Below are 70,541 nucleotides of genomic sequence, written 5' to 3'. Positions count from 1 at the left end.
CGAGTATTCCGTTCAATGGGCTCTCGATAGAAATAGATTGTGAACGAAATTGCATGCGAAAGTAGGCGACGGTAGTGGTTTTTCATGACGATAAAAATTGTCTACGATGTAATTGAGAAGTTCGATGCAGAGGGCTGTAGTTTTATTAAATATTGACACTCGAGAGCAATCCAAGTACGCGTAACGACCTAATGGAAAACAACTATAAATTGAGTACTTTCAGCATGCTTTACTTTAATGTTTGTGAAATTTGTCAGTTTTAAAGATTCTAACACTAGTGCTTTCGAACGTATTAATCTTGGAAAGTACCGATGATGTATCTACATAGGTATCTAATTTCTTCTTATTTATTCGATTTGAAATATTGTAAATAATCGTTACATTATCTTGCCTCAGCGATGGATATTATTTGGATAGAAAATTATTTAAAGAAATAATCAAACGAAAGGTACTTTATGCGTTATTCACTGAATTCGAGTAGTTCGAATTAACTTTATTCCACGAATAACGAATAAAATTTGCATAAAAATTTAAACGTTAAAACGTTTTCGTTGACCGATATCTTTAGTCGGTTAAAGATGTTTTCCTCTTTGTTTTGCAACCCCACGATATCTTCGAGCGCAATTCATGAATACTATATTGCGATCGAAAAACCGATTCAATATCAAAGTTTCCCCGCTTTCGCTCCTCTGCGTTTAATTTCAGATTTCACGTGCGGGCGCATCATCCTACGCTTTATTAACCTGTTGCTGAACTAACACCGGTATCTCCACGTGTCGTGGATATACCGTTGAATCGATAATAAACAGTTGATCGACTTCAATGATTTAATACACCGTGTGCTTGGCGATAAATAAATATTTTTAAACGACCGTTTGAGAAAATTCACGTACCGATTCCTTCGACTTTCGTGCACGATAAAAATTCTTGCCTCGAGCAAACGGACTTTTCAGTTTCACGGTAAACATGCGTAGTTCGCGTCCATCCATTCGACCATCGTTCAAAGAATAGCCACTTGAGCAAGTAAGAGTAGCCACTTGGCAAAAATAGCAAAGATATTAAAATGGTATACTTTTAGCCGGACACCCTGTGTATCCGCATAGTTAATTATTTGGTAAGAGTACGTGCATCAATTTTCTAAAAGTTGCATATTATAAAAAGAAAAACGAAACGTATATTTCATGGAGCAAATGTGCTGTTAAAGGAACGGTATAATAAATTTCTCACGTTCGGAGAAACAAATAATCGTCGGTCGTTTTTTAATTGAATTAATCACCGAGGCAATGGAAATTTATTTCATCGAACGATTCGACCCGGGTCACGAGCAACACGATGACACAAAGTTATAATTAAGCTGGATCAGCGTCGGACGACAAAGAAATTATTGTCTGCCGATAAAAGGCTTCTCTCACGGAGAGTCTGCGCATGATAACTACGGTGCCGCGGCTGGTATTAGGGTTAAGCTTCTCGAGGCAGCGTAGTCGCGAATTCCTACGATTGCGTTTAGCAATTTTCAAACAAAATAAATCGTAATTTCATTAATTCGTTTACGCTCGTCGTCGCCAGTTTCAACAGGGCACGAGTCAATTATCGTTTTAAGGACATTTCTGGTATTTCTAAAGAAACGCACGATGTTCCGAGCTGCGTCGCGTACTTTTCGAATGTTTCTCAAGTGCCTTCTTAGAAAAAAAAAAAAAAAAAAAAAAAAAAAAAAAAAAAAAAAAAAAAAAATAAAGAAAAGAAAGAAAGACCAACGGAATGATATTTCCAAGACGTTAGAACTAACTACACGATAAAGGATGTGTATTTTTAAAGAATGTCGGATGTTCGGGCACAGCGTCTTCGAGGTATTCAATACGTTCGAGTATTCGACGTGGTTCAAATATTTTTAGTTCGGTTAAACTTCGTTTGGCGTTATATTATTCCCTAGTACTGCGCGGGAACATTGATTAAATATATTTGATATATTTTGATGCCGTTAATTTCTCGGGTGTTTAATTTTTACCGATGTGAAATGTTACGAGATCAGGATCGTACAGGTCTCGTCTGGTCCGCTTATCGAGCGGCAGAGTCAAGATACACGAGTTTCGCGTATTATCAATCGCTATTTAGTTTCAATTCTCGTAAGAAGTTTCCTAGGACCGGGTTATCTATTTGTAACTTTGTTGGCCCGTTGTTCGGTATGGGATTCGATACGGATTCGATACTACTCGCTTCGATAACTCCGCTGTGCTCTATAATTCGAGCATTTCGAAAATTTACAGGACAAACTCGTCGAAGATTAGACGAATTGAAGCTCGAGTCGCGTAAAAATTTAGACGCAATTCTATTCCCTTGAGAGCTCTGTTTCTAATCGGAGTCGCGTTATTCGCAGACGCCGATTATGATCGGTTTGAGGTTCAGACCCGGGCTATCCACGCAGGACTTATTGTTCTATCCGCGCAGTATGCAACAGCAACGATCCGCCTACAAGCAGTTGCTGTTACACACTGTCCACCCACGTTGCAACTTTTTTTTCTTTACACGTTTTACGTTTCGTCACAGAGCACAGGCAGAGCCGCGTCTCTCACGAAACGACGCGACGTTACTCGGCACTTGAACGCGCGTCAAGATAAATTAGCAATTAACCACGATTTACGTTAATTATCACCACGAACGATCGTGGCTCGGGTTAATTAAATTCAAACCGTGATCAGATAACCGTAGGGTCTTGGATTAATTTCCGGACAAATTTACCAAGACGAATAATAAAAATCGAGGCTATTGGCCACCGGCTGTGGAAGACGAGATCGAGAAAAGAAGTTAGATCATCGAGAAACTTTTGTGCTTCTTCCTTTAATCTCTCTCGCCTTTTTTATTCGACGTCCTCCTTTCGTATCGGCAGGCTCTAATATCAGCGAACGCGTACTCTTTCGTGGCTCGGATATTATCGCGAAATGTCGCTGTGGTGGTAGAAGACATTGAAAATAATTGAAGAGACTACTGTAGAATTTTATTATCGGAATTGTTTAATAGAGAAGCGTGACGAAGGAACTTGTCGATCGTTCTCTATCGTATGATTATTGGTGCTCCGTCGCTCGTCGATTAAACGAAACACGTGTTTGCCTGTTGGAGCTGTTTCGATGAATTGAACAAGACTCGATAAATTGTTCAATTCGTCGATAATGTAATCGTGCGGAAAGAGGATTTCAAGCGATCGAATCAGTCCGCACCGATCGCGTCCACACACACGTACCTAGGTACACGTGTAACGTTTGTTCATTTGTAATTGTACGTTGTCGGTCCTACGCTTCCTCGCATAACTCGGCCTAAGAACGGGGCGATAGAGTTACGTGGATGTTTTCGTCGATCGAAACGGTAGAAAGAAAGTAATAAATTTCATTTTAAATTTAGGCAAATATTACGGAGATCGAAGAAAATTGATTTTTCGTCCAGACGATCGAAGTGCTCGCGTCTGTGATATGTCGCTACTTTTTCGGAATTTGCTAGTGCGTGCTTCTGTGCGCCAGGGTCCGCTGATTCTCGGGATCACCGGATCGTTGGGGGATTTTTCGGTGCTCGGCGAGAACTCGTACGTCCGGCACGCGGAACAACGAACGATCGCGACTCTAGCCGCATGTTCTGTTCGCAGGATGGTATTGGACCCCAAGGTCACGAGTCTGCACAGCGATTACGGAAGCTTCGATAGACCGTTGGGCGCCGGAGAGGGCCACGAGAGGGACGTCGAGGCGGCGGTTGATAGAAGTAGCAACGGAATGGCACAGTCGAGCGATGTTTACCAACGGCAGCCGTTATTACCCGGTGCACCGACCAAAGGCAAGGACAAGTGGTCCGGAGTGGCGTCCGGCTCCGACTATTACGTGGACGACGAGGACGAGAAGATCGACGGTCTTGGCCGACATCCCGGTATACCGAACGGCTCCGGGAATGGCGTTGTTAAGGTCGACATGCCCGCGCCACTTCGCGAAGAACCCCGTTTCCCTAAAGAGAAGTGGAAAACTTTTTTCGGTAAGGGTCACGAAGGACCTTCTATCGGGACTCGGAATTCGACGACAGCTTTTAGAAGGGGAACGTATTCGTGTTGGTACGCGCAGCGTAATCGTTATCGAGCGTTGCCCGGAGCGATACGTTTCTTAAGAGTGGAACGTTCGAGAAATGAATGTCCGTTCGATGGCTATAACAGGGTGAACAGCGCGACAAATCGGTCTCTCTCCGTTCTCCGTTCTCCGTTCTCCGTTCTCCGTGGTAATCTGTTTCAACCACGCCGGCCAAGCACCGAACTTGCTAACGCAACGAACCAGTTGTTCACTTCGGAGATGAGATTTCGAGCCTTGGTTCGACCTTTACGTGTACAGAAATCCGTCGTGGTTCCAAGGCCTACCGTACGTTGCCTGGAATCGAAAAGTTTTCCAACAAATTTGCGAGGAAATTAGCTGGTTACGGATACAGAATCACGGACGAACGTTAGATTCGTCGATTTTGTCGATATCTCTTGTTCGCCCGATAACGATCTCCAAATAAGATATCCACGACACGGTTACGTAAAAGGGGGGAAAGAGGACTTTTCCTGTAATTTCGTTGGCAATGAACTGTTCAGGACAGTTGCTCGCGTACGATTCGTTCTTGCGACGGGGTGTCGATCGAGATCGAGGTCGCAACGCGTGGCCTGACATTCGCCGTGGATACGCACCGGAGCCTGATGTAACAAACTACGCTCGTCGCTCGCGTTTCTCAACGATCAATCAAATGCGATCGAGCCGTTGAAACGAGCTCCCGTTGATCCCGTTAGCCAGTTGTTTCTGAACTTTGTCACGCGGTCCGACGAGCGACACGTTTACAATATACTGCGAGACTTTGGAGAATAATCGCATCGTTTGTTTCGCGACAATCATCCGCGATGCGTTTCTTTCCTATTGTACCGGGACGAGAATCGTTCGACGATTAAAGTGGCAATCTGTTTCACGAAACGTCGCGAGAGAGTGCAGACACACGACTTTAAGGGTGAATTCTTAAAAACGTTTCCCTCGTTTGTTGAAAACCAGAACGCGAAACTAGATTTTGGCTTCGAGCCATTTCTCGCGAATTTTATCGTGGTACCGAGTTTCGTCGTCGTAGCTTTTGGTTAATGTTCACCGTGAAACCTTTGCGTGAGCGCGCGCGCGCGCGCGCGCGTGTGTGTGTGTGTGTATATATATATGTACATATTGTGCGCCACATCGACGTGGAAAAGAATATTTCAAAAGTACGTAGAAGAGAACGGTCGGTCAGAATATTTTCGGGACAAAGGAAGTATAGCCGAGCGAAGTGGAATAGCTCCGTTTCAATGCGGAAAGCCAGAGAAAAGTAAAGTGCACCGAGATCTCTGTTGTTACGTTCTATGCACGTGCGATATTCAACTTTACCACGGTGACCCGCATTCTTGAATCGTACCGATTTATTTTCTACATATCGACGTATGTAGAAAATATGAACGTTTTGTTTTCGACTAAATTTAACTATTGTACGGTTTCTTGGAACTTTATTCTACGTCCGATTCGTTTAGCGGTTCAATTGGATCATCGGTTAATTTCCTCGCAGGGAATAAAAAAACGGGACATACGCGAGGCGATACTTGTAAGCGAGTCTTGCGATTATCGTCACGCGTTTAACGATTCTACTCGTACGCATGAAAATGTTTGCTTCCGAAGGAAGACGCTTCGTTACCGGAAACCTGTCATAGAGACGGTCAATATTAACTTTCGTTTTTTTTTAACGAAATGTTAAAAGTTTGTAGTCTTTGGGTGACAGTTTTCGAGACAGGTTCAACGATTCGTTGTACAAGATCGGTCGATATTTAAATTAAACAATGGAGCGATTTTATTTTATTTGTTTTTCGTCGTGAAAGTTTAATAGTTCGAACTTCGACTCGTCGACGATGTCTATTTTTCAGATTACATTCTCGAGTGTTTTGTAACCATTATCGTTTAACCCTTAACCTTTAACCTTTATTTAATCATTCGGAAACGAACGATACAAGTACTTTGAAACAATTTAATTGTTACGCTCGCTGGATTTAGAAATCTCCTAGAGCATTGGTTTATGTTGCAGCATTTTTATTCATGGTCGTGAACTTCATATTAACCACAACGTCCCTTGCAATGGTGCACGAACGGGTCCCCGATCGAAAAGCATACGGACCGCTCCCGGATGTGGTGTTGGACAATATCGCCGCTCAGGATTGGGCCCTTAACGTGTCAGAAGTTTTGATCATGATAATGTCCAACTCGGCGATGGTTTTTATTATTTTTCATAAACATAGGTACGTATCGAATAAGAATATAAACGAAGCTTTGCTTAAAAAATTGAATATTTGTAAAAATAGAATGCGAATAGATTTTAATATTCAGTGCTGGCACGATGTAAAAGTTTCTGATTGTACTTTCTTAGTTTTTACGCGTTCGAGAAGGATATGTCCGACGATTGTCACTTATGGTGTTTTAATTGCAACTTGCAAAATGTTGCAAAATGAGGTTTTTACGTAATTCTTAACATTTTACAACGGCCTCTTCGTTTCTTTCAGATTTATCGTTGTTAGACGAGTGTTTCTTTTGATGGGGTTGTTGTACATGATGCGAAGTATCACGATGTACGTGACGGTACTGCCGGTAGCCAGTAAGACGTACTTCTGCAGCCCGAAAGCGAATAACACGAGTTCGATTCTTGTTATGAAGAGAGTTCTGCAGCTCATCTCTGGCTTCGGTTTGTCTATAAACGGCAAGCACACTTATTGCGGGGATTACATTTACAGTGGTCACACGGTCGTGCTTGTACTTAGTTACCTGATTATCAAGGAATGTACGTACTTTCTCCGTACGACGGTTATTTATAACGCTCGCGATATTAAGAAATGTGATTTATACTTGAAAATACACGCGAGAGGACTAAAAAGGAATGGCTTAAAATTTAGATTCTCCGAGAAGATGTCAACCGATTCATTGGCTGGCAGGCATTGCTGTTCTCGTTGGGGTGATTATGGTCTTAGTGGCTCATGGACATTATACCGTGGACGTCCTCATAGCGTACTACGTAACCACGCGCTTATGGTATATTTATCATACGTTAGCTAATAATTCGCATCTTAAGGTGAGTTTGATTTTTCTATTAACACGTTTCTAAAACAATCCACGATCCGCTGTGAAATTCATTTTGAGCGGTTTCTATGGTCGAATATAATGTGTTCCGAAAATCGAATCGAGTAGAATATCGAGTAGAATATCGAGTAGAATATCGAGTAGAATTGCGTGTATTAAAGGAAATTTTGTTCAAATGTTTACAGCAATACGAACCAAGCAACTTTTTGGCCCGGCTCTGGTGGTTTCCTATTTTTAAATATTTTGAGAAAAATGTGGGCGGCACAGTGCCACGACAATACGACTGGCCTTTACCCTGGCCTCGACGATTCCTTGCCAAGCACCCTAATCGGGACAGTTAATGTCCGTCTTAATCGCACGATAGAGGCTGTCAAACAACGGAGTTACTTTTGTTGTATTTGTATATATATAAACATATATGTATACGTACTAGGCTTACAATGTGGCGATAAAGCTTTACTAGAAAGTGGTGCGAGATATGTGCGCAAGCTTTCGTCAAGCTTTTGTTTCGGGACTTGACGAAGGTTTCTGCAGTGTTCACTTCCTTAAAACTACAACACGAACGATAAGCGAAACAAAAGGATGCTTGTGTACCGTCATGTTCGTTATCGTCCAATCGCGAAACCTATTTTTCCTTGATTTTGATACGACTTATACATAATGTAAGGGATAGATAACGATAGACCGAAATTAGTCCTCACGAAGAATTCACTTGGAGGGAGGTGTCCGAGAGTTACCGAGCAGATTAGTATATAAAATAAATGCTAGATATCTCTATTTTCAGATACTCCGAATGCGTAATACTTAGGATGTAAATTTATCGTTGTATCGCAACGCGGTCAAGTGTGCGAAACACTCGAAAATTGTCATTGTTAATGATAGAATTAACGCAAGAGGCGAATTTTTTTGTAGCTCTCGTTTCAAACAACGACACGAATGGAAAATTCAAAGCGTCGCTGCGAACGAACGCGCAGCTTTGTTTGCCGCAAAAACCTTCCTCTGGCTGATCTTTTAAAACGCGTTCTAATGTTAATCGACTTCCAAATACCAAGATTACGCGTTTATACTTAATACAACGGCGGCACGCCTTATTCCGACGAAAGTCAACCGAATTAATTGCATCGCGATTTTTGTATTCGAATTGGTCAATTACAGTTCGTTTCGGTTCTCTTTCTAGTTTGCGGCTGACAGATTCCCCTCGAAATTGGTATTCTTGTACGCGCAAAACACATTAGAAGAATTGGCTCGTGTAGATTGAAAGCGATCGTGCAATTTCGTGGGACCAAAACAGAATAGTTGGAAACGTAGTGCCGATTGAAAGTAATTGTTTTCAACGAATAAGAGATTAATTCTTAGCGACGATAGGCACCGATATCGAAACTCCAACAATACGAACGGTCAATGAAAGGCTTCGGACATTGATGTTCTTCGTCTAGTTTAGAGATAATGGTGTATTCATATTTTCACCGATACTGTAATGTGTTCTCTTCAAGATCTGCGAAAATTTCTTACCTACGGCAACGTATTACGCGAAAGTTTCTCACTTTCAACCGACCTGTGTGATAAGTAGCGCGAAATTGTGCGGCACATTGTGAAATTCGTGATTCCTCGGAATAAGGTCGGCTTTACGCTCTATACATACACCAGATGTTGTCACGCGTACACGAAGACGGGGTTGCGAATCGTGCGAGGAATGTTATAACGTGTCGTTAACACCGTGAGACCAGCGCCATTTAACCAATTCAGTAGCAGCTCTCCGGTAACAGTGGATTCGTAAAGATTCGGAAAGGAATCTTATCTCTGCCAATTATTTAGATAGAGCATCCGAATCATCGAAATTTAAAGAGCAATAAACCGTATTAACATTGTACGGCGAGAAGTTCGAACGGACGAGGCCGGCGGCGGTGGTTACACAAAGTAGGGAATGTAACGTTGGGGTAAATGTCGCTCAGGTTCGTTTCGATGTGCGGTGATTGCACCGTAATCGGGATCGAAGCGTTGGCAAAACAATGGTAAACGAATGCAACAAGAAGACGCAAAGTGTTTTTTGATCGTTGATTCTTCGCATGATTTTCTTCCACCGTCTCAAAACAATAATTCCTTGCGATTCTTGCCTCGCTCTATCGTAAGAGCGTTCCTCTTCAGTTTCATCGTCATTTACCTTTGAGCTACTAGCACAAACGCTTGGAGTCTTTGCGTTAACCGTGCAAGGCCGCGCGATGATTGTTCAGTGAATCTCAATTCCTCTTGATCGGTAGATGACGAAGCATAGGGTGCCGATAGCGGTCAAGAAAATGTTGAACGATTACTTGTAAACTCTATGCATAGTTTAAGCGACGTTACTGACGATTTGTTGTCGTCTGCACGCACGATTTATTATTGTTAACGCTCGTGCAGAACCCTCGTGATTCGTCGTGCGAATTATCCACGTCTTTGATAGAGTCACTCTGTTCTCAGCATCTCTATCGATGTTACCGTAAATAAAAAGTTGAGATCACCGGAAAGAACGTGTCAGTGGTCCTGTTTCTCGCTTCAAAATTCCTTTTTCGACACGCGGTCGAACGAATTTGACGGTCAAACGACGAGAGAAGGAGAACAAAAGAGACGGTTCTGTCCTTCGCGACACACCGAAGGACAGAATGCGAGAAGAATTGAACAGAGTCCGCATTATATTGTAATTAAGTCATTTTCCGTCTGTGATGATAAAAAAAAATGTCGTTGTTGCGCGAGCGAAACGAAACAAACGATCGCGAAACGATTCGTACTGACGTGCCCAATCATGGCCACTGATATTTCCTCTTAACCCTCTATGGACCATTTTCTCTGTTTAAATTAGCGTGAACGTAAAATGTAATCTGCTTTCGAATTGTAACGAAACTTTCCGAATACCCTGACAATTTCGAAGAAAGGTAATCTTTGTCGGATCAAAATCAACTGGCCGCTCAAGGACACAAATTGACCCTTATCTCCGCGCTATACCGTTCGACCGTTCTCACCGCTCTGTTTCTTAGGTGTTTCCAGAAGTTTGCGGCTACACGTTCTCTATCTCGAGTAGCGAGAGAGTGGGGCAGGATACATATCAAGGGAAGTGACCTTTTGCGGTAGATTGGGCTTGATCCGATTCTCATCATTTTAAATTGTTCCAGCGATTCCAATGTACGCTGCGATAACGTACCACATAGAAAACATACGCATACGTGTACACTGGACTGTAGGGGGTTAACACTCATTGATGCGTGTATCGAATATATTTTAATAAGATTAAATGTGGTTCGTAGAGATTCTTAAGTAACGCAGCATTCGAATCGCGCAAGGCGGATCGTTCAAGTATATTTTTCAATGTGCGCGTGTAACACAGACAATGTAGCGCATATATTATTACCGTTCAGAGAAGAACCGCAAGAACGAGCGATCGATCGATCGATCGCATGTGCGATTGCCTACGAATATTCGCAATATCGTTATTGTTGTTCCTTTTGGGCGGACATTTTTCTCGGCGTACGGGAAGGAGAGACGATGGTGATTGAGCGTGTCCTTGGAAGCGTTGTTGGCCCAATGTTCAGGAACACCGACCGCTACGAAAGAGAGAGAGAGAGAGAGAGAGAGAGAGAGAGAGAGAGAGAGAGAGAGAGAGAGAGGGGGGGGGGATATGTGTGTGTCTACAGGATACCAACCGGTGTTGTCGACAGGCGTTTGCACGTCGGTGTACGACGAAGAAAGAATATCGTTCCTTCGCCAATCTCGAAGGACCTCGTTAATGTTTATGAAACGTAGAAACAGACGGGTAAAAAAATGAAACGTGTTAAGAAAAGAAAGAAGAAAAGCCCGTAAATTTACATTCACATGCGCCAGCAACATAGTGTGTATGTGCGTGCGTGCGTGCGTGCGTGCATGCGCGTGCGCGCGCGCGCGTGTGTATATGTATCTATATATGATGATGATAATGATGATGATGATGATGATGATGATGATGATGATGATGATGATGATGATGATGATGATGATGATGATGATGATGATGATGATGATGATGATGATGATGATGATGATGATGATGATGATGATGATGATGATGATGATGATGATGATGATGATGATGATGATGATGATGATGATGATGATGATGATGATGATGATGATGATAATGATGATGATGATGATGACGATGACGATGACGATGACGATGACGATGACGATGACGATGATGATGATGATGATGATGATGATGATGATGATGATGATGATGATGATGATGATGATAATGATGATGATAATGATGATGATGATGATGATGATGATATGTGTGTGTATTTACGTGTAGATATTTTTTGGTAACTTGTTACAATAATTCTATTAGACCAGTTAAGTATATACAAAAAACACACACACACACAGAAACACACGTTGTGTAAATACATGAATAGCTGAAGGGAGAGTTTTACGTCATGACGTGGACCTCGTGAAACCAAGTCGTCAAGAAATAAGACGCAAGTTCGATCGATGATTCGCGAAATGTATTTCTTTCTGTGCCTGTATACAATTTTTATTGTTCCGCATCAATGACTGGCTAATACTCGTGCAACTTGGTTTCCGTTGTTGTTTTGGTACACACTGCACGCAACCGAGTCTTTACGATTATTTATCGCAGGTGTTTCTCGTCGATAATTGCAATCGCATACAGTTGCGATAACGAGAGCAAGTTGTATTCGAACTTTACTTTACACTGTTGTATTTATAATATTTATTACGTTTTCCTCTTTTTTCTTATGTTGATTTAATAAACTTTTTGGCGATACTTTGCAACAGCCGGTTTTGCATCTCCGATCTGACGGCAAAGTTGCGTCGAGCATTTACCACTCTCGTGTAAATTTATGTACAATAACCCAATGAACGCATTGACTCCCTCTCTTTTCTCGAGACGTATCTAGTAAAGAATGATGAGTACAGTTCCAGCTCTGTTGTCTGTTGTCTACTATATTCCCGTTTTATTCGGTACGATTTTATCCGTACATCCGTAGATCCGTGCCTTCCGATCTCTTCAGCGACAATACGCCACGTCGGTATTTTCGGTAGGTTTTACTTTCGAAGGGTTTCCCATTCTGGTCTATTATGCGCTTAAATATTTTTCTACAATGTGGGACGTGCATCTAATTATAAAGTTCAAGACGTTCGACAGGTAAGTCGGATACATAATTTTATACCAAGTAACACAGATTCTATTGTTTTGTTATTTGGAATATAAACTATTCTCGATATGTCGTTATCTTGTAATAAAATATAAAACAATGAATAAACTCGTGTTCCTTCTATTTCCCGTCAAATGTTTATTAAATCGATAACAAGTGTGGTATATTTGTCAGTTTTGGGAGCATTTGTATTCCGCGTACGGAATCACAAGTATAGCGATTTAATAGTTATTCCGTTCGAAACGTAAAATTATGTTACCACTATAATCGTCTCGAAAGGTACTACTATAGATGCTGGAAGAACAAGGGGATACGGAAATTTCGCTTTTGGAGCGTAGACGAATTTGGGAGGAATTTTGTATCGCGATAGGTTCTCGATCGACAAATGTTCCAAACGCCGATAAGATGTGTCACGTTTGCGTATGAAATTTTTGTTCGATGTTGCCGATCGATTACTACGTCGATATTAACTTCGATTGTTATTCCATTTTCAATTGATATTTACCGTGGCAACCGTAACGCTATTTTTCAGAGACGAGTAGAAAAATTTGCAAGCAAGCCGGTTTCAAAGTTTCTAAATTGATCGTGGATTACTCTATTTACGAAAAATGCACGAAAATTTGTACGAAAGTCCGTGATAATTGATAGTCAACCAGGCAAGTATATCTATGTATTGCGCGAGCAGCGTGCACACGTAGGATGATCCGTAATAGGAGCACGCGGTCCGCGAGTACGCGTTACGCGAACGTAGTTGTTCGATCGATCGTAAAGAGCAAAATTGAAAAGTTCGTGTCGCGTAATTTGGAATAACGTCAGCAACGTAGAATTGTGCAATTTTAACGGAACAGTGAGAACGTGAAATCCGGGAGTCTAATTGAACGTGTTTCTATTGTATTTGTATGTTAGAAGAAAAAGAAACGATCGGTTATCACGACAACAATGATACGCACATGTATTTAGAAGAAATATGTCGGGTGCGGCGGGCGCGAGGAAAGTGGACATTAAAGAGGCCGCGGACGTGAAAGCATCGGGGAGATCCGGCGAGGGTGACGTCGTTCCCAAGAGAACGAAAATCCCGCGGTTAAATTTCGGGAAGAGATGGTACCAATTCCACGGATTGTCGGCGAACGCCGGGATTCTCCTTGGTTCGTACTCGATGAACGATCACCGCTTCAAGTACAGAAGCCGTGGCCGTCAGGCGGCTCCCGCCTCGGTGGTGGCCATCGTTTACGGGCGTCTTTTCGAACCGAAAGAGTGGACGAAAGAATACGTGGACCAGGTATTGGAATACGGTGACAGCCTGTACCGTATCAGCGCAACGAGGAACCAGGTAAAGGACGACGAGTACATGCGAACCAGGCTGGTTTATCCAGAGTTCTACATCTCCAAGTACAAGATCCTGGTGTGCATCGAGGAGACAGGGATTTACGGAAATCTGTCGAGCGAGACCGTAGGATGTCCGGATTTCGCGGACGGACTGCAAAAGTTTTTCCAGACTAGCGACTCCGGTGTGATCACCGTTCAAATAACCTCGATGGCTATCTGGCGTCATCCCGGAGTCGGTTTCTTTTACTATGACCCGGCACCGTGCGACGAGAAAGGTATCCGTCACCCGAACGGCGCCGCCTGCATTATGAGATTCAAGAGTACGAACGACGTACGCGACCATTTCCTCAATAGTATAGACAAACGACACGGGGCTAGATACTGCATCGACAAGGTGACTGTTCTACGTGTGACCGAGGTGGCTCGCGGATTCATCGATCGGCTTTCGAGCAGCGTTGGCCTGACGGTAGACAAGAGCGTGCTTCGCGCTATCAATCCGGTCGACATCGACGAACATCAGATGGGATGTACGGAACCGGTGCCGAAAAAGGATAGGGCGCAAGCCTCCGGGACCGCCAAGATTCACAGGGAGCCGTTGTCGATCACCATTTCGAACTACAGTATCGACAAACGTTTCGCCACCGATCCCTTGGTGGACCGAAACAATTTCGATACCGGTTACACGTACGAGAACATGCACGTGAACGTGCCGTCGACGTTCAGAGAGTTGGCCGGTAACACGGCGATTCTCCACGGTTTGACTCACGAAACGAGCGACGTCTACAGAGGCAAGGGGGCGCAGAACGTGGCCAACTGCGCGATGGCTATCGCCACGAAGAAGGTTCATCCCGTAAAGACGTGGCTGAGGCCAAACTTGGACGAGATATTGACGCTGGGTGACAATCTGTACGCGGACCTTAAGGCGCAGAAGCCCTCGATGAGAAGCATGACCGCGTCCGATCTCTACGACGAGAGGGTACAGGTGGAGAACGCCAAGTTGGTGATCGACGTGGATCTCATCACGGTGACGGGTACGATCTCTTCGAAGAACCCGACGGTGCTGAACCTGAAACGAGCGTTGGAGGAATTCTTTCTGGTGAATACCGAGGGTGTTATCGAAACATCGTCGATGTCCGCCGCGATCTGGAGCCAAGACGATTGTTATTACATGTTCGATCCTCGTCGGTGCGACACCGTCGGTGTCCGAGTTCGAGACGAGAAGGGCGGTAAGGGAGGAAAGGGGAACAACGAAGTGGAGCGGAAGGGGAATTGTTGCGTGATGAGGTTCCCGAATACCGAAACGTTGGCCACTCTGTTCTCGAAGAATCTCGAACAATCGAAGAAGAACGATCGTTTCACCGTCAGGCACGTGACCGTATTGGACGACGTACCGGGTACCAGAGCGTGGCACGACTTTCAACCGGGAACGCCCAAGGAGACCTGGGTGTTGCAGGGGACCATTTCCAACGAGGACGAAGAGTTCGAGGACGAGAGTCGGGGCGTTCAAGGACTCGCGATGCCGGTGGTTGCTCTGATCAGCGCAAAAGAAACACCGCCGGCGAAATGGACGAACGAGACGATCGATACTGTTTTACGCGAGGGAGACGCGTACTACAACTGGTGTAATCCCGTTTCGGACGTGGAAGAAGAGGGCCAGGTTTACTTCTTCGTTCCCGATTTGAAGAAGAATCTGTACTTCAAGAACAGAAAAGTGAAAATCGATCTGGAGGAGGGGACGATCGCCGGGAACTTGTCGGCACCGGCCGACACCGATGTCCCGCGTATGAAGGAGGCCCTGAAGCAGTACTTCGAGAACCATCAGTACGGTATCGTCGACGCGAAGAATATGGCCGTGGCCGTATGGAAAGACGAGGAGGACGTGAAAGAGAAGGAAGAAATAGCGCAACGGAACGTTTACTACTGTTTCGATCCCAATCCGCGAAACAATCTCGGTCTCTGGGCGGTGGAGCAAGAGGAAGAGGCCGGGTTGGCTTGCGCGATAAGAACTCTGAGTTTGTCCGTTTTGGCGAAGGTGATCGAGACAAACGCGGGACAGGATCAGGAGACCACCGACGAGTTTTTCATTCACGACATGAGAAACGTGCACATCGGCCCGGAGATGACCGACGAGGAGATCGAGGAGGACAAATTGATCCCGGTGAAGCCAGAGTTGCACAATTACGTCAACATGGGGGACACCGGGGCCATTTTGTTCGGCAGTTTCAACCAGGCGAACGAGACGATGTTCAAACGTCAGACCAGGGACAAGCAGCAGGCGGCCACCGCGTTGGCGACCTTGGCGATGACGAAGCTGTACAACTCGCACCTTTGGTACAGGGAAGTGATCGACGATGTGCTGAAGTTGGGCGACAAGATCACCGCGGACAATTTGGAGAATCTCGCGGAGGAGGAGTCGGAGGAAGAGACGCCGAGGGATTACCTTCTTCCCAGCGAGATCGGAGAAAATTTTGCCGTCGGGGTGAATCGAATGTTCGTGACACTGGAAGAGGAGACCGTCACGGGCAAGACGACCGATTTGGAAACGTACCTGGAAACCTTCTTCGAGACGAACTCGATGGGCATATTCAGGCAAGACGACAAGATTATGCCTATTTGGAGGGAGGCGGACGTATTCTACACGATGGACCCCTACGGAAGGGACACTCGGGGCGAACCGCGGGAAAAAGACGGCGCAGCCTGCGCGATGTGGTTCACCGATATCGCGTCGTTGGTTAACGCGATCCGAGCGGTCGCCACGGGCGACGAGTTCGTCCTCGATACCGTTACCGTGGACAATGCCTACGAGACGCGAGTGACCGAAGAGGAACGTAGAACGAGGCCGACCTCGGGAGAGGATCCCTGGTACCATTTTCCAAAGCTCACCGAAGGTGTCTGGAGCATCGACGGTTCGATAAAAATGGACGACGAGAGGTTCCAAGAGGGTAATCGGAACCAGCAGACCGCAGCTATCGCGGTGATGGCCATCGTTTTCGCGAAAGTCTACGAGCCGCGTTATTGGACGCAGGCGGTGCTCGACGAGGTGATCGTCACGGGTGACAAGTTGCACTCAAAGTGCGTGGACCGACTCGGGGAGGGCTCGATACCGAGGATAAACGAAATCATCACGGAATTCTTTCTCTCGAGCCGTCGTATCAATCTGACGATCAAGGACTGCGTCGAGGCGGGCAGCTTGACCGCAAAGCCGCCAAAGGTTCAGGGTCTGCAAACCGGAATCGATCGTTTCTTCTCTCGGCAGACTTCGGGCGCATTGAGCGTGAGCGGTAACAGGAACATACCCGTTTGGAAGTTCGACAACGTTTACTACACCCTGATACCCGACTGGGTGACCGGCAACAAGGACGAAACGTCCACGGCTACACCGAAGGTTCTGCGTATGGTCAACACCGAGATCTTGGTCAACTACCTGTTGGACTTCCTCGGGACCGAGGGCGACTACGAGATGATCGCAATCGACGTGGTCAATTGGAACAAACTTCCCCCGTGGAAATTCGACCCGAGCGCGGCCGTCCGTCCCTCGAATTTACCGCCACTGAACGCCTTCAAGAGATTTCAGGGCGAGGCTCGAGCGATACTCCGCGGTAACTATCACCAGGGAGACGAGATGTTCCCGGAATCGTTCCGAAACAAACAGACGGCCGCCAACTGCGTGGTCGCCCTTGGTATGTCCGTGGTGAAGAATCCCATCACCTGGACGAAGAAATCCATGGACGAGATCCTGGCGATCGGGGCGATCGTTCACAGACTGACCGAGAAAGCGAAACCGACGATAACGCGGATCAAACCCAAGGACATTATCCGAGTATTCTACGTGGGAGTGAACATTCTCACCGTTGACGTGGAGCCCGGCACCATTTCCGGAATAGTCGCGTTTCCCCCGCCTTTGCCCGAAGATAAGAAGAAGAAGAAGGGACGAGGCGCGAGGAGGAGAGCGAGACCGAGGAGGGGAAAAAAGGCCAGGGGACCTACCAGGATACGATCGCCGCCGCCGCCACCGATTCTCTTGGAAAGAGGCGTTCCGCAGTTCTTCGAGAACAATCGGGCGGGAATTTTGGTTACCAACCGCGGTGCTGTGGCCATCTGGAAGGACATGGGCGTTTACTTTATGTACGATCCGCGGCCGCTCAGCGATCAGGGACTCCTCGACTTCTACGGCACCTCGTGCGTGATGTGGTTCGCTTGCCTGGAGCCGCTCTACGAAATCTTGTTCGCCAACATCGACGAGCAAGAGAAGTACGGCCGCTATCGTATCTGCAGGGTCGCGATCAAGACCGCCATGATCGAACCTTTGCCGTGTCCTGCGGGATTCAAGCCGTACTTTGACCGCGCGTCTCCACCGATTCCGGTGACTCGCGGCAAGAGGAACACCACGTTGGACGTGGTGACGGTCACCGAGTACAACTACGTGGACGAGGAGCTCAGCGTGCTGCGCGGCCATCTCCATATGAATCATCGTACTTGGAGCACGACCAGCAGAGGTTTTCAGAGCACAGCGATGGCGGTTGTTGCCATCGTCGTCGGTCTTCTTCACGTTCCCTCGACTTGGACGCCCGAACTGATCGACGCGATATTGAAGTACGGGGATCTGTTGCACTCGGACAGCGTGGGCGCCGTGCGCCCCGGCTCCAGGAATCTCTCGCCCAGCGAGCTTCTCACGGTTTTCATCGTCGGCGACTTCCGCGCCGCCGTACACATCCACAATCATACCACGGCCGGTTTGCTTCACACGTTCGATCTCTCGGAGTCCCTGGCGATGTTTTTTCGCTCGAATTGCGCCGGGATCCTCCATACGACCAACGTGGCGGTCGCCGTGATGCAACATTACGGAAAATTCTATCTGTTCGATCCGTGCGCGAGGGACAACCAAGGTCGGCCGAGTTTCGACGGCGCGGCCTGTGTCATGAAATGCGAGAACATCGCGATAATGGCCAAGGTGTTTGTGACCAATTGCAACTTGAAGACGCCCAACGTTTACACACTGAACGCGGTGAACGTATTGAATCTGTTCTTCTTCTCCGACGCGAAGACCACCTGCCCGCCAAAGTGCGAGCAATAACGGGAGCGGAAATTCGAAACGAATCGTTCTGTAATATAATACATACGTCGAACCGATCGATCGTTCGACCTCGAATTAGCCACGTTTCGTAAGGTCGCCTAAATCGACCGGTTTAACCTTACTCGAGGGAAACTAGAGGAGCATTGGTAAAACTGCTCGAATCGCGACAACATTTTATTATCGGACAACGGATAATAACAAAGACGCGATACGCGATCGGATCCGTTCGAGAGCGAGTACTTTCGAAGCACGTGGATTTTAATTAATTTCATTTTTAACGGAAACCTTCCAATTCGAACGATTTCGAAATCTTCGTAACTGGGTCTCGAACTGGCCGAGGCGAAACACGGTGGGGGGTGGCGAGGCGAATGAATCCACGCGGTCGACAACATTCTCAAATTGCTAATTTTATTTATAGGTTTCTTTATGACACAAATCACTTTTAGCGTCTACATGAGTAGGAGATACAGGCTATACGAGAATGAATTTGATACAGATCACTTATTAGTGTAAATACAATGTATCTTCAATTACGCGCTATAAACTAGATACTTAGAAAACACTGTACAACGCAGCTGAAAACTGTCGTGGATACTTTACAATATGTTACAAGCACTCCCTTTGATGCGAGACAAGCTCGGCCGGGCGCGGCTGGTGACGGAAAATGTTCGTTCGCGATCAGCCGCGGGCAGGCTTTCTCGAGCGATTCGATGACGTCTCGCGCGGTCTGTAGGCCGTCTTTAGCGAGCTCGGAAGCTGTTCCGCGACGAACGGCCCGGGTACGGCTCGGCGAGGCTCGTTCGTTCCGGTAGACACTCGCGGAGAACGAATCGATCCTCCGACGAGACGCGAGAACAGCTTCCTCGTCCCTGACCCCATCGGTGGGAACCACTAACGGACCACCCTCGTGACGTCGTCTCGTTCCTCGCAAAGTGAACCAACATCCGAGTCACGTGAGCAGAGTAAACGTCGAGGCTCGGACGCGTCGAACGTTCAGCCGCGTGAAAAATTACGTTCGCGAACGATGAATCGATGAATTTCGATGTCGCGAGCGAAGAAACGCCTTTAAATGCGTACGATCTGGCGTCTATCGAGCGTCCCCGCGATCTCTGCCCTCGCAACCCGGCTCCTCGTACAGCAGTCATCGTCGTCCCATGCACACGCGCGTGCACGAGCACACGCAGACACACGCGTTAACACACGCACACGGAATAATACATCGCACGGCTTTGCGAGTCTTTTCTTTGTCAGTCCTCCTTTTCTCGCGCGCTCGTTCCGTGAACCGCTCCGCCGGTTGTCCTTGTCCGTGTTTTCTCGTTCGCCGTCTCGATTTCTCGATCGATTCATTTTTCCTCGTTACTTCGTTCTTCTACGTTCGACGAAATTTTTCCGATTGGTTTCACCTCGACACCCGCCGCGAGTCGCGATCGGAGATCGTTGAAGATATTCGACAGTTACCGAGAATAACGTTAAACGGGACGCTACCGTGCGAATTGTAAACGGTTTCAACCTAACGAACAAAGTCCGTGTTTACTTTGAAAATATCTGAAATCAAGAACCGGTACCGAGTACCCGAGATTTTGAAACTTTCGATACCGTTGCTGGTCGGTCGAACTCTTCGAAAAGTTCGATCTTGAGAACTTTGAATCGGAGACGAACGTTTAAACTGAATCCCGAAACGCGCGCGATCCTCGACTACGATACGTCCCGATCTGGGACAGATTCGCGGATCGTTCGATCGATTATTTATTTTCCCGTTGCAAACCCGACGAAAGCTGAGAATTTTTAAGGTCGCCGTCCGATCTTCAAGAATCTTCGACACTCGTAGCTCGCGCGTCAAAGGTTTTCGATCGAATAGCAACGAACAAAGGAAGAACCAAGAGAGACGCGACAAGGAGCGTCCGCGAGCGCGCACTCTGACCACCGACAGAACGAAGTCGAAACGGATCGTTAATTGTAAAAAATATGTATTATCGATAATATTGGCATGATGTCGTTATGGCACGTTCAGTTTACCGTTCAGTGACGCGTTTACAGACTTATCTTACGTTTCTCGCTATTCAGACATCGCGTGATTATCTCAGTCCGAGGGGTAGTTGCGAATAAACGTAGAAAAAGAAGGAAACGAAAGAAAATAATGGGAAGAAAAAACGCTTCGCTAAACTGTTTCTTCTTGTCTTTGCTCTCTATCGCACGCACACATACACGTACACGCACACATTCTGTTTTTCATTCTCTTATTTTTCGCTTACGACAACGCTCGCACGTGACATCCACATTGCGGGATAAAATATTCTCTTTCCATCGTCGTCATGGTCGTGGTCGTGGTCGTGGTCGTGGTTGTGGTCGTGGTTGTGGTCGTGGTCGTGGTCGTGGTCGTCGTCGTCGTCGTCGTCGTCGTCGTCGTCGTCGTCGTCGTCGTCATCGTCGTCGTCGTCGTTGTCGACGTCATGGTCGTCACCACCGCCAAAGTCGTCAAAGTCCTCCATTGCACTTTCCCATTCGACGCAACAAATGCACCTTAGAACGTATTTTATGTACAAAAGCTGTTCCCTAATGCGAACACGCGCGAAAACAATTTTCGATCGAGTTTTCTTCTATTGCCGTGGTCGAATATTATTTCTTTTCGAATCGTTTGCTTCTTTTTTATCGCTTTATCGGTCGGTACGATCGTAATAGGAGAGAGGAGAGAGGCGAGAGGAATGGAAAGGTCGAATTGCACCGAGGGTACACGCAACAGGACGATAACATTGACTGTTGGGATTTTACGTTTAACGAGTAATATTACGCATGGTTGCAAGTTTCTCGCGAGGTAACTTCGCGACCACGCGATCGACGAGTTTTTTCTCCTCGATGAGTTCACGGTGCTACGATTAGGATCGAAGAGAAGTTTCGCGCGTCGATCGCAATGTTGGTCGAAGAAATTAAACAAAATTCTAACTAAAAATTGTCGCGAAGTAAAAACAACAACAAGCGGTAATGAACGCACGCGTCGAGAACGATCGAAAATGTCCAAGAACGCTACGAATTAAAAAGACAATGGAAAAGGAGAGAAATAAAGAAAGACATTGCGTGTAAAGTTACGTGTTAATCGGTCTGTTTCCGTGTGATTAAAAAAAGAGTAATCTATAATGCTCTCGCTGCGAATATTTCTCGCCGATTAGACGGATAAAAATAAACGAGGAAAATATCGTCGCAGGGACTCGCAATCTTCGATTTGTCCGCACGTTTATTCCACAGTAACAAAGTTCAATGAGAAAATAAAAAGCACAATAAAAGAATAACGAGGGCACGATCGACATCGTTTTTCCATATTTTTCGATCTTTCCGCTAGATAGTAACAACAATTGCCGCTTCGTAAAATTTGCAGATCGACGCCGAGAGAAACGACGATTAAAAGGTAAAAGAAAATTACAAAGTGAGGCGAGAAAATCGGTGGACAAGGAAGCGAGACACTAGCCGTAGAACTCGTTGTTCCGCGACGATCCGAACGAATGGCTCTCTACGGTGATCGGGCGCGTAAACCCGTCGACGAATAAAATGGCTTGGAAATAGGATATCGCGGAACGAAATTCCTCGAGTCGCGACGCTCGACGGCTCGGTTGGTTTCTCCTCTTCCCGGTCCATTTTCAATTTTCATAATGTTTTTTAAAAATCGCTATAAATGTCACGCTACTCGCTAGACGCTTCGCCGGCAATTATTCTGGCAAACGTATTTTACCGATAACAGAATTTCCTCGGATCTATATCACGGTGGGAAGTAAACGAAACTGCGAACAATCGCGCCAAGGATTGGAGCCATTAGAGTCGAGCGTCGAACGTTTTAGGCACTCGAGGGTTCGATTCCATCGTATGCCGTCCGTCTACTCTCGATACCGTACGAGAGGAGGTAGGTAGTTGCGCGACGTCGTTCACTGTCGGAGGAGTGGCCTCGAGCGGCTAAAATATTTGGCGTCGATTCGGGTTCTTCGGTTCCTCGGAGAAATAGCGAGAAGACGGAGCGGGAAAAAGAAAATCGCGACAAGGAGGGCGATGAAGAGGAGGAGGAGGAGGAGGAGGAGGAACGGAGCCGGCCAGGGAGGAAGGGAGAAGTAACGAACAGCCGGAAAAACCGATATCGTTGCTCGGTGAACGACGCTCGATAAATAATGCAACGTGTCTCTCTCTTTCTCGCGCAGCCTCGATCGCGAACGATCGCGAGAAAGCGGAGAGGAGGGACGACTCGATCGAACGCGATCTTCCCGGAACGGACACGTTTTCTAATGGAAGCTCTCGATCGCGCCTTCGACGCTATAGAACAGTCTCTTTTGCCGTACGTAGTTATTGTCTTCGATGGCACGAAAGCGCAAGTGGTGCGTTCGTTTCGATCGCTGCGTCCGCCGCGTTCTTCTCGATCTCGCCGCGAAAGGAAATTGAACATGGGAAAAAGTGGGCTCGATAGCGATGCGATCGTTCGCAAAGGAGGCGATGTCGATCCCGAGTTCGGACAAATTATTCCTGAGATTTTACCTTAATTAGCTCGTTAATATATATTATGCAATGGAGATCCACGGATGGGAGACACCTTCGGATCGTCGAGGTCCCGCGGAAAAAGATATCCTACGGTTGCGTTACACCATTGTAGCAACGCGATCGATCGGCCGATCAACCTTACCGATCGAATTCTACCTCCCTCGTTTCCCTTCGAGTCTCGTCCGATGCGATTCACAGTGGCGTTGAACGGCCGATCGATTCCATTCCGAATACAATCCTCGTAACGGGAGGACCAGAGACGAGGGGTTGTACAAGAGCGTACGAGGGAGGCAAACGGTGTAACGGCGATGGTCGGATACCGAGGACAGAGGTGTCAGGAATCGTTCATGGGGGCGATCTATAAAAGTTACGAGCTTCGCGCTAACAAAGGGGGAAAAAAAAGAAAAAGAAAGAGATCTTACATGCTAATTAATCGCATTGTGTATAGACTTTTAAAAAAATAACAAATTACATACAGAAGATAGGTATTTTGACACCGTAAGGACGAATAAATGAATGACAATAAAAAGTCTCGTTCTCGATCTACGACTCGTCATCATCATCATCATCATCATCACCATCATCGTCATCATTATTATTATCATAATTATAATCATCATCTTCATCATCATCACCACCAATATCATCACCATTATCATCATCTTCGTCATCTTCATTTTCATCATCATCATCATCATCATCATCATCATCATCATCATCATCATCATCATCATCATCATCATCATCATCATCATCAACACCACTATCATCATCATCATCGACATCATATTCATCATCATCATAATTATAATCATCATCATCTTCATCACCATTATCACCATCATCTTCATCTCCATTATCATCATCTTCATCCCCATCATCATCATCTTCATCATCAACATCATCACCACCACCACCACCACCACCATCATGATCATCATCATCATTATCATCATCACCACCATCGTCATCATCATCATTTTCATCATTATAATCATCATCATCGTCATCATAATTATTATTATAATCATCGTCATCGTCATCGTCATCGTCATCGTCATCGTCATTACCATTATCATCGTCATCCTAATTATAATCATCATCTTCTTCATCAGCATCACCGTCGCCTTCATCATTATCATTATCATCGTCGATGTTGTCGTCGTCGTCGTCGTCGTCGTCGTCGTCGTCGTCGTCGTCGTCGTCGTCGTCGTCGTCGTCGTCGTCGTCGTCGTCGTCGTCGTCGTTGTCGTCGTTGTCGTTGTCGTCATTGTCGTTGTTGTCGTCGTAATTGTCGTTGTTGTCGTCGTCGTTGTCGTCGTAATTGTCGTCGTCGTTGTTGTCTGTTTCTCTCCTCTTGTTTTCTCACCTTTTTCATCTTATTCTCCCTCGTGTCTCGTTCTTATTTTCCGTTACATCCACTCGCACTCGCTTTCTCTCGCTTTGCTCGTTTCATCTTTAGTTACACGCGTCTGCGGTATAATTACTTTATAGAATATAGTACCTGGCACAGGAACATGACCTCTCAGTCATTGGCATCACAACGTAACAAGGACTACAAGCTGTGTCACGCGCATCTTCGTATCGCCAAAACTCGCCCTTTCACGCACGAACCATCCACGCAACCGCGACTCTCATTCTTGCCCTCTCTCGTGCTTGTCTAACATACGAACTGGCAATCTTCGTTTCTCGAATGGGTGACTACAGCCAGACACTTGGTCCTGAGTATTTCTGTATCCTATTTTCATAATCTTTTGTTCTTATTTGTTCGTAAACGTCCGTTTCCAGTTCCATGGTTCCGTTGACTATGGACACTGGCCTACACGTTCCCGGCGAACGAACGCAGCGAGGCTGGACACGATTAGCCGAGGATCCGTCGTCCGGTGGTGGGTCCTTGGACCGAATTCGTAGACGTTCCATCGATTCCGTGTACAATCAGCGGGCAACGAACGTTCTACGTAACCTGAGATCTCCGATCGCTCGAGCTATCTCGCGTGGTCGTCCATCGAACGGATCTCCTGGTACGTTATCATTGGATCCGAGTTGCACGTTTTCGAGGATCGTTCCTCCGTTGTCGAAGAAAACCCCGAGCAGATTCCTCGGTAGCTCGTTGCCGTTCCTCGTCTGGCAACGATCCCAAACGAAGAAGAGCCAGCTCTCCGCCGCTTTCTCCGTTCTCCTGGTCGTCCAGGTCGCGACAACGATCGCTCCTATTGTCCAGCCTCCCGTCTGTACACGTACACGGACCCTGCGGATGACACGGTGTGTTGCAACAGTCTTGTCACGTGGGTCCGGCCGGGGCTACGTAACACTGATCGCCGGATTGGACGTGCCCGACGGCGTCGGCACCACTTCACTCTTTATACACTGTCCGGTTAGTTGGTTCACGCTAAGGGGATTGTTGATGTCGTGGGGATTGGTGCCGACCGGGTTACGGTGCGGCGGCGGCGGCGGTTGGACCGGATGACCGTGTGGCTGACTGGCCGGGTTGTTCGAGAGAGGCGGAGGCGGCACCGGAGGCGTCAGAGGACAGGGACACGGGCTGGCCAGACTCGAGGGCGAGGGTAACACCAGCGACGGGCTGGCCAGACTAGACAACGCCGACAATCCTCCGGGACTGCTCAGGGACTCGTCCTCTTCGGGAGTGCCTGCCTCCCCCACGCTGCCCAGATTGTCCTCCGAATGATCGTCCTCCCCTTCGCCGTCGGCTTCGCCGTCGCCGTCTCCTCCCTCCCCCATGTACCTGATACATTTCTTCTTACGTCTGCGAACAAGCGGTGGAGGATTAGTCCGAGATTCCGATGAACCGATCGACGATGATCAATGGAGAGGGGTTTCGGGGGTGGGGTGTGTGGGATCGAACGTCGCTCCTGCGCGCAACCGATGGGATTCCGGCAAGCCGGTAACGAACGGTTCGGGGTTACCCCGAAGTATCGTATTCGTATCGCGGGGACGCGGGGAGCAACGTTCGGTCCGTCGCGTAAGGTTACATCCAGAATTATTACCAACTAAAAGAACATGCGATCACTCGTAGTCGTTGCGAGACTGGCCGCGCGGAAAGAAGATCGCTTCCTCTTTTCCACGATTCGTTTCCAAGAGTCCGCGCGCTCGGTGCTTCTCTTTTGCACGGTTGCGTTTCAGAAAATACCAGAGCGAACGCGAATTCGTCCAAAGTGGGAGCTCGCCAGCCATTGTGCACCGGTTCTCGTTACAATGCCCGGGCAGCCACTCGTCCTTGAAAACACGCGGTCGTGTTACGACCAAATACCCAACAAGCTCCAGTCGAATTCACGTTCGCTGTAGTTTTCCCTCGATCCAAAGACGGACGGGGACTCGAGAGACAGAGCTCCGCGCGACCAGCCGCGGTTTTTATTCTTCGACACGGTTCACTCGTTGCCAAATGCCATGCTTAAAACGTTCAGACGTAACAAGCAAATAACTGTGTAATAAACGTATACGTGGAAAACGAAAGTATCAACACAAATCGAAATGCCGGGGCACAAGGTGGGCTGGGTGGGTGGGGGGATGGGAAAGGGTGACGCACGCTCTTTTCATTCGCGGGGATCCCGAACGATTGGAACACCGTGTTCACGCGCGAGACGTAAATCGATCTCGAATCCCTGAAAAGCTCGCAGAGGACGATCGTTGCCGGGACGCGGGAACAAGCTTTCCCGCGAATCGAATCGCTGGATGTTACGTGGAACTTGGAACTTTCGTCACCGAAGAAGAGTGGCACAGTCCTGATCGACGCGAGTATCTCTCCTTCGTTTCATCGAGGAAAACGAAACGGAAAATGAACGTGGAACGAACAGAAATAATAGAAAATTATACACGGCGATCGTAAAGACGCGCGAGAAGGAAAGAGGCAAAGTTCGCTACTGCAAAGTTCCCGTAAAGTGAGCCCGACCGACCTCGTGTGGTAACTGCATCGCAGTCGAGACATTTACTCGCTCTGCCATTGACTCTCATTATTTATCTCTTGGCCAGTTGAGTTGAACAGTTTGCTTCGTGTATCAATGTGAACATTATGGTTCTTGGACGGGGCGTCAACTTTAGAGTTCGTAGGCACGTCTGGATTCAAGCGTTAGACGTAGCATCTCCGCGTACTCCGACAACGGTCGATTCGTGATGTTGTCCAGTCGCTCGTCTTTCTCGTACAAGGAATCGTCCCAAGAGAAACGACCACGTTTCACAAATATCTATACTCTACTCGGTGTAACGATTCCAATGAAAACATTACGTAAACGCGTGTCCGGGAATGTACGACATTTTCTTACCGTTACAACGAATAGAACGTATTCGTCCTCGAGGGTTTGGTCGCTTATCGTAGGATCACGGTGCATTTCGGAAGAAACGTTCACGCGACGGACGATCGTCTACTTTAACCCTTTACGGACGCTAGTTCATAGGCCGAAGTTTATCGTAGATACGTCGAAAGAAAATCGATCGATGACTCGAAAATACGGAAGCACCCTAACGTAGAAAGAAAGTAACGCTCTCGATCGGCGAGCCGGGGCGATTTACGATGAACGGAAGAAACGGCCTCGAGCGGTCGATCGATTTCGTTTCAACGTATACGTATGTACGTGTATCGTTGATATCGGGTCCTTGGTCGCAAAGGGTTAAATTTACATCGAGAACGCACTCGTATTTGTTCGCGTTCGTGAAACGACTACGACAACAACGCGAATTTGCGCCGAAACACGCTCGGACTCTTCAAGCCTCTGCGAAGCGTAAAAAGTCACGGCACATCAACGTCGCCGAGCTCACGCTCAAGGATCAAACGTCCAAAATTTGGGTTGAGCTACTACGAACTTCCTCGAGACTTGGTCCGACCAAGGTCTGGTCGCGCGGCTTTCGGTGGATACAAGACGCCTCGCAGTGCCTCGAGTTGATTTCCGACTACGCGCGACTACGCAACAGTTACGACATTACAACAACAAAAATAACATAAGAGAGAAACCTTTTATATATATATATATATATAAATAATATATGTATAAATATATATATATATATATATAAATAAAGAGAGAGAGAGAGAGAGAGAGAGAGAGAGAGAGAGAAAAAGAAACAGAAAATGTAAAAACCATGGTTCACGTACTAAAAAGATCAACACATCGGTTACAACACATAATTATTCGCCGTAAACCGTACGAACTGCCATGCTATAAATCAGAGCCACAATGTATAATAACATTTATACTTTTCTATATGCCAAACGTTCCGAACCGAGGAAAGAAAAACGTCAAAAAAAAAATCTGGTTACACGTAGTAGTAGACGTACGTAACATGTATATATTTATATATACGTACAAACGTATATGTGTGTATGAGTGAGTGAGAGTGAGCAATCGAATGACTGAGGGAGCGAGCGAGCGAAAGAGAGAAAGAGAGAGAAAGAGTGTGTTTGTTTGTTTGTTTGTTTGTTGTGTGTGTGTGTGTGTGTGTGTGTGTGTGTACATGTGTATCTCTCTCTCTCTCTCTCTCTCTCTCTCTCTCTCTCTCCTCCTATTCCTCCTCTTTCTCTGTGTATGTATGTTTGTGTGTGTGCGGATATGTGTAAATATATTTATATCAACATACGTGGTATACATATATATATATATACACGCAGGCACGCACGCACGCACGTACGCACGCACGCACGCATGCCCATATATATATATATAGTATATACATATATATCAGATTTATTACAGACCAGCCATGCTAAGGGCAACATTGAGTAAAGTCCAACTAAACGAGGGTAAATCAAATAACAATAATAAGCTGCAAAGAGCCACAACAATGAGAAACAATGCGAGCATTAGGGCATCGCTGTGCCGCTCACTATGCCATCCCGCTCGTGTCGACACCCGGATTCAAGTAATATCTCTCGCGATCCAAGGCGATCGCATTTCTCGAACTCGAAACCATCGAGCGAGCGTACATGTACGTACGTACACGTACACACCTCCAAGATATTCCTTTTCTACTTAACGGCTAACGAGCAGAGTTGGTCGAGTATAGCGAGGGCCAGCGAGCCCGTAGGTTTAAGTCGGGACTGACCACTGTTTAAGAAGAAGTGTTGCAGTAGAAGGGAGGCGATAGGCTTGACTAGAGATTAACATAAGTGGGTTCTTGCTGAGGCGAGGAGGCATTGGAGGCAGTGTTGGTGTTTGGCGGGGCAGTCGCTGCCCCCACCGTCCCTCCACCGCCTCCAGCCCCGACCCCTGCCCCCGCGCTACTTCCCACACCGTGATGGATTATGCTCGCGTGGATGCCCATCCCCGCTCCATGCTCCACTGGGCTGCCAAAACCAACCACCAGCCATTAAAGGGGCGCTCGTCGCATCGACGTTATCACTTTAATCCCATTCTTAATCCCACACCGTATCGTCGTCACCCACACGCATCGGCCCGAGTCTCTGGACTGTCGCCGCGAGCGGACTCGTGCTTTCGACCCTATCTTTCGTCGCGCGCGGTTTACTCTCTGTCCGGTCTCGCGGACCGCGGACACCCCGAGAACCCCGGACTCGGCTATCGTCGCGACATCGAGGCACCAGGTTCGCTTTCTTGTCTTCGTTTTCGTTTTCGTTTTCGTTTTCGTTTTCGTTTTCGTTTTCGTTATCGGACTTTTTCTATTTGCCGCGCCGAGTCTCGTTTCTTCCTTCACGAACGGGGTTGGGGGAGGAGGGGCGGGGGGAGGGCGTTGTCGAGGACGTTGTCGATGCCGTCGCGAAGGATTCCGAAACAAATTACTCCCGAGTCCTGACGCCCTGTGTCGCGTCGAACGATGCCGGTATTCCGCTGCAACGAACTCTCGACGTATCTCTGTTCTAAAGGAAAACTGCGCGCAACGAGCCGACCCGATCCGATCCGATCCGATCCGAACCGATCCGATCCGATTCGATTTTTCCGCTGTCCGATATCAGAAAATATGTCTCCCAAATTGTCCGCGTTCGTGCGATTCCGAGCTTCAACGAACGCGTAATACGCGTCGAAAGTACTACGCTAAGCCGAAGAACGACTGTTAGATTCGTCGGTCGATTCGTTGGTACGAATAGTGTTTTCCGCCCGCGCGAACAGAACAGCGAGTCCCGATTCTCCGTCCGTCCTCTTTCTAAGACGCGATGCCGCGCGAGCAACCGTGGACGAAGAGTACCGCGATTGGGATTCGTCTTCGCCCCTTTAATGAGGTCCATGTGATTCACAAACCCAGCCGGGAGTTGGGGCGTTTGGGGGCGCCGCGCGCGCGACAACGTACAGCGGACGAAACGCGTTAGCGGCGATAAAACGGGTGGCTCGTGACGATGCCGCGACAAACTACAGTGCGCTTTTCTAGTAGAGAGATATTTACAAGCAAAGTGTAGCGGACCTCGTAGCCGTCCACTCGCTATTCTTTTGGTTTCGTTGCGTCCTATTGTTCCTTTTCTTTTTCGAACTTTCGTATTTCGTTCTTTTGGAAGACACATTTTCTGACAACCGTTTTCTCCGTCTCGTTCTCCGATATTTCTCCTCCGTGTTTCATCGAGGTGATCGATACGAGGACTGGAACGCGTGTTTCGACCCTGACCGCGAACAAACGCGGTTCCGCGTTACATCGGTACTCACTATAGGTATACGCGACGTAGTACCGGAATTTCGAATATCCGCGCGCATCGATCGTCGGCTATTTTTCTTTCGTTTTTTCTTTTCTTTTCTTTTCTTTTCTTTTCTTTTTTTTTCATTTCTTTTCTTTTTTCTTTTTGCTTGTTTTGCAAGTTCCACGATAACATGTGGATGACGGAACGGAGTAGAAGACGATAACAATAAGAAGTGGTGACAATCGAGAGTACCATATTCGTGGTCGAGTGTTAAAGTTTTTTACTTCGAACGCGACGGCCCGATTTACCACCGGTGCACTGTCGTATTTTACATCTTTGTCCGGTTGCTTCGGGCTGCGTGCTCGAGTAGCTTCCAAATGTATGGCGATTCTCGTTCGAAATGGAAGAACTTTTCTTCAAAATGTTCGATAAAGAAATCTTTGTTCGATTTGCGCTCTCGAGAATACGCGTACGCGCGCAGCTACGTAAGAAGCTACTCGATCGACGCAGCTCGTTTGTACTGGTTCACCATCATTCACCGCATGTAAAGAAATTTCTTCTAGTGGAACTACACGACTGACACGAGACTTCTATTAGTCTTTCTCAACACTTTTCAAGATCGAATACGTATGTATATACACGCGACCGGAACAGCGTGCTCAACTTGTCGACAAGACTGTATATATGTATGCGCTTCTCTCAAGAAGCAACGAGTCACAAATCCCTCTAAACGTTGCACACGTACCTGCACGGCTTGCACCACTGGCTTTGCTGGTCTAATCCGTACCTGGCGCGGCACTTCTTCATGTTGTTGCCTAGAAAATGCGAAACGTGCACCGATTAGCGGGGCTGTACAATGGTTTTCCTTTGATACAAAACAGGGGGGAGGGATGGTAGACATGTACGTATCGTCGGATTTCTCTCGTTTTATGGAACGGATGACCGTCATCGGCATCGAATTTGCAAATTTTTCGTTTGCCGATTATCCGAGACAAGACGATACGACCGTGACCGAATTTACCGAACGACGGTTCTCGGTGTATAGCTACGCGCGTATGTATCGTACGCGTAATCGACGTTGAACCGAAACGGTCGAGAAATCGGACGATACATCGGCGAGGCAGGGTCCTCCCGGAAGACGTCGACCTTCCTCGATAAATTCTCGATAATTCGGTAAGGAATATGGCAGACGACGATATCGTAGAAAGCAACGATTCCGTTCGAATTGTTGTTCGAAAGATGGTCGTCTTCGAGGAAGGGCCCCGCGGATCGGCAAAAAAAAAAAAAAGAGAAATACTCTGTCAAGCTGAGTGATAAACGGCATGCAGCGTAAAAACGTTAAACGGCGTAAAAAACACGATCGAAGATTATATATACTCAATAATGTCGTGATCTGTATTAAACGCAAGCCTCTAGATATAAAATATTAAAGACGAATGTAAATAAAAATACAGAAAGAAAAAGTACGCCCGAGCGCTCGGACGTCGTGAACGAAACACAACTCGTATATGTAGGGGCTCGAGAATAATTGAGTGGTTGACTGGGGGGGTGGGGGTGAGGGTGATCGTAGGGTCGAAAAAAAAAAACAACCAGATGGCAGGAGAGATAAATAAAATACGGTAATCGAGAAAAATAAAATACAGAATTGAATAAAATTAGTGGAAAAAAATATCAACGGGGGTCTCAGGCAACGTTGAAACGATCAAAGGTGGGGGAGCGAAAAATGGGTGGTGAACTGAAACCAACCAGCGTATCGTACAAAGAAAGTACGGAGAGGCAGATAGTAAGAAAGTGAAAGAGAGAGAGAGAGAGAGAGAGAGAGAGAGAGAGAGAGAGAGAGAGAGAGAGAGAGAGAGAGAGAGAGAGAGAGAGAGAGAGAGATAGAGATAGAGAGAGAAAGAGAGATAGACGACGGGGCGGGGGAGAGATAGCGAGAGTAAATGACGTAGCAGAGTCGGGGAGATAGAAAATTAGGAAAGGCAAAGTGGGAGAGAATTTGGCAGCGAAAATCAGAACTGAGGCGGGAGAAAATTCAGAAAAAGAGACTGAGTGAAAATTAAAAACGCTCAGGATTGTCTGATTGCGGAGTAGGTCCCTGTAAAAATGCAAGATGGCCAGCGTCCCCAAAGTTGTATACGTAATTAATAATTAATAATGCTGTGTCATGTGCGTGTACGTGTACTGAATGCGCTCGTGTTTCCATTTTCTTCCCGTTATATACATATATATTTATTTATATATAACGGAAATTTACGTAGAAATACATTAGAGACACGCACGTGCGCATGCGTACGTGCACGCCCGCTTTCACACGAGTGTGTTGTATCACTGCTTAATCTTTTCTATTCGTTCGCTTCTTTTTGCACTTATTTCTTGCTCTCAAAGAAAAAAAAACAACAAAAATACGAATAGATGATAGATGGTTACATATACATATGTATGTATATATGTATATATATATATATATATATATATATATATATATATATATATATATATATGATAGTCGTACATATACATATGCGTGTACATGTAATATAATAATAATAATAATAATAATAGTAGTAGTAATAATAATAATAAATAATAATGATGACGATGATGAAAATAATAATATTAATAACATCGATAACAATAATAACAATAATAATAATAATAAAGTTGATGTCGATGATGATGCGATGATGATAATGACGATGATGACGATGATGATGATAATAATGATGACGATGATGATGATGATGACGATGATGATGATGATGATGTTAATAATAATAATAATAATAATAATAATAATAATAATAATAATAATAATTTTAATATATATATATATGTATGTGTGTGTATATATATATATATATATATATACATATATATACATAATATCGACCCAAAACCCCAAGATGGGGGGGAAAAAAACATGCAACATAATGTAGTGTAGCAATAAGAATGTATAATAATTATAATATATAGTATATGTAATAATGAGGGGGTGGGGGGGCTGCTGAGGGGGGTTTTCATAATTTTGTCGTTGCTGTTGCTGTTGTATCATGGGGCGGGGAGGGAGTTTGTAAGAATGTGTGGAGTGAGGCATGTGGGTACCTCCAGGATCACTGTTTGTGTCTTGTTTGCGCTTCCTCTTCTTAGTTCGGTTGGTATTTGCGCGGGAAGACCAGTCAGGGTACAGCTGCATGTGCAACTGTCTCTCCCGTCGCGCCAACTCATAATACTTGGCCTGTTCCTCTCGCCCTAGCGCGTGCCACTACCGAGAGAGAACCAAACACTATTTGTAATTGTGCATGAACCGTGGGCTAAACAATATTTTTAATCAAGAAGAAAAAAAATGAGATTCACTAATGCTACTGCCGCCACCCTAATTGGATCTTTCCGTTAAAGTTGATTCTTTACTTTCGCTCGGGTTGCTTTTACTCGGAGTTACAGAGATTGTTTTCTTATACTTTTGTTATATTTCTGTGTTCTTTTTTTTTTTCAATTAAAAAATTGTCTTTTTCTCGTTTTCTGTATGCTTTATGCGTTCGACGCATCGCTGCCCTGTTTAGCATTTCGTTAAAACACTGGGGTCCCTACTTTCCGTTTAAAGTGCTAGAAGAACAGCCTAGATTCTCCCCTCCCCCTCGGTTGCACCGCTATTCGTCGTATTGTCGGTTATCGAAGAACTCGGAGATCGTACAGGGTGTCTGATAGAGGATCATCGAGGGTAAGTGCCCAACAAACACGGCGAACCGTTTTCTCGAGCAAGGGTTCAGCGCAACGAGCATCCTCGGCTGGTCTGTACACTGAAAAACTACTACATTGCACGCTGCATTGCGTACAGACACGTTCTTTCGAGACTTTTGTTTTCAGTGTATTCGTGCTCTGCGATCGGTGTCGTTCCAGTGGAACAAGAAAGAAAGAAAGAAAGAAAGAGAAAGAGAGAGAGAGAGAGAGAGAGAGAGAGAGAGAGAGAAGAGACAGAAAGAAAGGAACAGAGAGAGAGAGAGAGAGAGAGAGAGAGAGAGAGAGAGAGAGAGAGAGAGAACCTTGCAACGAAGAAAGGTGTCACTTACCTATCACGAGCATGGTAAATTTCGATAGTTCTCGGAGCAGTGCTGTCCACCAGCGCGAGCTTCGAAAGCCAAGGGAACTGCTCCCGCTCTGTCTTCGATGGCATATAAACTCGATACGGCGCCTAGAGGGAGACAAAGTCGCGCACAGAGGCGCCCGGCCGTGGACAGCAATGTTCCAGAAGTTGCTAAAAGGGGGTAGAGGAACGTCGAGGATTGGAACGCATCCGAGCGCAGTAGCCGGCTAAAGGTTCTCGTTGGACCGGGTCTCGTCGATCCTTTTCGCATCATTTTCCAAATGCCGCGAATACAACGATGTAGAAACACATCGGTCCCGTTCGAAACGATCGAGAAATTCGCACGGAAAAGGAGGTCCTCTCGCTCTACCAGACATTCCGCACCCAAGGCTCTCGCTCGAGACGTCGTCGTTGAATCTACGTACGAGGTACACTTTGTACTTTTCGTTTTTCGTATTCTTTTTTTCGTTTTCTTTTCTTTTCGTTTTTTTTTTTCTTTTTTTCTTTTAAACGTGAACGGATACCGCTTTAGGGAGTTTGGCCAGATACAAAAAAAAGATTTTGCGTAATCGTCGCATGCCGCGAGAGTCCGTTTTTTCCTCTGCTGCGCCGCATCAAAATCCGCAAAGATTTCCCCCAACAGACAATCCAATAATTCAATACAAATCGAAGTCGAAAAAAACGGAAACAGTGTACGCGTACGCGTACGCGTACACGTGGACGCTCGAAGAGCTGTCGGTTAATTTGTCGATCGAAAATAAGTCCGCACGTCGAAGAGTGAATGCCAGAATTGAAATCAATATAAATCAATCAATCAAATATAAATGACAAACGAAACAAAAAAAAAAAAATTGTCAAAAAAAAAAAAAAAAGAGTAAATGAAACGCACAGAGAAACTTTGATCGTTTCAATATCAACCAGTAGGTAATCTATATGAATTATTATAATGAATTATTAAGGGCCTGCTGTTCTAGCACTGGAAAGTGGTACCTCCGGTGGGATCTGCGGAGCGCTCTTTCTTCCTCTTCTTCTTCTTGCTGCCGTATCCGTAGTTATCCCTGGCACTCCAGCCGGGGTATCGTTGTTGATGGAGATGGCGCTCCTGCCTGGCCGCCTCATAATACCGCGCCTGCTCCTCCCGGCTTAGCGAGTGCCACTGCGTGTCATACCCCCAAAATTCAGATTCACAGTTTCACAGTATTCAGCCGTGCACCGTGTCCCTTTCCACGCTTTTCGCGCATTTCTTTTTTAATTGGAAATTCGATTATTACGTGTTTTTTTTTTTTTTTTTTTTTTTTTTTTTTTTTTTTATTATTATTATTATTATTTTTTTCCCTTTGCATTTCGTTTTTACCCTCTTACGTCAAAGCGGACACACCGAACAGAAAGAGACGGATGGGTGTCCTCGTCGCCGTGTATGCCCACCCCTTTCGTTCGATCGACGGCCCAACCCATTCGTTACGGTCGACGTTTCCTTAGATCCCACCTACGATGCTCTCTGTTTACACTTACTGCGATACTAGTACGGTTAGTGTCTCGACTTTGATCCGCGGATCAACGAAAGTAGTTTAAAACGCATGCAAGTTTACGATCGTCCTTTGGAGACGCCCTGCGATGGCGCCGGGGTCTCTGGGGATGACGATGTTTCTTGGTCGCCAAGTCAACATTTTGCTTCCGAGCGTCGGCACCGAGCTGCCGACGAAACTGGAACTCGTTTCCTCGTTTCGAACGAATCGTGGATCATGGAGACGGAAAGCGTCGTTAACCGTTCGATCGGTTCCTGATCGACGGCGTCGTTGGAAATGTTTCCTTAATTCGATCATCGGTCCGTGACAAGCAGTATCGACCGAATTCGCAGTCTACGGTCGTTAGCGCAAATCGATCAAGTGACGGCAACGCGATTCAGAAAGGAAAAGAAACAGAACAGAACAGAAGAAAATCTTGACTTTGGCACACGTGTCCGTCGCTTTTGCATCGGGGCTCCGAACGCGAGATCGGAGGGGATCGATAGAGGCGATCGATAGCCGGTGCGGGCTGATAATCGATGCGGTCCGAGCTCCGATGCAACAACGTTCCAATGAGAAGAAGCTCGTGTATCGGTAAAAAGAAATATGTCAGCCGCTAGATTACTCACTCGTCTTCCCAATATTTGGTTGATCGCAGCGCTCTCTTTTAAGGTACACTCCGCCACGACCTTCGCCCTCATCTCCTTCATGTACAGCATAAATGCGTTCAAAGGCTTTTTTATATGGGGTTTCTTTTTATCTGTGCAAACACGATCGACGCATAGTATGAGAAGAGGTGGTGCCTGGATCGAGTCGGTCGATCGACGGCGGTCGCGATCGAATGGATCTTTCTTACCTTGATTGTTCTGTTGCGAGGAGTCGACGCCTTTTCCGGTGTCGGGTGCGACCAACGAGGAGGAGTTCTTTTGCTCGACCGAGGACCTGCGAACAGAAAGCGAGAGAAATGCGTGAACGTTGGCGAGTATTCGGGGGCGATCGTCCGCGAGCGGGTGGGTAACGGTGATCGGTGATCGGTGATCGGTGATCGGTGATCGGTGATCGGTGATCGGTTCGCGCGCGGGCGTACGATTTCGTCAATCGACGTTACCGTTTGTAGTAAGGCTGCTTCGTATCGTGGTTGGAGGGTTGGTCGGGTTTCGTGCAGGACAGGGGATAGACCGGCGTGGAATTTTGGGAGTTGCAGAGTTGCTCCGTGATGTTCGATGTCGGGCCGTCGAAGTACGGTTGCGGAAGCGCGATCGGGGTTCTGTGGAAGTTTTGCGGCATGGGCCAGTTCATCTGCTGCCACATGCGGTGTCGCGCCTCGACCATCGCTAGCAGCTGCACGAAGTTGGGTTGGGCGCCGTACGGAGGCGGCGTGACGCTCCTCGGGACGTTCACGTTCGACATCTGCATCAGGCTGCTCATGTAGAGCGCGGTGAGAATCTTGTGATCGGCGGCTGGTAATCCCGCCTCGCTGGCCTTCACCGCCTCCTGGAGCAACGTCATGTTCTCCTCGATCCTCGAATCGGACTTCTCCTCGTCGATCCTGTTGATCGATCCCTCGCTCCCGGTGTTCTCCTCGATCGCGATCGGTCCGCACTGGTCGATGTCGTCCTTCTTTATCACCAGGTTCAATGGTTCCGGACACTCGGGCTCCATCGCCGGTGCACGCGGACTGCGTTGCTCTCCGTGGGTCCACTCCCGTGGTTTATACCCACCGAAACGTTAAGGCCCGATCCATCGAATCACCGGTGTAGTTAACCTTCTCGCGTGTCTCTCTCACTACGCGAGTTGCTCTCCGCTCGAGCGGAGCTTCCGGTACGCGCGAACGTTCAAGCAACGCTGGTGCGCCGTTCCCATGGTCGTTCGAGCACGGTCTCCTCGTTGCGTTCGCACGGGTTCGAGGGCTCGTGGCCGCGGTGTCGTCTCGCCGTACTCTTCCTCGACCAACGAACCTCGAAATGCGCCGCTCGGTACCCGGTGGTAAACAGCACACGTACGCGCACACAACATTTACACGTATTCACGAAACCGAGAATACGAAACGGCACTGTTCACGGCGCGCGTCGCGCGTTGCGTATCATCGTCGATCTTAATGGCTCCATATCGTCGTTTCGCGAACGACGTTCGATCGTTCATGCATGCCCGTCGAGAGCGGACCAATCGCGCCGCTACGGTAAAATGTCTCCAGGGGCGGCATCTCGCGCGTTACGCCGTCCGGAATCGTCTCTTTTTCCGTTTCACCGACGAAAAACCACCCCCGGTTTCTTTTGTCTCGTTCGCAGCAACCTTACCCGGCAACTTTCTCGTCCATCGTTTCGCCGCACGACACGCGTCACCACCAGCCGCCAGAGCTCTCTCTCTCTCGCTCTCTCGTCTCTCTCTCTCTCTCTCTCTCTCTCTCTCTCTCTCTCTCTCTCTCTTTCTCTCTCTCGCGCGCTCGCTCGCTCGCTCGTTCGGTCTCGCTCTCTCACCCCTTCTCTCTTCTCTCGCTACCCCGTGCGCGTGTATCTCGCATCCAGCGAAAACGCGTCGTTCCTGGCGTCGTCGGTGGAATCACCGAGCGGTGTTACGACGATTGATTATCCGCGAGTGCGGAAGGGGCGACGGGGAGAGGAGGGCTGCACCGTGGGGCCATCATCGCGATTCATGGCTCCGCAGCAACGACACCCTACCTACCGTCCGCCGATGTATAATTCGCGCGTGGAGGAAGAGGGGAGGGGGGAGTTGGAGAGAAAGGAGGAGAGAGGGCGAAGATCGCATTCTCTCTGCTTTCCCTGCGTGGACGGCTGGTTTTTTTTGGCGGGCTGCGTGGCGCTACCATCGACGGCAGTCTCGCGCTGCCTGTTTCGCACACGGTTCGCGAGTCGGCTCTTTTATCACCTTCGACCCGTAATAACGCGACACGCTCGCGATTCGACCGATCGAATCGAAGCCGCACGTCCTCGATCTTCTTTCACCTTCGATTGCCACGATTCACGCGCGCCTCCATCTTTTTCGAGGTTTCCGACGCTTCCACGAACCGTCGTCTCGGACGGGACAACGAGTTCGAGTATCCGTGTAACGTTCTCACTATCCCGAAGCACGTGGTTCTCGATCTCGAAGGTCAAAATGGACGACCGGAGATTCTCGGCGACAACTGGGTCCCGTCTACGTTTCTCGTACGAGGCTGCCAGCGGCGTCCCCGCCGGTCCTGGTCGTCCTCGTCCTTGTCCTCGTCGTCGTTCTCGTCGCGGTCGCGGTCGTGGTCGCGGTCGCGGTCGCGGTCGCGATCGCGGTGCTCGTCGTCGTCGCGCGCGATGCTCTCGGTCTCGAGAACGATTCTCGGGCCAGCTGATCGTCCATGGTGTACGCGTGTCTCGAACGCGGAGGAAGCTCGGCCCCGACCATGCGGTTTTGTATACGCTGCTCGGGCCGGGCGATCGGCTGGGTACTAATGCAAATTAGAAATCTGTTTAAGAGGGTAATGATCAATACATAACCGGCGGCGGCGGCGGCGGCAGCGGCGGCGGCGGTGGCGGCGGCGGCGGCGGCGGCGGCGGCGTCGGTGGTGGTGGCGGCGGTGGTGGCTGCGACGGTGGCGGCGGTGGCGGACGGCAGGCGCAGACGCTGTGCGAAGAGAGTCATTCAATAAGTGTTATACGCGGTTCGCCGACGAAGGGGGAACGACTGCACGACGGGTTGAACACCCCGGGACGTGCTACCCCCTATGGTCGACCCTGAAACTATTCCGTCGAAACCCAATCGCGCCACGCTGCGCTTCTTTATCAACGGACGGAACCGGGCAAGATTCGAACTCGCTCCGGATACTTTTGCCTTTTATCGATCCAAGGACGTTCGCGGTTGTTCCGCGTTCGGTAAAACGCGAGGATCGGACTCGACGATGACGATGACGATGACGATGACGCCGCGTATTTCCACCGCTCTCGCCCTCGAACCTCTTCGTTCGCGGCTCCTCTTCGTCGTCGTCCAATAATCCGTTATCCTAGGAGCGTTCGGTCAACGCGTAAAACTTGGAATTCCTTCGGATCGATTCTCGCGTTCGTTCCGCGGGCGTCGGACGACGATTTCTACTTTACTGGGACGATCTTGCATCGTTTCCAATGGACGGTCGAGCAGAAACTTCCTGTTGTATCATCCAGTGTAGCTTCTCGAAACTCTCGGTTCTCGGTTCGTTTCGTTTCGTTTCGTCCGACGTATCCGACGAATTATCGACAGGCGCGCTCGCCGTTCGCTCTTCCGTGATCTTCCGTCGGCTCGAACGTCTGCCGGACTTTGCGCGACGCGTTCCTTCCGACGAGGAGTCGATCGGAGGTGTCGCGTTATCGCGCGGAACCCGTCACAGCCTTCGACGCGTTCCCTCGTTTCCATTTCTCCCGCTAATAAATTCACCCTCGGGAATTTGGTAACGCTCGTCGTTACCATCGATAAACCGATGAGAACATCGACGAACTCGAACTCGAACTCGAGGCTGATCCTACCGGGGAATCGAGAATAGGGATCGAGACTCGGGAAAAATGATTCGTCGAACGACGGTAGAGTTCGATGGACCAGGAAGGAGGAAAGGAGGAGGTCGTCGTTGTCGTCGTCGTCGTCGTCGTCGCTGTCGTTGTCGTCGACCAACCTGTGATTGTGATCCAGGGTGGAATGGTCCGTTTTCGGCGTTGTAGGCACCAGCGCGTGGGACGTCAGCGCGTGCGCGTGCGGACTCAAACCAGGATGCGGAGGCATCAGACCCGTCGGAGAAAACCGGTAGAGATCGCTGGAAAAATGAGGACACTGGTTATCGAGCCGTCCGCGACGGGTCCAAGTCCTCGGGAGGTTTCGATTCGTCGGATTCGTATCCTCGAATTCGGAGGGTCGCTCCGTTCCGAATTTCGAGGCCGAGTTCCTTCGAAACGGGCTCGGTACGCGTCCCGGAGAAAGAGATCGCCGCGCAACTGGAACCGGAGTTCTCGGGGCGAAGGGAACTCGACGAATCCGACTTCGATCGCCTACTAACCTTGGTAAACTAGAAGTTGTGATGGGCAAACTCGTGGGATACGGACTTCGGAAACCAGCGCTTGCCGGGGAGATGGGGTACATGCTCGGTGTGTGCCTGAAAAGGAAACCATGGCGCGTGAAAGAAAATCCTCGGCTCGAACGGCGCGATGGCGAAAAAAGTCGAATCGTTCGGAGAATCGATTTCCTGGAAGAAAATTGATGAAAGAAGGCGGTACCGTTCGTGCGATCGTTGTCGCGAGAAACGTTCGACGAAATGTCCGCGCGCGGGTTCGGTTCGGTTCGGTTCGGTTCGGTTCGGCCCTCCTCTCTACCAGCGCCGTCCGTGTCCCGGACCTACGGCAATCTTTTCGTTTTCCGTTTCGGCGCACCCTTCTCGAGGTTTCCCCGAAACGCGGACCTCTTCGAGGGCCGCGCGCCAGCCACACGCCGCGCGTCGAGCGACGTCGAAAGAGGAAAGAGTCGACCGAAGAACGCGGAGCCGCCCTCCTAATTGAGAAGAACGTGCCTAATCGTCCGTGGAAAATCTCAATTTAGGACGGTTCGGGCAGAAAGCAAATAACAAGGAGGGAGGCTGAGGGAGCCGTTCGCAAAGAGGAGGGTCTTCCGGCCGATGGTCGTGCGTGCGGTCGGTGTGTGTTATGGCGACGGGTGGACGCCGATTACGACGACGGCCGTACGGCGACGGTGGTCGTTCGTGCTCGATCCAATGGACCGGAACCGAGAGGATGACCGTCCGTATCGGGGACGCCGTGATTTTCGCGAAAAATACGAGCCTCGAATCGGGAATTCGGGGAGTCCGCGATGCCGCGCGAACGAATCGGAACTGGAGGAAAATCCTCTCGTGATTTCCGAGTCGAATCGTTGCCGCGCCGAAACTCGAGATCAACGACCGCTCGGAGGTTTCTCGCGCGAATTGGGCCACTCGGCGTCGAACACGGATCGTCGCCGGGACTCCGTTGCGAGCAAAACCGTATCGATACCGAAACTACTCGACGTTTCTTCCCCTCCTGATTCCTCTTTTCTTTCTCCTCCTTCCCTTCGGAAGACATCGTTTTCCTTTGTCCATCGTCGATTCCCCCGTGGAACGCCGATCGTGGAACGCCGATCGTGGAACGCGACGCGCTCTCAAGAACGCCGCGTCGCCTCGCGCCGTCTCGCGCCGTCTCGCGCCGTCTCGCGTCGCGTCACGGTGCCGGCTAATGCGCGTAACGAGATCAACGGACCCCGGGGGATGAACGTTCGAGAAACCGTAATTCGAGTTAATCGTTTCTTTTGTCCGCGAGACGTCGAGTAATCGTCGCGGTTGCTGGATCGATCCGCTCGGAAAACCCTCGAAAGACCAAGACGCGATTCGTTGCCCGATCGTATCTCCTCGGCGATGGTTTTCGATCGGCGAAAGCGCGCGTCGACTTACCAGGAGGCGGCGACTTGCGTCATTTCCGGGCTAAGCATGGGGTACGGATATTGACCCGTGGAGAAGGGATACATCGGCGCTCTCGTCAGACCTGGAACAGAAACGAGGATGCTGCTTGAATTATCTAGACGCGTTTCGAATTCGCTTACTCTACGGCGTTCGTTTCGGGAGCGATCTCGTGCGCGAGCCAGACGACGAACAACGGATGGAGGTTTTCTTACCGAGAATCGAAGGGAATGCCGATTCTTTCGCGATACCTGGAGAGCTTTCGAAAACTCGCACCTACGAAAATTGATCGAGATTTCGTACGGCTGTACGAGCGATTCCCGAAAGTTTTCGGAACGTTGTAAATAAACGTAAAGAATTTTCGAGATGAAAATTCTTCGCAACGCGGTCGAATTCTTGGAAGCGTTCGTCGGTCGCTAGTCGCGTTTCGAGTCGGTCCGTAGCCGTATTCGAGCCTAGACCGAGAGCGGTAGTTTCTTCGTTCGTCGGCGTTACAATTACGGTCGAGTGTCGCGGTGTCGCGGTGTCGCGGTGTCGCGGTGTCGCGGTCTCGGGACGCGCGTGTGTTCCTCCCTGTCGCGAAAGTTTTAAGTGCCGCGATACCAAAGTGCAACGAACCTGAACGCGTGCGAAACAAGCGTCCGAATATCGAAGCGGGTGAGTAGATTTGTGCGATTCGCGATCGCTGACGAGCCGCGCGGAGGGAGCTCGCCACTCGGGGACAACAACCGCGACGCGACGCGACGCGTATCGATGGATGCTAAATAAACGTTGCTACGAGAGAGATGAAAGAAGAACGACCCGTCGTTTTCCACGATCGCGTTCCAGAAAACGTTCGCGAAAGAGCAACGAGTTGCGCGATAATTGGGAATCGTCGACGTCAAAATCGCAGATACCGGTGTCCGAAATCTGCTCCTCCGAGCTTCTCGGTCGCTAATTGTTCGCCGACGCGAGCCACGATCCACGATCTTCGTCGCGCGTATCGAGGACCGACCGAGTCGGAAAAAAAAAGAGAAAAAAAAGAAAGAAACGGCTTTTACGGTAACGGTATCTAATATAACCGGTACGTGCCGCGGAGCCGATCGCGGCCCGAGGAGCCCCAGAAACGTCGGCTCTGCCGGTGTAAGTGGGGTGCGCCTTTGGCGAGGCGAAGTGTAATTGGCTTCATAAGGGTCGACGAGAAGCGGTCGGAATATCGGCAAGCCTGAAACCGCTTGACGAGGCCAATACTTGTCCCCCCCGCGTCGCTCCTCTTTCCATATCGTTCGTTGCGGCGCACGGACGGACTGGATGGACTGGATCTCTTTTCACTTTCGTCCCATCCCCCGCAACCACCCCCGGCCCTCTCCTCGTCTCGTGGTCCTTTTTGCGTTTCGCGGCTGAATATGTCCCGGAGGCGTGTTCCTCCGCAACTCTTCTCGTCTCTGTTCGCCGCTCGAAATCGGTCAACGCGTGGCTTTCCACGATAGGGCCACTTGGAGCGCCCACGGATAACGACCGTCTATCGCTGGACCGTAAAGAGATCGGTCTCGACGTTTGCGAACCGGGACCCGACGCGGGTTCTCGAAGCGTTTCCGTGCCCAGATCCAGAAGGACGGCGGGAGCTCGCACCCCCGCACCCGCGCCCGTACCCGCACCCGCGCCCGCGCGTCTATCGATCTCCTCGACCGTTTCGTCGCTTCGCGGATAATATTTCGAAGCTTTTCGCGACCTTTCGCGCCCTTTCGGTTCGCCACGAATCCCGATTCGTCGGTCGACGTCGAGACGAAGTTCGAAAAACCACCACCCGGTTAGCGACGCTCCGATAGATTGTCGTTCCAAGAAGGACGCGACCATTTCAAAGCGCAGCTTCTCTCGTCCCTTCGATCTTTCCGCGACTCGACTTGTTTCCATTCCGCCAACTACTCGAGACCGGAAGAATCGAAACCCGGAAGAGAAGAGTAGACGACGAGTCTCCATCGAGACCGGTTACCCTCGGCGGAGCGGAGGACCGAGGGGTTTGCCAGTCGACTCGCAAACGCGGGAAGGGGTCGTTATCTGTCCGATACCGTGTACGAATAAGGTAAGGGACGAGAATTAGAAAGTACGATCCGCGACAGAGCAGAGCAGAGCAGAGCAGAGCAGAGCAGAGCGGAAGAAAGCGGATGTGGACGTGAACGTGTATGCGTGCACGTAGCTATGTACATACATACGTACATGTATATTTATACGTGTGGGTGTGTATGTATATATATATATATATATATATATATATATATATATATATATATATATATATATATATATATATGTGTGTGTGTGCATATATAGTATAAGAGAACCGAGAGGTAAGGGGTTCGGAGGGCAGAAGGACGGCGGAGGTGGGTCGAAAGGGGTGGCTCGTAATATCCTGGCGAGTCCGCGGGCTCCGTCATGTGTGCTTAATCACTTTCCAGTCGACTCGGCAGTCTGCAACCCCATTATCGGGGTCTCACCACCCGGAAAATTACTCTTTTATTCTCGAACAACTCGAGCTCCCGGTGTTCCGTACACCGCGATATTCTCTGTCTTTCCATCCCCCTTTCCGTCCCGCCGCCTCTGTTCCGTTTCTTCCCTCCGGTCGACGACTTGGATGGTTTTCGACTTTTTTCTCGGAGCGAATCCCACGGATCGCTATCTCCGCGTCTATTTCGCTCTATTAGAGGCTATCGTTAACGTTCGCTCGGCCGTGGTTTTCGGTCGAGAAGGAGAGCCACGCGGACCTCGACGAGGGAGGAAACGCGGTTCCGGGGGAGAAATTCGACAAAGGAGACGACGCACGATTCGGTGGCCGCCGACCGTCCTGAAATTTTAATCGCTTCGCCTTGGCGAAAAAGGAAGATCGCGTTTCGTCCGCTTCCTCCGTCTTTCTCCGTCTTTCTCCGACAACGAGAGACTCGGAGGACGATTTTCCGTTCGAAAAATAACGCGACGAACGGGCCGTCTTCGACGGACGAGCGTTAGATAGACAGCGGAGAAATCGATATCCGCAGCCGAGATCCGAACCGAGTTTCGCAACTACGATGGACGGAGGATCGCGTCGATGGTTCGTAACAAATTGGAATACAACTTGCATCCGTCTCGGATCACCTTTGCGAATCGCGAGTTCTCCCCTCCCCTCCTCTCCTCTCCTCTCTCCTCTCCTCTCGTCTCGTCTCGTCGTCCGAGCTTCCGAAACGAACGACCTTTGCGAGGAACCTGCGTTCGGCCTGCGCCCTCGAAGACCACTCGAGGTTCTCTCGCAAGGAGGATAAGTTCGAGTGGTATTTTAACGCTCGAACGGGAGGAGAAGCGTATTTGCGCGGCACGGGACCGCGATACGAGAGAGCTCCGCGAATATGTCGGAACGAGCGTTCGCGAGGACGAGAAAAACCGGAGACCCGGCTCTCGTCGAGGATTACGCGCGGCTGGTCGCTCCTTGCGCGACCACGAATTTCAAACGCCGAAAACGTTGGACGAGAAACGGATGGACAGACGACGAACGGACGGGTCCGCGCGATTCGCGATTCGCGATTTTTAGCGAGTCCGATCTTTCGAGCCGTCGTTCGTACAAACGAACGTCTCCGAGCGTCTCCGAACTCGAAGCGAGTCGAACAAAGGGGGAAAAAATCCGAGACCGGGAAAATCGGTGACAAGGAAATCCGTCTCGCGATCGCGGAGAAAAAAAAAAGGAGAATCCCGGGGGTGGGGGAGAGAAGAAAAATTAAGCGGATCAATGGTGGAGGGCCGGCGAAACGCCGGGATCGCCGTTTTTCTCCGTTCAACCCTCCGTATCCTAACCTCCGTCCCTAGTCTCTACCGCTCGCCCCGGCCCGTCTCCTCTTTCATGGAATCCTGAAACAAACACGCGGCGGAGATCGAAAAGTGGAGCTAATTAGAAATATATTCGTGGAAGCGAGAGACCGGCGCGCGCGTGGAACGGCGTTGCATAGACGCGCGCGCGCGCGCGCGCGCGGGGGTTGGAACCCGTGGAAACTCCGAGAGGGAAGGCAACGAAACGTGGAAAACCGAGAGAGAGACCGATACAAGGACCGAGAGAACCGGAGAAGGACGAAAGGGGCCGAACGAGGGCGGACAGGGGAGGGTTGAACGAGAGAGAGGAAGGGATATCGGAGGTGGCGGTGGTCTCGGTCGGGTGCTACGCGGTACGAGAGAACGGGCGAGTGGGTGGTTGGCCAAGAGAGAAGAGAGACGAGAAACGAGAGACGAGAGACGAGAGACGAGAGACGAGAGACGAGAGACGGGAGACGAGAGACGAGAGACCAGAGACGAGAGAAGAGAGAAGAGGAGAGGGTGAGCTCGAGCCAAAGGGTGGAGGAAGGATGCCGTAGGGTCCGCGCGGGGGAGGAGAGGGTGGGTGGGTAAAATGCTCGCTCGTTTGCAAGACAAAGAACCCGAGCCGCCGCACGAACTCGTAGTCGTGCATAAACGCTATCAACCCCATCTACATATTCCGGGGGCCGAGGGGACGGAGGGGACGGAGGGGACGGAGGGGAGCGAGAGGCAGCAGGGAGGCCCGAGGCAGAAGGAGAGGAGACAAAGATAGCGCGCGCGCAAACACGTCCGAAGTCTCCCGACCCTGACTCCGCGTCGGTGAAACGATACCCGGCTCTTCGAGAGGTAGCCCCGACGACGACGTTCACGATGACAAGCGTGATTCGCGAACCGAATTAGAATCCTCCTTCTTTGAAGATTTTATCGTCGGTGTATAGGCGATGGGAGCAATGGAGCGTAATTAGAGTTATCGATGCCGGAAATAGCGAGCTCGTTCGGCGTCGTCGAGTCGACGTAGATCGGAGACCGTGGCATTCTTCTTGACGGGCCAAGTTCGAAATTTACGGTGAGGTGCCGCGGCAAGGTGCCGCGGCAAGGTGCGGAGAGGTCCGCGGTTAGAGACAACCTTCTACGACGAATAAAAGAAACGACACGTTGGTTAGCGAAACCGAAGATAAGTATCGATCGTTGAGTATCGATAAAAAATCGATCAATTTATAAATTTTTCCGTTGGATGTTCCGCGAAACGAGTGTACGAAATACTGCGGTGTCGGTGCCGGATCGTGCATCTTGGGGAAAAATCCCGCCTCGAGCGAACCAAAGACAAAGTGGCCGAAACTACCGACACGACCCTCGTTTGCGTTGTTCCCGTTGAGCGTCGGCTAAATACGCAAATTCCGAGCACCGGTTTCCGTAAAGCGAAACGAAACGGAAATTCCGCCGATCCTGTCGTCGCGTGTCCATTGTTCTCGACGCGCGATATCGAAAAAACGCGCGTCGCTCTCGAGATCGTGCGAAGATTCGTCGCACGTTCGTAACTCGACGCGCGCAACTCGCTCCTTTCGAAATCTTGGAACGCGTTGGAAAATATACTCGGCGGTCCTTCGATGCATCGGTCATCGATTGTTGATCCACACTGGCTACAGAGTCGATGCGAGGGTTCCCTTCGGCAGGGGAGGCGGTCTCGGGGGCGGGTGCAACGAGGGTAGGAAGGAGAGAAGCTGTAGAAATAGAGAGGCGGGTTGAAACCCCCTTGACCCGGCGCCAGAGGGAGGCTGCATGCCTGGCTGATTAGCCTAATGGTGAGTCCTCCTCTTATTCTCCTACTTGACGCCAGTTCGCGAGCCTCTCTTCTCTCTCTTATCCCACCACCGCTTCCGTCCTCACCCTCTCTCCTTTTCTCTTAGCTCCTCGCTCCGTCTCTGTCCTCCCTCTGGGGACGCTTCGTCCTCTCCACATCCCCGTTCGAGCCGTGGCAGCATCGGGGCTCAGACCCTTGACTCGATAAGAAATATTCCTTCAATTAGAACCCCGTAGGAATATCAATGTTTGCACGGCTACCAACAACGGAACGACGACGACGACGACGACGACGACGGCGGCGGCGGCGGCGACGGCGACGACGATTCTTTTTAATTTGCGTCAAGAGCACGGACACTGCGCCGGTAACCCGGACCGTATCGTAGACTCTAACGTCTACGTCCGATACCGGAGACGCGATAAGATATCTTTGTTTCTACGTATCGCGCACGTTCGGTCTTTCGATTCCGGTGTACAAGACGCGATATCGTCGTTACTTCGATAGAAAACGTTTCCATCGCGAATACTTTCTTTCCGCATCGTCTTTTGTAAATTCCACGTTTCGAATTTATCCTATTTCGGCAAATCCAAAGTTTCGTTTCGTCGAATCGTCTTTGAAATCCCAGCTTGAAAGTTTTTCTTGTAAACCACCAACGAGAGAGAGAGAGAGAGAAAGAGAGAGAGAGAGGGGGGGGAGGTCCGCGCGTTCGATTCTCGAATCGACGAAACAGTTCGGGGCGGATTTGTTTATCGTTCGGGCGAGCTTAGCCGCAGACAAAACGTGTTTATATTGCGCGCGTATGACGGGGATGATGTTGATATTAGCGCGGATCGATAGGCGAAAAGAGTCGCTGCGAGCGGACCGTGTTGCTCCGTTACGGGGAAGAGTAGCGGTTCGTCGATCGCGATTCGCGACGGTAGTCGGCGAGCCAGGGACTCGACTTTGTCGGAGAATTATCGATTCGATCGACCAGAGTTGGAAGATATCGCGCACGTCGCGACGAGGCGCGGAAACGCGTTATCCCGTCGATCGTAAATTATCGTCCGTTACGAGAGAACGAATCATCGCGGGGTGATGCGTTTCGACGGAACGATCGAAATCAAACCGGAAGAAAAACTAAACCCGACGCGCGGACGAATCGAATTCGATGTCCGGATCGATCGAACGCGAGTACATCCCGTGTCGTTCGGTCCGCGTGTTCTTCGACCCTGGTCGCGTATCGACGATCTCCGATGGGTGTATCGGTTCTACGAGGTACCGTCGCGTATCTCGATACGGATTACTAGGCGTAGCTTGGCGCGGAAAACGCGAGAGCAACCTCCACTTTAGCTACTACCCATCACCGTGTTTGTTGAGCCAACGAACGATATTTCGCAACTTTTCGAGGGGACTTTTGTTCCTCGGCGCTCCCGGTTTTTCGAGTACGCCTAAATCGTGAACAAGTTTGACTCGCTTGACTCGTCTCTAGCTGGAAATTTCGGATCGTAGCGTCGGTCTTTCGCGGTAAAAATTAGGAACGATCGTTTGTTCAACGAACGCGACATCGAACGCGAACTCGGGGATAATCGCTCGCGTTGGAGACCGTGATCGATGGCTGGTACGAGTATCGAGAGACGCGTCGACTCTCTTCGCTTTCGAGCGGGCCTACGAGCACATTTTTCGTCGACTCGCGTGGCTCAACGACGAACGGGCTGTATCACGGGATCTAGGATCGATCTAGGAGCGATCTAAGGAGCGATCTAGGAGCGATCTAGGAGCGATCGAGGAGCGATCGAGGAGCGATCGAGGAACCTCGGGGAGGAGCTAACCTGTGGAGGCTGCCGCGGCGAGAAGACGTTTCCAGTGATCGGGGTGGGTGGGTGGTGGTTGTCCAGGGGTGCCTGATGACCAGTACTCACCGGCCGCTGCGGCCGCTTTGCCCGCATCCAACGTCCCGTACGGTGGAATTCCCATATGGGCAGGCGGTGGTTGAGTCAGGTGGTCCCCGTTGGGGCAGAAGAACGGCAATCCGCTCGGATGCGTCCCCGCCAGGCCCATCTTGCTCGCCTGTAAATCGAACCGTACCTATGGTTAGCGAGAAGCCCCCGATCGAAGCGAAATCGAAACGAGTGTATTTTCTTGTTAGCGAGAAACTGTGAAGCTTCGCGCGTCGACGTTGCATTATCGTTATCGAGTAATTAATTAACGCCGCGTCGATTAATGCCACCCGCGCACCCTCTCCCTCCAGTTAATGCAGCCAGGTAATCAACGGTCCGTCGAGGATATCGATCAATTAACCGACGCTCCGGAAGCTTCCGAACGAAGCGTCGGCGGGTGTTGGTACCGCGGTGGCGTAAATTAATATTTTCGTCTCGTCAATGGCGAGTTTGTGATTTCTCGAAACGCAATCGTGCGTCGTTCGCGTCGACTCGATTTCGGGAAAACGCGAGAAGACGAGGACGAAAACAAAGTCGAAGACGAAGACGAAGACGAAGACGAAGACGAAGACGAAGACGAAGACGAAGACGAAGACGAAGACGAAGACGAAGACGAAGACGAAGACGAAGGCGAAGACGAAGGCGAAGACGAAGACGGAGGCAACCTCTTTCGACCTTCCAGCGGAGCATCGAACTTGCCGAATCGCGAATCTTGGACGACGAAGCTTACGAAACGAGGAAGGACCGATCGGTCGAGACGCGTTCGTCCTCGCGAAGAGCGGGGGGTTTTAACCATCCAACGAAGCATCGTTTGCGATTCTTTGACCGCGTCGAGTACCATTTCCGTCCCTCCCTCCCTGTTTAACATGGACATTAGCCTCATTTCCATTCGCACGGGGCAAGATCGGACGGTCGGATCGACGGACTAAAAAGCCCTCGGAGGAAATATAATATACAATTCGATAAACCCTCAAAGGGGAGCGCTTATCGAGGACGAGGCTCGAGCATTAATTTGCAAAGACAGCGGGCGCGCGCGGCTGCCCGGCTGCTCCGCCCGTTCCGCCCGCTCCGCCCGGCCGCGCTCTCCTCGAACGTTCGAGGGTTCGTTCGGCTTTTCCGTCCGCCGAGAGTCGACGACGCGCGGTGCGGTATCGCCGAATTCGAGTGGTCCTCGAGCGTTCTCGCGCGACTCATCGCGTCCCTTCTCCTCGTTCCCTGTCGATGGAATTAGTTCAATCTGGCCGCGAGAGCTCGCAAGGTCGGCTCCCTGTCTCTCTCCGTGTCTTCCTTCCGCGAGACGCTCGACGTCCGACGTCCGACGTCCGACGTCCGACGTTCGACGTCCGACGCTCGACTCTCGTCCCTTATCGGTCGGTGCTTACCATGAACGCGGCGGTATCGCGCATCGATCTGACGGCGAGCAATAGTCCTGGATCGAGAGGCTCCCTTTCCATCCAAGTCAGCACCCTCGACAGCAGACCGACGGTCTCTTCCGCGGTGGGTTCGTCCTCCTCCTCGTCGTCCTCCTCCTCCTCCTCCTCTTCGTCGTCGTCCTCCTCCTCTCCGAGCTCGTAATCGGGCCACTTCTCCTCCGCCTCGATCTTGACGCGACAATGACCCTCCTCGAGCTCCTTCTTTCTTACGCACAGCGCCAGTTCGCTCTCCTCGTCGAGTATCCACTTGGTCAGCTCCTCGTCGTTGACCTCCAGACCCATTTCCCTGGCCAAAGTTCCAAGTTCGATCAGCAACATTCTGTCCTCTTCCTGATCGCTCGTCGCGTGAATTCTCGAGGAGAGGTACGGAGGAGCGTGGCTCGAGAATCCCATCGAGGTCGCGTCCTCGCGTTCGCTGGGCAATATCCAGCTTCTGGCGAACGTCTCGGATCTGACGCTGAGCCAGGCCCGGTGGAGATCGGCGAACGCCTCCTTGAGGGTGAACTTTTTCAGGTAGGCGTTCAGGGAATTGGTATCTCGGCCGGGAGTGCCGGGATTGCCGGGATTGTCGGGATTGCCGGGATCGGCGAGTCTGCGATAGACGTCGTACGAAGCTCTGGACAGGACGCCGATCGCGAGTCGCGCTCTCAGTTCCCTGACGACGATTCTGGTCTCGAGACAGTCTTTCGGTACGACGAACAGTCTGACCAAACCGTCGGCGGCGACGCAATCCGCCTCGGGTGGTAGGTAATCGGCGCACTCCGCGACGAGCACAGCGCCGTCGGGATGCATGGCCATCGCCGTGACAGCGAACTCACGGTGAAACCACCACAGAAAGAGATCCACGGTGAGGGAACCCCTGCCGCCGCCCGCGTAGACGACCGGCTGGCTCAGCATGTTCACCCGTCTCATGCAACGCGGTCGCCAGTGACGACCGGTTACCAGCAACCGCGTTCTGTGATGGCCCTCGTGATCGGCAGCCCCCACCACCCACACTCTCTCGGCGTCGGCAGCCGCGGCGCGTCGTCGTCCCGGCAGGTCCCGCCAATCCAAGAAGGAGACATGTGCGAGGTAGATTCTGCTGCGATCGTAGCTCTCCAGTGCGTTTCGCAGACTCTCGACGGCGGATGCGTGCGCAACGCCCGGACAATTTCTACCGGTCGAGCGTGCCGAATGTTCGTTCAATTTCTCCGAGGTGGTCGAGACGGAAGAGGAGAACGGCGAGCAGGAGGATATCGCGGAGAATGTCGGCGCGCAAGTGCTCGTCGTAGTCGTCGGCGGCGTTGTCCCAGTCCTTCTGGTCGTCCCCGGTGCTCCCGCTGGCCCCGCTGGCCCCGCTGTACCCGTTGCACCCGCTGCACCCGCTGCACCCGCTGCACCGGCTGCCTCGGCTGCCGTTGTCCCAACGCTCGAGGGTTTATCCGGTTTGTCCGGTGCCGCGTCCTCGGAGCCGTCGACACCGCGGGATCTCACCGAACACTGTCTCTCCTGCTTCCGTTTTCGTGTTCTTGCCTGCTCGCCGATGGATCGTTGCTTTTCTCTCGAGATCGCGGACGCGGAGGTCGAGGATGTCGAGCGGGCCGGCGACGATACGGTCGATGGAGGGGAGATGGACCGACGGGAGGACGCATCGGTGGAGGAGGCGGTGGAGAGGGCCGGCGAAGACAGAGACGTCGAAGAGGAGACGGCAGCGACGACGTCCCCGTGGCCGGCATCGAGCGCTCGAGCCCTCTCGACCGCCGAAGCGATCCGATCGCCGCGACGCCGTTGTCTCGCCGGCCATCGTTGCACCAGGGTGCCGTTTTCACGGGGCTCGAGGTCGCTCTCCAGGGGTTGGCGCATGCGCGCCGTCCACGACGATCGACCCTCGCACGCTGCCGCCGCGGACTTGCCCGTTCCGGTCGTGGTCGTCGCGGTCGCGGTCGCGGTCGCGGTCGCGGTGGCGGTGGCGGTGGCGGTCGCGGTCGCGGTCGCGGTCGTGGTCGTGGTCGTGGTCGTGGTCGTGGTCGTGGTCGTGGTCATGGTCGTTGTCGAGATCGCGATCGCTATCGCGATCTCGGTGGTCGAGTTCGAGTCGATGATCGTCGGCCGTTGAACGCCGTCCGAGGCTTCGTTGTCGGAAAACGCTCGATGACGATGATTGCGATGGCCGCGTACGGGTCGCTCCTTAGCAGCCACTTTGTTGACGCGTGTGCACTTGCTGCCACGAGGAGACATCGTCATCGTCGTGGTCGTGGTCGCGGTCGTGTACGCGGTCGTGGTCGAGGTCCGCGTCGTTTCCGGATCGGCCGAAAAGAGATCCCGCGACGTAGGAATCTCTCGACCGGGTCCGGGCTGCGAATCTCACGGATTCGGCGAGGTTCGGTGCGCGCGCGGCCGCTCATCCACGGCGTGCCGGCTTCGCCTACCGAGCGATGACTGAGCGAGCGGCCGCGACGCAGCCGTCAAAGGCCGGAGCGGGAACTAGAAGGCTTTGATGTACCGCCGCCCCGGCGCGCACAAAGCGAAAGCGGCCCCGGCTCGTTGGTTGGCATGCCACGGGAGCGGGGGCGGAGGCGACGGGGCGGTTAGAGCGAGAGAACGGGAACGGGAACACGGACGAGCGCGCGTCACGGGACCGAGAGAGACGGAAGAGACGAGAGGGGCAGAGGGGGATTGGCGGCGGCGGCGGCGGCGGCGGCGGCGGCGGCGGCGGCGGCGGCGGCAGCAGCAGCAGCAGCAGCGGCGGCAGCAGCAGCATCAGGGAGGGGGGTGCCGGGGAGAATGGGAGCGCTCGCTCGCGAGCGAGACGGAGACGGAGATGGAGACGTTATCTATCGGCGGACGTACGGTCGTCTCGTTCGAGGATGTCCACGCGCGGCGCTTCTGCGTTACGCGCGAGCTCGAATCTTTCTTCGTCGGGGCCCGATCGGTCGAGCGACGTTCGTCCGGACGGTGTCGGGATCTCCGATTCTCGAAGGAAGAGAGGACGAATGTTCCTCGGATGTCGTAGCGTCGATCGATGGCTCGGTTTTAAGGACGACGGGAAATCTCGGTTCGCGAATAGCGTTCGAGCGTTAGGCGCGCAAACGATGTTTCCGAAGATAGCGTCGGTGACGGTCGGTGACGGTCGGTGACGGTCGGTGACGGTCGGTGACGGTCGGTGACGGTCGGTGACGGTCGGTGACGGTCGGTGGCGGTCGGTGACGGTCGCTCGGGACGCGAGTCCCGTCGCTCGGGATTTCGAGGCCTCTTTCGGTGCCACGGTTACCGGAATAGACGTTCCCCTCGGTAAAGGGGACGATCGACCGAGCCGCGTTCATCGGCGTTCCAATTTGCGCGACCTTTTTTTCGCAACTGGAGCGAAAGATCGGAGCCACGAGCCTCGAGCCTCGAGGTTTCGAATAAACGATAAGCGAGAGCGCAACGTCCGCGTCTTCCGATCTCGGAAGCTTCGAGGCTGGAAAAGAGAGCTCGAGCGACTAATTAGGAGGGAATCGAAAAAACGTTGGATTCGTTTACACCGACGTCGGCCCCACCGTAGGGGCGTGGGTGCTCGGGAAGGGGCGAGGGGTGCGTGGGGGCGGAAGCGGCGTCGCTTAATATCGCAAATCGGTTTTAGCCTTGGGCGCTGGTCTCGCGCACGATTATCGGCGTGTCGGCATTTCATAAACGCGTCCACATCAAACGCAGCTGGTCGGTCGATCGCGATAATATTTGTCACGTAGTTGCGGTGCGCGGCGACAGGCGCGTACGTACCGCGGGGATACAGGCTAATCGATCGGGCTCTGTAGCCGGCACCGTATGCGTGATTACTTTCCGGTGCGCGTTGTCTCCTCCGCGTCCGGAATTCTAGGCTCGCGTGCCACCGGGCCCGCCTCGCGGTTCGATCCGAATTTCCAGAGTCCCGTCCGCGCGTCCGATGATGGTTCGCCCGGTAGTCGGTAGCCGGTAGCCGGTAGCCGGTAGCCGGTAGCCGGTAGCCGGTAGCCGGTAGCCGGTTCCGCGTCGAGCAACGATCCCCGATCGCGTCGCGCGAGACGCGCCACTGAAGCCGGGCTTCTTTTTCCTCGCAAACGGTAACGATGTACGCGCGCGAACACTCGTCGCAAGAGATGCCGTTACGGTCGGTCGATCTTCCCAGTTGGCAAACTCTCGCCTGAACGCTTCGTCCGTAACTTTCGTAACGTTGGTGCGCTCGAGCGCGGAATTTATTTACCGCTCGCCCGTTCGATCTTCGATTATCTTTTGCAACGTCGAAACCGTACGAAACACCGAGGCGCTATCGCAACGATACGTAACGATTTTTAGTCGGGCGCGAGCGATATACGTAGCCCGCGATTCGGTCCGCGTCCGAAAGGAAAGTGCGCGTTCCCGAACGAGAAAAAATCGTCGAGAGGAAACGGTAGTTGGACGGGAGCCGCTGTTGTATCGCGTTCGCGGTGTCCATACCCCGAGAAGGAAACTGGCCGTACTCGTTTCTGACTAACGATTTTGAGCCGAGGGAAAGTGGTAAACGGGAAACGTTGTATCCGAACGACGCGTTCCGCGCGTTTTCTTTGCCCGGCCCCGATGCGTGCAGTCCCGCGACCCGTGGAACTCGTAATTGGGTTATCTGTCCCGGAACGGCGTCGATCCGCGCGCTCGTACCCCGATACGGAGAGCTTTTCCGCGTATCGCCGGTGACCCGAATATAAGTGTTTTAAAGACGGCGATCGCCCATCCAGGCCTCCGACCGAGCCCTTTTTCCGTTCCGTTCCGTTCCGTTCCGTTCCGTTCCGTTCCGTTCCGAGCGGCGCGCATCGACGATGGAAAATCGACCAACGGAGGGGCAACGACTCGAGTTATCCTCCTCGAGATAAATTGCGTCGAAAAGAGCGATCGAATCGCGGAGGACGACCCTGCCGAAACGTCCCGGACAACGCGCCCGTTATCGATCGTAACTCGAAGGTGCGAGACGACCGTTACCTCGCGGGATTATCGAATTACCCAGCCAGTCGAAGGGGACGAGAGAGAGTCCGGTCCGGTCCGTCCTCGATTCGAAGTTTCGAAACGCGGAGGCGACGACTCGCTCGACCATCGACGCGAACGGGAGTTTACCGTCGATTCGAGCCCCTTCGAGGAAGAAGACAATGTTTCCCTTTCGCGCTCGCGAATGGCTACACGCGCGGTGTCTCCATCCGGAAGATCGAATCCGAAGGTCGTCGAGGCTCTCGCGCGGCGTCAATTCGATTCACCCTATTCCGGGGATAGAAAAAGCGGCAGGGCGAAGAAAGCTCCGCGTAGCTGCCGCGTAACATCGTAAGAGACTCCTCGGCGACGTTAAGAGGGTTGTCGCTTTTCGGGGTACAGGGTAACGCGGGGTTGAAACGCGACCTGCCCTCTTTTCCGTCCAAGTCGACACACGTGGAAATTCGATTCGCTCGGGTGCGTCGCAGACGAGCGACGACTCGACCGCTCGACTCGTCCCCGTCGATGAATGCGCGCGCCGTCTTGCCGAACTTTACAATTTTCGGTACGCGACGCACCGATAAATCGATCGATCGATCGATCGATCGCCCGAGTCGAACGTTTCGCTTTATCGCGAAATTGTCAACTTGGAACGGGTAGCGTTCGTCCGCGAGGAAACTCCTTTGCGACGCGTTTACCTCGGTCCCCGAAAAATCACCGTTCCTTCCCCCCGAACGCTTTTCGGAGCCCGTGCTCGCGCAAACGCCTACCCCGAGTTTTCGACTTACGCACTCGTCGCGCGCTAACAATCCCAATTTACCCGTTCGACTTTCCTTCCCCGATTGCCTCCGTCCGTTCCACCCCTGTGTTCGTCGTCGAACTGCGCATCGTCGTTCCAGCCGGAGAGGGAGCGAGAAGGAGCGAGAGAGAGCGAGAGGGAGCGAGAGACCGCGAAAGGGAGAGAAGCGAAAGAGAAGCACCGAGTACGCTAAAATTCTCACCTTCGTCACCGTAGGGGCCGCTGCAGCAGCCGAGCCAAGCCACCCCTTTCCTCGCGATCGATATTATTTTCTCGATACGGCGCTCGGTTCGCGCGAAAGACGCGTCTTCGCGGGCGGCTGCTGGTCGTCGGTCGCCTGAAATTGGCCCGGTCCGTGGAACCGGATAGCGGACGGTTCTCTCGCTACCCGGCGAGTATGCATGAATTATTCGAGATACGTTAATCCGGTTGGCTCCCGGAGCAGTCGAAATCCTCCCTCGACCTTCCTTTCCTTTCCTTCGTTGGTCGTCTCCGTTCCCCTCGTGCGCCGATCGCGTCGGTATCGTCGTTCTCTCCCTCTCTCGCTCGTTCCGCGGGAGGTCGGAGCCAAGGCGAGCTCGAAACGAGGATAGCGGAAGAGCGAAGAACGCGAGGGCCGGGGGTTGGACCGAGTCGAAGCCGGTGGTACTCCGCGGGGGTGCTCGAGAAGGGTGAACGAAGCGAGAAAGCGAGGAAGCGAGAAAGCGAGAAAGCGAGAAAGCGAGAAAGCGAGAAAGCGAGAAAGCGAGAAAGCGAGAAAGCGAGGAAGCGAGGAAGCGAGAAACCGGTGAAGAGGGGAAAAGGGGAAGAGGAACGCGAGTCTCTCGGTCGGAGAACGAGGAGAAGTTGGAGGAGAAAGAGGCCAGAGGGTGGGGGACCCGATGAATGGAGCCGCGGTGCACGGAGGAGGCGGAGGCCAACCCCAAGCCGGGGTTGCCGGGGCAACGCGGGAGGCGTAGGCGCTCTGGGGGCAGGGAGGAAGGGTTCCCTCGTTCGTTCGGTCGAGCAGGGCCATGCCACGAGGGTCGCGGAGAAGAGGGTTCCTGGTGAGCAGCGTGCTCGGGGGTGGTTGCGTCCGTGGTGGGGACCTAGAAACCGACGGAGGGGAGGGAAAGACCATCCGTGGCGTGCGACCGTTTCGAAACGATCGGTGCACCGTGCTATCGTTGTACTTCAGACTGTGCACACCTTGTTTGTTATCCGAGTTACTCGCGTGTGTGTCTTTCACCCCTATATGCTTTCGGGTGTTTATCTCCCATGGTTATTTGCACGGACGCGGACGCGGACGCGGACGCGGATGCGGACGCGGATGCAGCCCCGCGCATCGGGATTCCTTATTCGAACCGGATTCGAACGGATCGATCTCGTCCGCGTTTTCGAATATCTCGCTCCCTCTCTCCTCGCGTTCCTAGTCGAAACTATCGTTCTCGTAATATCTAGACTTTTCTTACCCGCCGCTCCAATCGTCTCGTTCGCCTTCTCGAACGAATCGCGAACGATCCGGTGGGGTCGACAACGCGCACCCGAGCTCGGTGGTAAAAATCAAAACGACGAGAATTATCGTTTTAACGCGGAAACCCGCAAATATTGAGCGCGACTGCATTTTTTCCCATTCGCTCACCGCGCCCGAAATTACGTTCTTCCGTCGCGTTGAAAAACACAACAATTATTTAACGCTCGACACACACCGGTCTGCCACGGCCGGCTTTTTCAATTAAACGCGCGCCACGCGTTCTCGCCTATCCGTCCCCACCGCCCCGGTCCCCACCGGCCGCGCGACCCTTTAATAAATTCGCGGAAAAATGCAATGCGCTCTAAATTCGAAAAAACAAATCATTACACGGCAGCACGCTTCGAAATCCATCGACCGCGCGTTTCTATCCAATCCATCCCAGCCCACCTCGCCCCGCCTCGCCTCGCCTCGCCTCGCCTCGCCTCGCCTCACCTACACTCCCACCCCCACCTCCAACCCCACCTCCGGAGGCCACAATCCCTAGAAACGAGAACCACCCGCCTCGTTCGGAGGATTTTGTAAAATCAACAATGGACGGGCGCTTCCCGCAATGATTTTTCCCTACCGATATCTGTTCGAGCGGCGTCGAAAAATGGGAAGAACGAACGGCGGGAGGGTGAACGAAAAAAGGAGAAAAATATCGGAAAAGTGTTACTACAAATTTCTGGTTCGAACGCGTAATCGTTTATCCGGAAAGGATCAATGGTACGTCCACCTGTGGCCGATCGTCCAACTTGGCGCGTCGTATCGATATTCGCTCCTCGCGTCGACGCGCGTCGAACGCGATTATCAATTTTTAAGATTCCGTCTCCATGGTTGCGAGTTTCTATCCGTTACGATGATCGTTGGATTCGTAGGGAACAAAGCGATCTCGGAATTGTCAGGAAAGACCGACACCGGAACGAAAAAAAGTCTCTCCTTTTGGCTCGACGGTGATACACGGTTCGCCGAACGATCGAGCGCGCACCTTTAAACGCGAGGGTATCGCGTGTACGACTGGCGGCTCTGTAACGCGCATCCAGTGTTTTTCATTTTTAAAGACGACTATTATCCGGACACGGTTCTCGCGTACTCGCAGCTTCCTAGTCGCGGCCCACATATTTACCGACGTATTCGACTACACGGTCCCATCCGTGTACACCCGCCCACCTGTACACCCGCCCACATGGCTCCCTACTTGTACACGCATCCGCGCGCCTATCTATCCGGCCTCTGTCCTTCCTTTCCTCTTCTTCCGATGCGGATACCCGAGCTCACCACCGGCATCCCTGCCTCGTCGATGACGGATCGAATAATCGACCGATCGGACGTTCTCGTTTCTCGGCGAGCAAAGGCGCCACCGAGAAGAGAAGAGATCGTTTCGCGTTCGAAGATTCGAACTCGAAGAATCGAAGAAACCCGCGACGCGCAACGCGCAGCGGCGGTCGAAATTTCATCGAAAATCCTCTCACCGATCGATCTTGGAAGTTTCCTTCGATCGTTTTTCCGGGTTTTTGGGAACGCTTTCCGTTGGAGCGCGGTCGCACGGCTAGGGAGGAACACAGTGGCGCGGAGAATTCTCATTTCCGGCATCGAATGTTCCCGGTTCTCGGTCGCTGTGCGCTCGGGTTACACGATTACCGATTCGCTCGCTCGATCCTCGGTCGATTCTTTCCGAGTCCCGATTGCGCCGTTTCCTCTCGCCTCTCCGGATCGTATTGGATTACTCGGCCCGGTAATTCTAGAGCTTTGCAACGCGCTACCGGTTTTCGCGCGGCACCGCCGATGATCGATAACTCGCTGCGAGACGAGATCATAGGATGTCCGTTTAAAGTACGCCCGGTTCTACTTTCGCAGCGTCGGGAGCCATCGTTCCTTTTTCGAGATTTACGAAACTTTCCGAACGAAATCGGGGCGAGAATCAACGATCGAAAGGTCGCGTTCGCTCTCGCGATCGATTTACGCCCGTTCTCGGCCTCGAACACCGATCGTCGTTATTCGAATTACTTTCGGACGCGCGATATCGTCGGATTTCCGACGACAAAATAGCATTTACGCGTTCAACGCGACTCGCGTTTCGTCCGATACAACGACGAACGCAAACCCCGTTTTTGTCAGCCTCGAATTAACAACGACATCGTACGCGTTTATTATTATTCCGTTACGAGCGGAGGACGCTTCAACCGTGCAGTATTCTCTCCCCCGTGTGAAAAATGTCGTTCCGTACGGTGATTACGAACGATGCGGATATTCGTTCGTTCCCCGCGCGGACACGCCTGCCCGCGTTTCTGTCAGAAACACGTTTACGTGCCCACGGAAACGGGGAGACGGACGCGCAATCGTTGCACCGAAGCGACGATGCGTCTGTCTTTTTGCTCGGCAAAATTCGGGAAGCACTGGTCGCGAAGCCCGATCGGTTGCGTTCACGGTCATCGATGGGAAAGATAATCTCGGTCCTCGAACCTTTCGCGGTAGGAGCGGGGTGCTCGCGCGCGTTACACCGGTGGACCGAGTACGGTGCTGGCGCTCTTGGAAAATATTGTCCAGTTGCCGCGTATCGTTAAAGAACTGGGTTTCTAATCAACGAACGAGTGGTCGGGATCGTTGGTCGAACAATTTCTAGACCGTTAACTTTCCGAGAGCATCGTGTATCGGGCAGTTTCCAAGAACGCGAAACTTCTCCTTTGGAAAGCCGCATCGACAAAGTCGTGAATAAAAGACTCGTCGCTCGGTGTTTGCGATCAATTAACTCTGGTGCATTACCCGCGTTATTAGCGTTCACGGTGCTCGCGACACGGCCACCGCTTCCGCGCGCGCGCGCGCGTGACCGACCGACCGACCGACCGACCGACCGACCGACCGACCGACCGACCGACCGAACGACCGATCGGACGCCCGCGCACCCGGAAATACGTGCCACCGACCAATTAGCGTCCCGTTTAACGCGAAGAAATTTGTCCTTTTGCCGTAATTTCGATCCCCCCGTCTCTCCCGTCGATCGTCTTTCGCGCGTCGTTGCATCTCGTTCGCTGCTCGTTGGACAGGATCGCGAGTACCCGTACGGTATTATCGCGGCGTAATTAGAAATCGGAGGTCGTCGCGTCCGGCTCGGTGGTTCGTTTTCGCGAACTTTGTTCATTTTCCCCGATCGTCGAGGAGGGTAACCACGCGACGGGTCTTCGCGAGAGATCCCGGGGGTTCTCGAGATCGTCGGCGATAAAGCGATTCTCGGTCGTCCGGGTTTTCGTTGCGCCGGAATGTTTAATCCGGGCCGCGACGACGCGCGGGTCAAACACAGGAAGATGAAAAACATGGAAACTGGAAGAAGGAGATGGTGGAGAATCATCTCCTCGGAGGGTAGAACGGGCCGAGGGGACGGGAGAAGGAAAAGATAGAAATAGAGAGAGCGAGGAAGACGGGTAATGAGCGAGTAGGAGAGGGGGTTGGCTAAGGGTAAGGGTAAGGGTAAGGGGAAGAGAAAGGGGAAGAGTAACGGGAAGGGGAAGGGTAAGAGTAAGGGTAAGGGGAGGAGGGGTAGGAGAAGCGCGAGGGCGAGGGCGAGGGCGAGGGCGAGGGCGAGGGCGAGGGCGAGCGCGAGGCAGAGAAAGCGAGAGGGTGAATCGTAGACGAGGTTGGCAACGGGGGTGGACGAAAGCTACGAGCCAGAGGGGTTATCGATGGTGGCGGATAGTACGTCAGAGCCGGAGGCCGGCAGCGGGGGTCGACGCCGGGGATTCAAGTGGAAGCTGCGGCCAATCCGAAGGAATCGTCGCCATGGCTACCGGCGCCTGCGTCCACCGGCTTGCATGCAGACGTTTCGCACAAACGTACCGGCACTCTTGCACACACGTACGCGCGCGAGCCAACCGTGTGTTTAAATATATCGCGCCCGCGTGTGTTTGCGCACCTATGGAATGTGCAAATACCTCGTACATACGCGTGTATCCCCGGGCCTCCTTCGCGCGCGTATCGCGCGTTTATACGGCCAGTCACTTACATAGCTACGTATCCGTTGCGCGCACGGATAGCGGCCGCGAGCACGGGTTCGCGTACGCGTACGCGTTCACGTACGCGTTCGCGGATGTACCGGAAGATAAGCGTTAATACGATTTATCTTTGTCTCTTTGTAACCGTTCCCCTCTTCCTCTGTTTACCCGGCCCTTTCTTGTCTTTCCTTCCACTCCGACCCCTCGTTCCCTCTTTGTTCTCCCGTCGCCGAAAGAGCTCCCCCTTCCGTTCTATTCCTTTAACCCAGTTTTTACCGCGAAACGTGCCGCGCGTTTTCGTCGACGATCCTTTCGGACACCCGGTGCGCGCAAACCGTTCCAAACGAAGTTATCGTCATCGTCTTCGTCATCGTCTTCGTCTTCGTCTTCGTCTTCGTCTTCGTCTTCGTCTTGTTTGCGCGGCACTTGGAACCTCGGCTTTCGACTAGGGAGAAAACCCGAGGGAAAGGAGAGGATTCGTTCGACTCTCGCGGTTCGATCGGATCGCTCGAATCGACCTTCGATGTCGAGGTTTCCCTTGTTTTCCTTTTCGAGTAAAAAAATAAATACATCCCCGTCCGTGCACCCTCGGCGGCGGCATCGTCTCGCGTTGGCTCCCTTCGATCGACGATCTTCGTTTCTCGCGGCGAGTAACCGGGTGCTCGTCCGCGACCGAGTATCGCGAAACTTCGTTTAACCCACTTTCGAGGCGGGACCGCGGGTATAACTGTGACAAACTTAAAACCGAATGCGCCGCCAGCAGCTAGCTGTTGCTTCTTCCCGCGTGCTTCCGGCCGTACTTCTTCCACCGCTTTGCCGGTCGCCACCGCCACCGCCACCGCCACTGCCACTGCCGCTGCCGCTGCTGCTGCTGCTGCTGCTACCGTTCCCCTCTACCCTCTTCTCCCACCCTCGTTCCACCGCAAAGTACAAAAGAAGCCATTCACCGAGAAGTAGCAGCAGGATAAGTGCCGCCTAAATTGCCGCTGCCCGTTTGAGACGCGCTCGATTAGGGAGACGACACCGACCGGGACAGTTTCGATCGGTCTGTTGCGCCTCGGTTTTCCGTGCTCGAACGACGCGCGGTCAATCGGATTTCCACGATTCGTAGATAGGACTCGATTAACTCGATCCGAGTGAAACGGTTCCTCGAATTCCGAGGTGAATCGAGTCGCGCGCACGGCCCTCCTCGAGAGTAACGGTCGCGCGGAGAATTTCGGTAGACGTTCGGTCCGAGGCGGATTCTCGGCGTTAGTTCTTCCGAGCGATCCGGTATCAATTATTTCTTTCCTCGAGGACCACGCGCGGAAGTAGCGCTCCTTTCGTTCCCCTCTCGATCCCCTCTCGATCCCCTTTCGAGAAAACCGCCCCTTGCCGTGTACGCGTTACGGATATTTCTCGTTCGAACGTAACGCCAGCGGGAAACCATTATATAATCTTTGCGTTTAGGGTTAGGAAGGCGCACAATGAGCGGGAACTGCGCCTGCGTCGACGAGGGAGTGTCCGCCAACCCTCTTACGAAAGTGCTCGTTCCCCTAAATCTTCTCAGACTGGTATTACGTAATTATATATTCCGTGGAAATACAAGGGCATACGTAATCGCGCGTGTTTCGTACCGGAATCGTTCGCTCGACACTTGGTCGCTCGTAGAACCCGTAATTTTCCTCTTCCGTTTTCCTCTTCCGACGGCGTTCGTCGTTGGATTTTGCTACTCGACGTTTGCAACTTTCTTCTCGAAAGGATAAAAATAGCGGTGTTCGAAGGTCGTCGAAAATCGGTCGAATCGAAGGGGTGAAGTGTGGACGAACGGACGAAGAGATCGGAGGTACGCACGCACGCACGCACGCACGCACGCACGCACGCACGCACGCTTGGCCACACGGATCGCGTTTGCGTTCGCGTTCGCGGCACGGTCGAAACGGTGTTTCTCGAGCGTCGAACGGAAAGTTTCGGCGAGTGGGATGCTCTCCACTTTCACTTTGCTTCCTGTTCTCGCTACTCCCTTAGCCGCTCTCGACTCCTCGGGAAGTTTGCGCTTCATTTTACGACGAAACATCGTGCATCGACGAGTCGTAACCCTGAGCAAAAGTTACGCGTTCAACGGATAAAGTATCCTCCTCCGTTTAACCGGAGATTTTTACTTTTCCCTTTTCTTTCCTTCGTTTTTCCTCTCGTTGAAGAGACTACGTAACCGGTTGGAGCGGTTAATGCACGAGGAAATTGAGCGCGCACGGGTACAAGTGGACGCAATTAATTCGTTAAAAATGTCTGGCCCCGAGGCTGACCGGTAGATACATGCTAATTAAAATTTTGACTCGCGCGGATGGCAACGCGTCTCGGGAAGTTGTTTGTTCCCAATTTGCCGCGGGAATTAGCCGGAAACATTTCAATTAGCTCGGCGATATTTTAGAGACAAAGTGTTCTTCTCGCGTTATAAATTGCGGGGAAAATTTAATTAGGATCGCCGAACGACGGGTGGGGTGGCGGGGGGTAGGAGGGGGGGGGGAGAGGAGGAGGCAAAACGCAACGCGCCGATGTCGGATAACGGCTACGAATTGAATTACAAATTCGCGTAAACGAATATTAAGAAGTTCGTTACGGGCCAAGTGGTTCTCGGATTCGATTCCTCGACGAAATATCGTCCGCGTTTTCGAGCTCTCGTCTCTCCCGTTGGTTCTGTTTTAAAAACCGCGCATCAACTGCGTACGATACAGAGGAGAAGAAAAAATAAGAATTCGGTGAAAAGGCATTTCCGTACGATCCGCGGTTTCGAGCGCGGAAAAGCTTTTAATTCGACCGCCGAGTGCGGTGGTTCGCTCACTTTGGCAAGTGTTCGGGAGAAACTCGGGGAGGGGGCGGGGGTGCTGCTGCCTTCGAGGGTGCAAACAGTTTATTTAATCTGAAAAACCTATTCGGAGAAATAGGGAGACGATACGCGGGGCTGACGAGCAAGAATGGCATCAAAGGCCGTGCGCACACCCCGAGCCGCGTCTATTTTCCCCCTCGACCAGCCCTCTCCTCTCCTCTCCTCTTTTCTCCTCTTCTCGTCTCTTCTCTCTCTACCCGGCACTCGTCGGCTTTCCTACGCGACGGGGGGGGGGGGGGGGGGGGGGGAAAGAAAACGTTTCGCGACGATGTTTCTTCTCTCCGGATCTTTGCGTTTATTTCGTTGTTTCGCGAGGGTGGCCGCGCGCGAAGCAAAAGGAGACCCGTTGTTTCGTCGAGGAACGAGCGGAAACGCGAGGAAACGCGAGGAAACGCGAGGAAACGCGAGGCGGCCGACACTCGAAATCGATCCGACGCCGAGCGACGCGAGTGCGAGCGCATTTGGTTTTCCAAACGGTGTTAGACGTTAGGCGCGCGCGAGGATGCGGGGCGCCGGAAACCGCGCGTCGCGATCAGCGTTTCTCGCGCGCTCGGAGATGGACACGGAAGGCTGCCGGGGATCGAAGACGGTGCTCCGAACGCGAAACGGTCGTCCGTCTGGCTGGCTCGTTTCATACCCGAAATCGCGACTCGTCTTAAACGAGGTTTTTTTCGCGGTATTTTCGACCACCAGTTACTCTCCGTTTTTTCCCCGGGGTTTCGTCGTTTCGTCGTTTCGTTCGAACGTTGAGCGGCTCCGGAATCGTAATTTCAATTTTCAAAAGAGATTCGGCTCCTCGTCCGGTGCACTCTACCCGCGGGACCAGTTTCGTCTTTTCATTATTTCCCGGTTGGCGGTCTTGGTTCTTTATCGCTCGTTCGCACCGTTTTTCCCTTTTTCCTCCCCCTCCTCCCCCCGTCATACGCGTATACACGCACGCGCGCGTACACCCCGCCGCCCCGGATCCTTTAATTCCGTTTTTCTCGATTTTTTCCTTTCTTCTGTTACGGTGTTCCGCGCGTCCCTCTAGGTGAATTTTTTTTTCGCGTCTTTTCCCCGGGATCTCCTGCCTTTTTCGATTCCTTTGGCGGCGCGCAAAAGGGCTGCCGCGCGAAACGAGCGACCGAGAGCGAGAGAGAAACGGAGAGAACGTACGGACGAGGACGTATCCGTAACGTAGGCGCGCGAGTCGAGAAAATCTCTGTAAACGAAAATGTATTAAGCGCGGCCACCTAAGCTCGTAATTGCCACGAGGCTCAATTAACTCGCGCGTTTGATCCGAGACTCCGTGCGCCGTCAGACGGCCGCGATCGCGTTTCCTCTTTTTCCCCGTCCCTTGGTTTCTGCTTCGCGATTTCCTTTGGTCGCTCGCGGCTTCGAATTTCGTACGAATTCCGCGCTAGACGCGGAACGGGGAAAATCGTGCTCCCGAGGAAATCTCGCGACGCGCGGTACTCGAATACTATATATTCCGAATACGGAGCGAAAAATTCTCATCGAAGAACGCGAAATCGCGAAATCGCGAGCATCGTCGACCCCGTCGAAGAATTCAAACGGGCCGCCTCCACCGCCTCCACCGCCTCCACCGCCTCCACCGCCTCCACCGCCTCCACCGCCTCTATCGCTTCCACCGCTTCCACCGTCGCGGTGGCGGACGACGACGATGGCGACGACGCGTTAATTAGCAGTCGGTTCGGCGAAAGGTCGACAACCGCGTCGAAAAATCGTTCGAACCGTCGAAAGGGTACCGCAAGAAACGCCGGGCGAAGGCCGTTTGCACCGTGGGTCGTGGGTCGTGCGTCGAGGAAACCTCCGGCAAACGAAAATGCGCCCGTCGAGCCCTGCGCCGAGCTCGTAATTGCTACGTACCTCTATTAACTCCCGCGTTTGATCCGCTCGTTCTTTGTGCAAACTAACGCGAATTTGGACGCGCGAGCAGCAACCAACAAACGTATTAAACTTTTCTTTCCGTCGCGCCGACGCTCCGCGCGATCTTGATGCAAATTTCCTCGTCGGAGATCCGTGCGTCGGGTCGGATCGGGTCGGGTTGGGTCGCCTCGACCTCGTCTCGCCTCGCGTCGAGTCGCGTCCCGGCGCGTTGATTGCTCGTACGCGAGAGTTTTTAATCGAGCGCGTTACAAAGAAAAATATGCAACCTCCGCGGAGCGAGGATCGACACCCACGGGCGTTGTTAAACTCGTATCCTTCCTTTCGTACGGAGCATCGTTGCGAACGACGAACACGCGGGTTCCGTTGTCGTTTTTTCGAATCATCGAAGCGGAAGGTAGATATCGCGTAACGCGTTTTAAATGCCAACGGGTTTCGGCGGTTTCGTAACGATGCCGTGTGATTTCATCTCGCCTCTTCGATTTTCGTAGCTCGGCCTCCCCGGGCCTCCCGTTCCCTCGACCGTGCTCGAGCGGTATCGAGTTTTCGCGGTAACTCGTTTAACTAAGCAGTACGCCGATATCGGTAATCTGCCAATGGCCATTTAAATACCCCGTGGACCGGGCAGCCCTTTTTTTCGCGCGCATTTTCACCGGTGAACGTCATTGTTGACTCTCTCCGAACGTTTAAAAACCGGTCACCACCGGTATTAAAAGCTTTCCGTTCGGAAAAAGAACGAAATTGTTCGGCCACTCGCCGACTAAACTTTAACAAAAATGAAACAAATTATCGTCCGCTGTCGCGCGGTAAGGCTTTCACCGGGTAAATTGCGTCGCGCGAAAGAGAGGGCGAAAAAAAAAAGAAAAAAAAATCCGCACCGATCGGGCCGGGGCGAAACGATTTCAACGGGACGAACGAAATTTCTAATTATACGAGGTCCTTTGTTTCGCGTTTTTCGGTTCGCTCTCCCTTGGACGAAAGACGAGCGCGAGAATCGCGTTAAAGGGTCGTTCGTCCGTTCGTCCGTTCGTCCGTTCGTCCGTTCGTCCGTTCGTGTTCGTTGAAAACCACCGGAGAGAGAGAGAGAGAGATTTTTCCGATCGATTCGCGAGACGCGCGGACGTCGCGCAGTCAACAGGCAGTTTACGGAGTAGGTAGTTTTGCGCGTGAAAAGCGTCCACGGAAGGAAATCCGCGGGGCGAAAGCCCGTCGGAGAGGAAACGGTTCGTTTTTCGCGAAACGGACGGGAGAGCGCGGCGTGCAGCGCGGTGGCGAGGAAGACAGCGCGAAAAAAGAAACAGGGGAAGGAGGGGGTTGGCGCGGGTGGATCGGTTCGAGGGTCCGGGGAGGAACGCAGGGGACGGAGTCGGGTCGGTGGCGGAGGGTCGAGGAGAGGGTGGCTGCCGGCAGGATCAAAGGGCGGTGCTCGTCGAAGGTTTCGGGACGCGGGTGTATCGGGGCGAGAAGGAGAGGGGGTGTGGGGTGGACGGACGATAGGGGGGTGGGGGGGTGGGGGGTTGTAGGAGCGGTAGGGTGGGTTCGAGCGGAGGTAGACGGGTGGCGATGCCCGTGGGTGGAGGCGACAACGAGGAAATCTGATTTTCGCTTCGCTCGCTGTGGCTCGTAGTCCCCCGGCGCGGCCCTTCCGCGGCAATCCGCCTTTCGCTTTTCGTCGCCGATTCCGTAGCGGCGTTTCCTAGCTCGGTCTCGACTTTGGCATACTTTGCCGGCGACGGATCGCGCATCGGGCCGCATCGGGCCGCATCGGGCCGCATCGGCCGTCGAAACTTGGACGAACTTTCTCTCTCTCCCGGTCGCGCGGCGTTGATATCCTCGCGGTTCGCGGTCGAGCGCGACGAACGAAGGTCGTGTCAAGGTCGTGTCGTAGTCGTCTTCGTCCTCGTCCACGTCGTGCGCGCAAATCACTCCAGACTCGGTGTTACGGGTTGGAAATGTTTCGATTCCGCGGCTTCGTTCGGGGGAAAAACGCCGCGATTAGAAATACCGAGGAGGCGAAAACTGGCCGAACCGGTTCGGTTGGCGGAAAACTCCTACGCGAAAATAGTGGCCGAGGTGGTTCGCGACCGCGAACCGGAGCAAAGAGATTCCAGGCGACGACTCCGACGAGATCGCGAGGAAAAATTGCGCATCCTCTCGGAGGCGAATCGCGGAGTACCGTCCGGGCGGGTTCGCGTCTTTCGCCGAATTTCTCCGAACGGACGGACGAACCGCGGCCGAGGGCGCTATCGGTTTCTCGTCGAGTCCGGGACCACCGAACAGGGCCGTGGATCGATTATCGGAAATCGAAATCGAACCGATACCGCGCGCGCACGAATTATACGCCTCTTAATGGAAAATGAATTTTCGCGCGAGCACGTCGACACACGGCGACGCTACTTCCGCTTACCGGCGAACCGTCGAAAACGAAAATTAAAAAGGTCCATCCAATCGCGACGAAAAAATGCGATTCCGAGCGCGATCGAGGATACGGAACGTGTCGATGGGAGTCGAGAGGTTCTCTTTCGGAGTCGATTACCGCGCGATCCGAAGAGTGGAAAAGGGATTTCGATTTCGACGGTTTTCACCCGATCGGTCGTCCCCCTGTCGATTTCGAGGCGTTCGCGACCACGGCCGGAGCGCGTTCGGAGCGCGTTCGGAGCGCGTTCGGAACGCGTTCGGTACGCATTCTCGCGGAACGAGCTCGTTGGACGGAGCATCGCGCGGAGGACTCACGGTACGGCGGATAATATCCGAGGTTCGCCTCGTCGGGAAAGCTCCAAAGACACTCACCTGAAACAGAAAAACAAAGAAAGTCATCGTTAGTACGGAATC

The 70,541-nt window shown here is 51.6% G+C and overlaps 4 protein-coding genes and 1 long non-coding RNA gene across 18 annotated transcripts in view; 2 read left to right on the top strand and 3 right to left on the bottom strand.

Moving 5' to 3' along the window:
• The window catches only part of LOC143150399 (phosphatidylcholine:ceramide cholinephosphotransferase 2), a 17,618-nt gene extending 10,011 nt beyond the window's left edge, over nucleotides 1–7,607 (top strand). For 11 of the 13 annotated variants that reach the window (XM_076318638.1, XM_076318640.1, XM_076318644.1 and 8 more), the window contains exons 2-6: nucleotides 3,632–4,008; nucleotides 6,088–6,298; nucleotides 6,560–6,834; nucleotides 6,947–7,122; nucleotides 7,316–7,607. In XM_076318638.1, the coding sequence (XP_076174753.1) occupies nucleotides 3,632–4,008; nucleotides 6,088–6,298; nucleotides 6,560–6,834; nucleotides 6,947–7,122; nucleotides 7,316–7,471 (1,195 nt within the window). In that variant the 3' untranslated portion in view covers nucleotides 7,472–7,607. Of the gene's footprint in view, nucleotides 1–3,393; nucleotides 3,572–3,631; nucleotides 4,009–6,087; nucleotides 6,299–6,559; nucleotides 6,835–6,946; nucleotides 7,123–7,315 lie in introns of all 13 variants that reach the window. The other 2 variants (XM_076318635.1, XM_076318637.1) reach the window with 1 other exon arrangement.
• A 5,676-nt stretch (nucleotides 7,608–13,283) lies between these two features.
• LOC143150705 (uncharacterized) lies at nucleotides 13,284–18,716 on the top strand. The gene has a single exon (XM_076319151.1). It carries the CDS (start codon nucleotides 13,284–13,286, stop codon nucleotides 18,714–18,716), a length of 5,433 nt encoding a protein of 1,810 aa, XP_076175266.1.
• A 3,188-nt stretch (nucleotides 18,717–21,904) lies between these two features.
• On the bottom strand, nucleotides 21,905–24,606 carry LOC143150704 (uncharacterized). The gene is made up of 2 exons (XM_076319150.1): nucleotides 24,598–24,606; nucleotides 21,905–24,314 (listed from the first exon to the last, which is right to left on the bottom strand). Exons 1-2 carry the CDS (start codon nucleotides 24,604–24,606, stop codon nucleotides 23,772–23,774), a joined length of 552 nt encoding a protein of 183 aa, XP_076175265.1. The 3' UTR covers nucleotides 21,905–23,771.
• A 915-nt stretch (nucleotides 24,607–25,521) lies between these two features.
• Nucleotides 25,522–54,038, bottom strand: LOC143150783 (uncharacterized). 2 transcript variants are annotated; one of them, XM_076319302.1, is made up of 10 exons: nucleotides 51,700–54,038; nucleotides 50,210–50,447; nucleotides 42,803–42,893; nucleotides 41,387–41,482; nucleotides 41,009–41,146; nucleotides 37,238–37,323; nucleotides 37,011–37,141; nucleotides 35,867–36,032; nucleotides 31,541–31,610; nucleotides 25,522–25,992 (listed from the first exon to the last, which is right to left on the bottom strand). In XM_076319302.1, the coding sequence occupies exons 1-10, from the start codon at nucleotides 53,971–53,973 to the stop codon at nucleotides 25,530–25,532; spliced, it is 3,753 nt and encodes a 1,250-aa protein (XP_076175417.1). In that variant the 5' UTR covers nucleotides 53,974–54,038; the 3' UTR covers nucleotides 25,522–25,529. The 2 variants fall into 2 exon arrangements, with proteins under 2 accessions (XP_076175417.1, XP_076175418.1); XM_076319303.1 differs by having other exon boundaries at nucleotides 50,300–50,447.
• On the bottom strand, nucleotides 33,922–35,791 carry LOC143150784 (uncharacterized). The gene is made up of 2 exons (XR_012993180.1): nucleotides 34,863–35,791; nucleotides 33,922–34,057 (listed from the first exon to the last, which is right to left on the bottom strand). It is a non-coding gene; the product is annotated as an uncharacterized LOC143150784 (long non-coding RNA).
• Nucleotides 54,039–70,541: the final 16,503 nt, after the last annotated feature.

Source organism: Ptiloglossa arizonensis, chromosome 8 (assembly GCF_051014685.1).
Source record: "Ptiloglossa arizonensis isolate GNS036 chromosome 8, iyPtiAriz1_principal, whole genome shotgun sequence".
Classification (NCBI taxonomy): Eukaryota; Metazoa; Arthropoda; class Insecta; order Hymenoptera; family Colletidae; genus Ptiloglossa; species Ptiloglossa arizonensis.
The sequence above is the reverse complement of the archived record's forward strand: the minus strand, read 5'-3'. Positions and strand labels throughout refer to the sequence as shown.

What these genes read in the sequence shown, in the direction of transcription:
- LOC143150705 (XM_076319151.1), top strand. Translation starts at nt 13,284, where the DNA reads ATGTCGGGTGCGGCGGGCGCGAGGAAAGTGGACATTAAAGAGGCCGCG.
- LOC143150783 (XM_076319302.1), bottom strand. Translation starts at nt 53,973, where the DNA reads ATGACGATGTCTCCTCGTGGCAGCAAGTGCACACGCGTCAACAAAGTG. An exon ending in CTCGCAACAGAACAATCAAG is followed by an intron (nt 37,142 to 37,237) that starts GTAAGAAAGATC and finishes GTGTTTGCACAG; the next exon opens with ATAAAAAGAAACCCCATATA. An exon ending in CTCCGCAGATCCCACCGGAG is followed by an intron (nt 31,611 to 35,866) that starts GTACCACTTTCC and finishes CGCATTTTCTAG; the next exon opens with GCAACAACATGAAGAAGTGC.